The sequence below is a fragment of the Dreissena polymorpha genome, chromosome 13 (assembly GCF_020536995.1).
Source record: "Dreissena polymorpha isolate Duluth1 chromosome 13, UMN_Dpol_1.0, whole genome shotgun sequence".
Lineage (NCBI taxonomy): Eukaryota > Metazoa > Mollusca > Bivalvia > Myida > Dreissenidae > Dreissena > Dreissena polymorpha.
This window is the reverse complement of record NC_068367.1, coordinates 38,656,213-38,728,301: the sequence shown is the minus strand read 5'-3', so window position 1 is coordinate 38,728,301 and position 72,089 is coordinate 38,656,213. Positions and strand designations below refer to the sequence as shown.

The 72,089-nt window shown below is 34.5% G+C and overlaps 2 protein-coding genes across 6 annotated transcripts; one reads left to right on the top strand and one right to left on the bottom strand.

Moving 5' to 3' along the window:
• The first annotated feature begins 37,482 nt into the window (after positions 1 to 37,482).
• Positions 37,483 to 41,813, top strand: LOC127856021 (uncharacterized). Of its 3 annotated transcripts, XM_052391993.1 has the most exons (5): positions 37,483 to 37,660; positions 37,806 to 37,871; positions 38,539 to 38,622; positions 39,160 to 39,911; positions 40,032 to 41,813. In XM_052391993.1, the coding sequence occupies exons 4-5, from the start codon at positions 39,185 to 39,187 to the stop codon at positions 40,409 to 40,411; spliced, it is 1,107 nt and encodes a 368-aa protein (XP_052247953.1). In that variant the 5' UTR covers positions 37,483 to 37,660; positions 37,806 to 37,871; positions 38,539 to 38,622; positions 39,160 to 39,184; the 3' UTR covers positions 40,412 to 41,813. The 3 variants fall into 3 exon arrangements, with proteins under 3 accessions (XP_052247953.1, XP_052247952.1, XP_052247951.1); XM_052391992.1 differs by having other exon boundaries at positions 37,501 to 37,660; positions 38,590 to 38,622; positions 39,160 to 41,813; XM_052391991.1 differs by having other exon boundaries at positions 37,501 to 37,660; positions 39,160 to 41,813.
• A 2,094-nt stretch (positions 41,814 to 43,907) lies between these two features.
• LOC127856026 (uncharacterized) lies at positions 43,908 to 60,751 on the bottom strand. 3 transcript variants are annotated; one of them, XM_052392006.1, is made up of 6 exons: positions 60,353 to 60,751; positions 59,318 to 59,415; positions 50,230 to 50,657; positions 49,688 to 49,832; positions 47,907 to 48,006; positions 43,908 to 47,049 (listed from the first exon to the last, which is right to left on the bottom strand). In XM_052392006.1, exons 1-6 carry the CDS (start codon positions 60,439 to 60,441, stop codon positions 46,899 to 46,901), a joined length of 1,011 nt encoding a protein of 336 aa, XP_052247966.1. In that variant the 5' UTR covers positions 60,442 to 60,751; the 3' UTR covers positions 43,908 to 46,898. The 3 variants fall into 3 exon arrangements, with proteins under 3 accessions (XP_052247966.1, XP_052247965.1, XP_052247964.1); XM_052392005.1 differs by lacking the exon at positions 59,318 to 59,415 and adding an exon at positions 53,412 to 53,509; XM_052392004.1 differs by lacking the exons at positions 59,318 to 59,415; positions 60,353 to 60,751 and adding exons at positions 53,412 to 53,509; positions 54,448 to 54,830.
• Between the last annotated feature and the right edge of the window lie 11,338 nt (positions 60,752 to 72,089).

The window sequence follows — 72,089 nt, the reverse complement described above, 5'->3', positions numbered from 1 at the left end:
TCGTTTGAATTTGTGTAAAACTTTCCTTGTATGTTATTATTTGTTAAGCAAAAACCTTCTACTTAAAGCCGTTGCCTGTCTTGCAACATTCTCAGATGGGGGATTGGGAAGGAGAGTATATGATCGTGTGATTTTACTGGAATTTGAATTTTGTAGGTCTTGAGACAAATCTTCCGCCGGAAAATGAACAAAATAAAAACGTTTCTTACTTATCGTGTAGTGAGTCACCACATTTTAGCGCTACAGGAATCATTTTTGCCCAATCTTAAAACATGATCGCACTGTTTATCTTGACAATATTTAAACCCAGATCTTGTTTGAGTCAACTGGGTCACAATGTCTATTAAAACAGCTAGTTATCACTCCAGAAGCAAAATTTATGACTAAATCTTGATGAAACTTTGTGAGAATATTTTTATGGACAATATTAAGACCAAGTTTGAAATAGGTCAAATGAAGTTAAAAGTCACGTGGTCAAATTTTAGAAAAATGTACTTTTCAATAAGCTTAATTGTTAGTCTTGGCGAAACTTCATCATAAAATATATTTAAACAATAGCTGTGCCAAGTTCAAATCTGGGTCACTTGTGGCCAAAATTGTACTTTAGGACAACTCTTACAAACACTGTGCTACCAATGTAAACATATCGGGATTAGAAACACTGTGCTACCAATGTAAACATATCGGGGTTAGGGTTAGAAACACTGTGCTACCAATGTAAACATATCGGGGTTAGGGTTAGAAACACTGTGCTACCAATGTAAACATATCGGGGTTAGGGTTAGAAACACTGTGCTACCAATGTAAACATATCGGGGTTAGGGTTAGAAACACTGTGCTACCAATGTAAACATATCGGGGTTAGGGTTAGAAACACTGTGCTACCAATGTAAACATATCGGGGTTAGGGTAAGAAACACTGTGCTACCAATGTAAAAATATCGGGGTTAGGGTTAGAAACACTGTGCTACCAATGTAAAAATATCGGGGTTAGGGTTAGGAGTATAATTACATTTTAATAAAATTAAGCATGAATTTGAATTTTGACATTGTCTAGGCCCAAAATTGAATCTTGGTTAACTGGGATGTAAAATCAGGTCACTTATTTAAACCTAGCTACCCACATGTATGACTCAATTATGATGAAACTTTGTCAGAGTTGATTCTGGCAAAATAATAGACGAAGTTCAATCAGTGCCAAGTGGGGTAAACAACTAGATCACCTGTCATCGACAATTGGTGTACCTTGTGCTCATGTGAGCGCTTTTGGGCCATCATGTTCATCTTGTCTAGTGATTTAATCTTTTCTGCACAAAATATCAGGAACTGATAATTTTAAGTTGATTAAACTAAATATTCATTATGCTTGTAGGGTGGAATTATAGTTTAATCTTCTTAAGTCATGCTGTATGAAGTCATTGATTTTTGTTATAATAGGACATTTTAATAATGTGCAAAATCATTGGAAGAAATAAGCATAAATCAATGACATTTTATGTACATAAGTCAGACAAGTGCTGCACGGGTTATTGTGGTTCGTTTAAATTTGTAAACAAAATTGCAATGATGGCCATGAATAGCTCCACCTGAATTATCATGGTGACACAAGCTTGATCTTAGCTAGGAAATGTGAAGTTGTTTCTATGTACTAAAAGAAGGATTTTATTATCCCAGTAAGGGCCAATTTTTACCACATGATAATTACTTTTAATGCAGCTTTGTTACCAATTCAGTATATTATGCCCACACATTCAATAAATATATTAGAAGACCAATATATGATGTTACTTATCAAATACCAAACCTGTGAAACCTCTGTTTTCAGAGGAACATATTTTGTAAATAATAGATGTTAGGAATACAAGTTACCTTAATTGCGGGGCCATTTTTGACCCAACGGGTATACATTCGAACAACTTGGTCGAGGGCCAGTATACGATGTTAGATAACAAAACCAAAACACCGATCCTTTAGGTTTCAGAGGAGATTTTTAAGTGTTAACTTTCAAGATCTATTTCAGCTCTGGTGACTACATTTACACCAGACTGGAAGGTCTTTAAAAAAAACTTAAGAGGGTCATTCCTGTGATATTTCATGCAAATCTGCACATATATTAATGATCACATTGTGTTTCTAGCAAACGGTTTACGAAGGACAAAATGACGAGCAAAAACAAGGCCGGACGCAGGAAATACATCCAAAATAATATTTCACCGTTAGCACTTGTACTATGGTACCATATGAAAAAATAATTATTACAAGACCGAAGACTTAACGTGTAGCAAGAAGACATTGTATGAAAACAAGCTAAAAATAGTTATTCATTTATGAAATTGCTGCATAAGTTATTGCGCTTAGCTTGGAGTGGTTAACGAACCATCATATATTTGAAATGTTTAATGCATGCCCGAAGTTTTTTATTTGATGTAACACTATACAGGAATTTCCTATACCGCGCAACATGTATTCACGCAACATATATTTCATAACCCCTGCCCCCCCCCGCCCCCCGAGCAAATCTTATAAATAAAAGTATAGAGTATATATCGCGGATTGAATACGATTATTCAACACCTTTTCGTTGAGCGTAGATCAAGTAATTCATACATACAAGAAATACCAAAAATCAGAGGAAACTCAAATTATTTAATAAATTTATTGAAAAAAGACTCCTAAGTGAATGTTTACCCTTATCTTTAAATTAATCCATATTTATAAGCTACAATATGCATGTATTGATGTACACGACAAAACAAAATCGTTTATTTAAGCTTGATATATAACTTAACTCATTATCCATAGTAGATGAACATGTTAAACAAGTTAACATTTTATTATACAAATTACTTTACAACTTCTTTTTTAAAGGGAAGCTACCATTCTCAGCCAACGGGTACCTCGTGAAGAGGATATTCGGAAGTGACCTAAAAAAGCACATCAAAGTCGGGACCAGGGTCGTGCGTGGTACAGACTGGCGGGGTGGTGACCAGGTATATTGTGCGCGCTGGATGACTACATGTTTCATGATTCGTATTGTTACATCTTAAACGAGATCTAAGTAGTAAAAGCATACTTCTAATGTTTAAACACTCAAACCACAACACCCACCCTTCTGATTATGTTTGTTTGTTAAGATCTGTTTAAGAATCGTATACTCCCATTTTTAACCTATCTATAGCACGAGTGATTGTGCTTATTCGTCATAATGGTCTGTTCGGCGTTATAACACGCGAACTTCATTCAATATGAATTGAATTTCGTATGCACATTTTCTCGATAGTTGACCCTTAACAAACATGGAATACTGAATTATAGAATGAATTTTATACCTGCTTCCATCGACCAGCAGCTCCAATATCTAGCTTGAGGTTTTGGACGTTAGAGTGGTTGTTGATATTTTGTAGATGACATTATTTTTACGGTTTTGATGTGTGTGCTTTTTAGTGTATTTGCGTTTGCATGCGTTCACATTTATCTTTAGTTACTTTTTTTTTATCCAGAGCAGTTTGTCGTTGTTTCAATAAGTGTAGTTGTTATGTTTTAGATAGCATTTTCTCGAAAGTAATTGTAATCATACCTACATTATTCGCATGGTATTTAAGTAACACAATGGCTTTCTAAAATAGTGATGGTAATAAGACCTTTAAATTAAAAGTATTAACAAAAATATCTCGACAAAATATTTACATAAGGCGTTACGTTATGTTACATAATGACGTTAGCTGAAATCTAACATTAGATTGAACCCATAAATAATCCACACGTATAAACTGCTGTGTATAATTGCTCTATGTACTTTGGTTGAAAATATCAAGTTTCTGCTAAGTTAAGTTGTTGAATGGTAACGTACCTGAAGTAAATGAAACCCGCACACTATCCATGTTGTGATATTGCTATGACAACGTCATACTGATCTGAACATGCGTTTGCTTTTATTTCATTCCACAGGACGGCGGTGGCCCAGGCACCGTGACACGTCTTTTCTCGGGCCAAGGGCAATCAGGATGACTACCGCATGGGCTACGAAGGCAAATACGAGCTGTTAATATTGACGGATGGACAATAACTGTCCATGTCACCCACTTATTATGGACTTAGCGCACATATTAAGCGAGTTCTTTATATATTTTGTATCTGATTAAGCCGTTGATTGAACCGCAGAACGTTGTCACTTAAACGGAAATACATTTACATATGCTTTATTAAGAATGCTTTATCACACCTGGTCAAGAATTGATAAACACCCAGACATTTGTAGAGTGAGGAATTACCACTGAGAGCATTCATTCTCACAATTTTGTATCAAAAAGTATTTACTATTGGTGTATGCTTTTTTTCACAAACATTTGAAACATTTTATAGTTGCAAATAATATTACAGCAAATAACGTCAGCAGCTGAGACAAACAACGAGCACCGATTGATGATGTCACCATGATTTGTACACAACAACATTTAACACAAACTTAAAACTTCATTTAAAATAATTACTTTTTCAAAAAATATGTCAACGATAATGTAAACATGTTAATGATTGATATTAAGTGTGGCTCTTGGAACGCCTTTAAAACTTTTTGAACTTCGGCCCGTACTGTAACTCAAATACATGCATTATGTCATTAATTCAAGACTTCATTCCCTTGCTACTCTGCTGGTAGATTTTTAGACTGGCATTCATGGCTGAAAACAATGGTACGGATTGTTAAGCGTTGTATCACATATTTCTATGTTTTAACCAATTTTGTATTAACACAAACATTAAATACCTTTAAACGTATATAAATATTTGTTGATATGTATAAAATTGGGATATAAGATACGTAAACCAAAATAAAACAAAGTCTTGTTACGAATTCTTTTACAATTTTACAAACACAATTTCAGATTTTGCAACGGTGTTTATTGCAGTTTAACACATACACTCTATACCAGCAGTGCAACATTTTATTTCAGACCAATACCATTGTCCAATAAAGCAAAATACACAATCATTAAACAAACGGCTTTAGTTACTATTGTTAAAAAACAACAACATATAAATTAATAAAATGTTGATCACCACCATGGGCTATGCAAGCAAATCTCGTATGTACGCCGTTTAATTATCACTTCATCGTGTATTCTGTTTACTTTAAGTTTGTGTGCAATATATATCTCACGCCATTCTGCCCTGTTAGTAGCATAATTGTTGCGTTATATTATTGTAATGTTTCTCTAACACAAAATTGGTGTCGCGTTATTCGTAGTCAATATTGCATTACGATGTATATTATTTTATTTATTTTTTCTTTGGACTTTAATCGCCATAGAGTTTCAGCCTTGCTTCAAATATGTGTTATACTTAAGGTCGAATCAAAATTACAAATCATCGTAATACTCGTAGTGTGTTCCAGTTCAATACAGCGTAATATGTTTATGTTCTCTACTCCTGCTATCTTGACATAATAAATTATGATTGTCCAATAAATTAAATTATTTTTTAAATCGTTTACCCTAGTGTCCGTTTTGCCTAGATGTTCTGAGACTGTTATTAATAAATATTGAAGTTAAAAACACCTACACAACTCCATGAACAATATCATATCCTACAACTTAATTCCGTTTTAACCAGCAACTTTATAGAACGTTTCTCGTGAACAAGGAACGCACACATCGTCAAACCATGCACTGTAGTTGGGATTTCAAAGTCGCATTCGGACACAGTTTATCATTGCAATCGTGATAGAATAATTACACTGTGAGATATACTCTTTTTTGCATAATGCAGTTTTATTCACCCCCATATCATCACAAATTTTATCGTTAATATACATATTAATTTGTAATTGTAGGATATAGTTCCTTTAACAATTCCTTAGAATTGCAGGTTTGTCTAGGGATAATCTTACGCTGCGATGGTTAGTCCATTTCACATCAACCACGATTACCATGGAGATACCTTCATTTCTGATCGTCACGCTAAATACTAATTACGTAGTGTATTAGTCATTACAAAACATGGAATGCGTTTTAGTCTAAAATTGACTGCCGTTCTTGTGGATATCTGTTATTGTCTCCAGGATGATACGTCAACCGATCCTTTGATCACTCGCTATTTACGTCAGACAAAAATAAAAATACGTTGTCAACTTTAAAATGCAATCTCAACAAGCCGTCATTGGATTACCAGAATATTGCCTTCAACGCAAACAACATTACCAAACAGCTAGATTCAAAGATAAATATTTCATAATATTGATATTCGGCATTTTCGCGGTAAATCCGATTTTATGAATAGCAGTTTTCAAACAATTTGTTCACAGCTGCAGAAAGCTTGTAATTGTAGTTCATGTGAATCTATCATTTCAGTTAAATTATTAGTTTAGCTACTGCAAAATAAAGTATAATTGTTTACCAAACAGCTGTACGTTTAACGATGTATTTTGATGACACCTTTTTGAATTTTAACTTTTGATCACCACGCAGGGGTTGCGATTGCTATCTGTGTTGCCATGGTGATATTAAATTGTACAGGCCTAAATTGAAGATTGCGATTCATACCCCAAGTTACAGATACGAATTTAATAATAAACGTTACGCTGGAAAATTAGATACTATATACAACCTGTCCAATCTTCACAGCGTTGATTGTAGTAGAAACATGAAATCATGAAAGTTTTACATTTTACATCGGCAAAGATTTTAACCATAACTTCAAGTACATGTAAAGGTGTAAAACGTTGAATGTTGGACATATGCGTTTCGGGGTTTGTCCAAAGTGTTCTTTTTCTGACTTAATAACTTTATCGAGTTTTGACTGAAACCTTCAGAATGAATATAGAAATAATGTTCAATGGTCAAGTCATTTTATCGATGTGCTTTTTGCACAGTACACATTAAGCAAACGGTAAATAAGTTCACAATGTTTTGGCAAATGGTCTTTTTTAGTTTCTTGCAGCAAGAGCTTTTAGCCTTATTAATGTTTTTTCAATCTTTATACTCTTACGTATCGTTTAAGTTTAAATATATATGACGTTCATATTAATATATCTTTGAGTTTTCATGTTTTGATTTTAGTCTGAAGACTGTTTTTTTTAAACAGTTGTGTCTTAAATCCAATATGCAAAATACAACACAAACATAGCAATATTTAAATGATGGTATAATGAAACTAAGAGATATCATAAGTGGGGAACATTTTACGTTCAATATAATATTTAACGCTAATAAAGCAAAAATAAAATGATGGAATAATGAATTCAAGAGATATCATAAGTGGGGAACAATGTTCGTTCACGCCAATAAACAGATGAAGTCTATACTTTAACATGCCTTTGAAGCGCGTTTAAAAAATGATAATTTCATGAAAAATTATTTTCAGTGTAACACGTGATAATAGGAGGAATATCAATTGCAACATTTGTGTTTGTTTCAAAGTGATCTCGTCCATATATATTTAAGACATTTTGACCCTGGCTAAAGAATTCTCACTGCGCCTTGTTTCGAACATACTGCGAATGAACACGCATTGTAATCATGTTGATTCTGCATTAATGTTCACTGTCAGTCTAATGGTGCTATACTAAATATTATTATAACGGAAGCTAAGCATTAGCTACATGCGAAAAGTCCTATCACCGTGTTAGAATTTTGTAATGGAAAATGTTTGATACATTAGTACAGCAATGTGTTAAACATGCTTATATATTGGATGATATATACTTTAGAAATTGATAGAATGAAAAAAAAACTTGTCAATATTTGTAATGACACCCCTATTCGATTAAATAATTATACTTTTAAACAAAGCGATTATAAAGTCACCATAATAGATAAACAGTATGTTTAGAGGTCGTGTCGTGAACTTACCTGAAACTTGCACATTTGGATTGAGTTGAGTCCCTTCATATTTGACTTCTGAAAATTGCTTTTAATAAAACATGCAGCTTATGTAGGATATGCGGAATAAATATGACATTTAGTGAGTGAATATATAACCATGTTCGTGGTTTATGAACTTGTGTTCGTTATTGTTATTTTGGTCAGTAGCTGGTGTATGCTAAATACACACGTATAATGAAAATTAATATTTTTGACAGTTTATGCGAACAGCTATTTTAATTATGCAACATTCGACCGGTTGAGGTTGTGCAATTGTTCTAAACTTGAAAACACATGTATATTGGCACTGTATTGTCCCGCTGTATACATGTAATAATCGCAATGGTTCTAACTATCCTAACCAACCAGACTGAAAACCTCCGATTCTTTAAAGCCACATAAATAAAAACGAGCATTTTGTATCTCGTTGAATCTATATTACCATACCACACCAACGTTGCCATTTTGGCTTTTGCTATATTGAACACTGATTTTGTATGGGTTACCTTTATTTTACGAAATATACTACCAAATATTTGTGGATTTTTAATATGTATGCGGCTTTAATATTTCGCGTGTAAATGAAAACGGAATCTCAAAGAAATGCTGTGACAACCGTCAATGCAACAATGACAACATTATTGAAGAGTTTTGCACTCGGGATATCTCGTAAACTTGGATGGTAAAATGTCTATAAAATCAAGAAACTTCCATTGTTTGTCAACACATTTATTGCATAATGAAAGAATAATACAATAATGATAAATGTTGTGAAGATGATTGTGATTCCACAAGTCATCCACGCGGCGTAGAATGGACCGTTCCGTCTCTGGTTTGAATGATAGATCGGTGTTGGACTGGATTCATCTGAAATTTTAAAGATCAGAGACGTGTACATTACACTTCTTTCTTACTCACTGTGAAATAATGTTTACATTGTGTTTCACCAATTGAAGCTTTAAAAATATCAAATGTTCGCAATTTAAAACAAAAGTTATTGAATCTGTTGAAGCTATGGACATTTCTAGAAGCGTTTCTTAAATATTAATAATTATAATAACAGTTTATGTTCTTTGGTCTAGTTTCTCTCAACGATAGCTGGTAATACCTCATTCAAACATTCAGAATATACACGCATAATCAGTCGTTAAAACAAAGCGTTTTCGAAACTATCCACACTTTAACCCATTTATGCCTAGTGGACTCTCACATCCTTCTAAATTGGATTTATTTATTTTATAAATTAGGGATGTCTAGTAAACTTATTTCTATATTTAGAATATTTCTTACAGAAATTCCTCTAAGCAAAGGCCTTTTTTCTAGACGCTAGGCATAAATGGGTTAAAGCCAGTCTTGGAAAATGAATATTCAATGAACCAATTAAGGTCGCCGTGGTGTAATGGATATGGTTACCGCCTAGCGATCGGAAGGTCACGGGTGTGGAAGCGTTCTTTAGACCTTCTCAAAAGACACTAACTACTGTTACTATCAAAGAAACGGACACAGTAGCTTTCCAATAGGTCATCGGCTATCGATGTTATCGATCTAAAATGAATAAGATTACACTGAACTAAACGAACCAATTATGTACAGTCCCTGTCATACATATTCACTAGATTGTACATACACAATGTAACGTAGAGACCGCCACGATAGTGACTTATCCGAAGAGGGTAGTGCCGCTGGTGGTGCTGCTTTGGAAAACGATCAAGAACAAGAACAGGAGAGCGATCACGGCGATGACTGAAACAATAAAACATCAGATTGGAATAAACAAATAACATTTTGGCTTTTTTTTTCTGCCAGAAATTAAAGAAAACATTAGGTTAGAATGTTGCATATAAAATATTTGTTTTGTTCTGTCCGCAATGTTAGAAACCATCAGTTTAGAATGTTACATAGAAGATAATTGTCTTGTTTGTTTGATAATTGTGAATTTATTATCACCGAAAACGGAGAGAACTAAAAAAAATTGCGCTCTGTAAACACAAATAGGTGAACTATCTCGTTGTCGTCTGATGAAATACCATGTTGTCACACCGAAAACAAACACATGTTCTCTACATTGTTTAATTTTAAATCTTGTGCACGTTAAAAATTATTGATGCACAGTCAGTGTTTTATGATAAACACTGAGTGATATCTCCAGGTGGTAGTCTCGCAAGATTTGATCGTCTGGTACACGGTATTTAACGAGTCCGCACGTCGCTCGAAATATACGCAGTCATACAACCAACGGGTACGATACATCACACTTGGACACACTAGTCTCGTAATTTTATACCCCCTGGCGGCCATTTATTCACTGATATTTTTTTTATTTCGCTGTTTAGGCTAAAATAAAAATGTTGCAAATGGATATAAAAATGGTGGAAACTCACATCCGTTAGAGGAGGAACCGCTGCTTACGTATTCGACGCTGTATACCGGATATCCGTAGTACCCCGGGTACCCGTATCCATAGTAAGCGCTTGCCATGGCAACCAAGGCACTAAGCGAGAGGGCAGTAAGAACTATGGACTTCATGGTGTCTATTTATAGGCCTGTAAATTGCGACACGTTTGTTAAATAGAGATATAACGATGTCAATAAAACGCTCGATTGGTCATTGTCGGCTCAGGTAATACTTAAAAAAAACACGGATACTCATAAGTATACTTCGAAGAACCCGGGGTAGGGAAAATATACTTAAATGTAACCCGGAGTATGGCCGGTGCTTTTAAGCGTATATTCCGTACTCGGGGTATAGTACCCGGGTTACTTTGAAGTAGTACCTAAGCCGACAACGATAAATTGAGCGTATATAGACGTAATTCCAGTTGTTGAGTGCGTCGTATTACCTATATTGGTACGCAACTTTAAATAACATATAAACATAACAATCCATGCGTTATGTGTATTTAAAGTAAATGGATTTGATAGTATTCATCATACAGTAAATTAAGTACATATATATGGTTTTCAGTAAATAAGGTTAGGGTAACTCGCCCTTGAGTCGATTTCGCCCTTGAGTCGGACATTTTTATCTATGTAATTTTCAAAGATCAGTTTTGTTTAGCATGATTTGTGACGTTTTAACGAATACTTTACCCTTCATACACAAAATAAATAAAATTTCGAAATTAAATGTTATCAAATATTATCCCACGATGAATTTGGATTCGTTAATGTATTAATAACTTCTGGTGACGGAAAATTCAGAATTTTTTAATTATCGATTATCTTTATACCATCAGCATTTTGGTAAGATACGCTTCACATCATTCACAAATGACTTTATATTGAAAACATAACCTTATTCTATAAAAAAGAAAGGTAATTTTCAGTAGTTCGCTCAGTTGTGTAGGTTTAATAGTAAAAAATGAATTATAACTCAATTAGCCCTTGAGGCGAACGCAATTCGCCCTAATGGCGAACATGCGTTTATGTAATGTCAGAGGCATACGGTTGAGAAATTAACAACAAATTCATTAAAATTAACATGACTCAATTTATTCGGGATTTTCGTAATTAAGACGTTGTCTCCCATTCGGGAAGGTATCACGAGTATCCCGGGTAAAAGCGGTCCGTCTAAAATGCGTATATGACTCATATCCGCGGATATGACCGAAAAGTGCGAATATGGACGAATATAAGCAATATCGACACTTTTTCTGCAATGTTCATTTCAATGTTCAATGAAAAATACACAATATGTATTTAATATGCATAGTAAAATATCTTATATTTGATTGTTACTATAAATTATATTTTATTGGTACGTAAAATATGCACGTTATTTTATTTATTCAAATGAACAAAGGATATCGTAGTGCTACATTCAAATGTTTCAAGAATGATGATAACCATTATAGTTGCGCTGTTATTGAAAAGCAATGCATGTCCCGCAAAAGTTTTAGATTTTTCGTTAATATATCAACAGTTCGTATTCAATATCCCGAAAAGTTAAAATACGAAGCCTATATGTTTAAAATCAATATTACAGCTGTTACATTCACTTATAAAACATAATATTAACGAAAAATCTAAAATTTTAGCGGGACATGCATTGCTTTATCCTTTGTTCATTTGAATAAATAAAATGACGTGCCTATTTGTACGTACTAATAAACTATAATATATAGAGGACATTTGTTGGATTATCGATTTTAAAGTGATATTATGGGCATTTTTTACTGTTTAATTGAGGTAAAAAGAATTAACAGGTCAAAAGATTTAGTTAAAATGTGGTTACTGACAAATTATCTGCAACTCATCTTGCTACCAGTTGTTTATAAAAATATATATAATATTCGATATTTTACATGACTCACCCACTCCTCTAAGCCGAAATGTTCGGTAAAACAAAATAGTGTCTTTGTGTCTTATGAACGAATCTTCACTAAAACTAAATTAAGATTCACATTGTAAATCGAATCTTTTGTTTCGTCAGTTGTCAAAACGGAAGTACAGTTGATATTCAAATGCATTATTTTTCTCTTTCCGGGATATTGTTTTAGTAAGTTGACGCTGCATTAACAAATATAAGTGTATATGAATTGAAAACACCAAAATTAAACAACGGTTGCGATAGACACCTATCAACTGTTAGATGCCCATAATATCCCTTTAATTCACGAGTGATCATAGAAAACTTGTTCATTTTATGTGTCGGACATATTATTCATTATAAGTAATGAAATGTTCATGAATTTGTTGGTTTATATGCATAACTCTTAAATGTATGTATGTATGTAAAATGATATAGAATAAAAGACATACATTATCAAAATTTGACTAGATCTATTGTGTTTTTTTTTTACCCTTTCAATATCATATTAAACTTTTTATGACAAAAATAAGATAAATACCTCATGTTTATCCAAATATGTCTTACATTTGGTGGCTGAATTCATAGGAATGGATGAAACTATAGGGGAAACGTATATTTTTATACCCTTTGAACATGATGTTGACAATTTGGATTATGACTACAAAAAAATGGTACCTGTCTGATACTTACGAATGGAAATGTAGGGCAGAGGTGACAGGGATATTTTCTGGAAGTGGCTGTCTCAATATACGCTGCTTTCTTTCATGTTTTGGTACTACTTTGCGCTGAGGTATATTTTCAGTAGGAATTTTGTTTCGGACGCGAGTATACGCCGTTGGAAACCAATTTTGCCGGCCAATTGCTGTCATCCAAGCTTTTCTTGTACATGAGTCTTTAGGCAATTTATGTAATGTTACTTTTTTGAAAATTTACCGTTTATACCGCTAAAATTATGGCCTTTAACGATGGAACAGTAGTATTTCCCCAGTGTTTTCCTTGTTTTCCTTAACACCGGAAGTAGGTATACCTACCCGAACGAACGACAACTCTGTCAAGACGGAATTTCGAAAATCGGGACACATTGTTTAAGAGTTTAACTAAAGATTTTTGGTGGGATAATGACGTCATTTCGTCAACAAAATGACGTCATTTCACAGTTGAAAGTGAAAATTATCGATAATTTTCACTATTTATTTTCACGGTTTGAAACATTGAAATTATCAGTTTTCATTCACTGATATTTCTCAATAAACCACCGGAAAGCATAAAATAAATAGTAACAATCAAATATAAGATATTTTTACCTTGCATACATTTATTAAAGCACTACAAATATAGATCCTTTATTGGATAAACCACATTCGTCGATTTTATCATATTCGCGCATTTGAAATCATCATTAATTTTCAAATGAAAAATGCTTCTTGAAACAGTGACATTTCAGACAATATTTACTGCATTCATAACATTCAGTATATTTAAATAAACATTTTGATTTCAAATAAAAATATAACCAGGGAAAAGTAACATCATTAATTACTTGTGGTCTGGCGATAATCGGCCCAAAAATACTTTACTATTTTCTAAAGCATATTGTATATCTAAATACTAAAGTTTTGAGACGACATCAAGAATAATAATACATTCAGTATATTATATAAACATTATGTAAACTTATACAACAAAACATATGTGGTGTCGGCATGGTTATATTGTTTGTGGTGTGTAGCCCTAAAACAATATTCTGGCACTTCGTCATGTTCGCGGATATGAATTTAAAGTTGAAAAAATGATAATGTCTATTAAATTGTTATATTTTGAGACAATACTAACATATTAAACACTTATTGTGTATTTTTTTTATATTAAACATTGCAGAAAAAGTGTCGATATTGCCTGTATTCGTCCATATCCGCACTTTTCGGTCAATCCGCGGATAGGAGTCATATTCGCATAATAACGGACCGCTTTTTACCCGGGATACTCGTGATACCTACCCGAACGGGAGACAACTTCTTAATTACGAAAAGACCTAATAAAGAATCCAATAGCTCACAAACAACAAGGATCACATAATGTTTTATCTTTGTATTCATGTACTTTTCTTTGTTACCCCCAGTGCTACAAATGGTTCCGTTGTTGTAAAGGTCGGATAGACACTACAAGTGACCATGCCAATTTTCCTCTTTTTATAACTTATTTTCGTCAACATGTTGACAAAAGAATACACTTAAAAAATCAATAAAGGACTGTTCTGTGCAATTTACATTTTTATAATTATAAGGAAATGATAACCAAATAAATGCTTAATACAAATCTGTGTCCGTGTTAAGGGCGAATGTGTCCGACTCATGGGCAAATTCAGTGGGTATTGTTATTCAACTATTTTTCAATGAAAATAAGCTGGGAATCAAATAATTATTTGTAAAATAGACTCCCATGATAATATAGTTAAAGCCTGCTCGAGCTGAGTCCCGGCTTTGATCACAAAGCTTTGTATTATAAACTTATACCGTTAACCCGTCCGACTCAAGGGCGAGTTACCCTATACGACACAATCCAAGCGACTTGAAAACACCGTTTTTGAATGCCAATACATACGACTCTCGGATAGATGTTATCGTTAGACAATGTCGTTACGTTTTTTAAATTGGATCATAAACCGTACATACATAACCATAAAAACAAATTATAGTTGTACGTCTTGTGTATATGTGCAAGCCAGTAGACGGAATAACATTTGTAAAAGAACTCCTAAATTGGGCGACACAATTTGAATAAATGAAAGCACGAAATCATTTCAAGGCAGAAAAGAATAAATAACAGAACAGTTGTTTTTGTTTCGACACGAGATATATACCAAAGTTAACATTATATTAAGTATTATTAACACGGATACACATTGTGAACTTGTATTAAAACCAAAAAACTTCTCAGAATTCTTTACGAAATGTCGTGTTAGTATAAAATTTAACGTTCAAAAATTTCTGTTGTTTTAATAAACATACACATTCTTTCATTTAAGTCCGTTTTTGAATTGTAACTTATATAACTGTAATTTCGTTACGCGTTGTTCAAACAAATAGTTTTTGCGGAAAGTATACATACAGTTTGAGTAGCAAATGCAACTGTATGTTCTTCACAACGGAGCAAACCATTACAGTTTTTAAGCATTGTCTTTGCACTAGGTGTGTTTTTAAGGTTGGTAAAACCATATTTATGTATCTTCCCCATATTTCATTTGCATAGTGAACGTGAAACAAAAACTTCTATTACAGATACAAAATTATACAATACAAATAATTGTGTGCTTACCTGTTCTACCCGTAACAGATTGAGTCTCCGTTGTTATGAGGGTTGGTGTTTATATACCCGTTCCTTTGTACCCTCAGTCAAGTTAAAGATGTCATAAGAATCGTCGATTTTTGTCATTTATAATTTTAAGATCGCATGCTGAATTTTATAATAGTATCCCGAAACTTGGTAGATGAATTAGCTATGTTATGTTTATAGGTATTTTTATGCTGATTTATAACGATATATGTTCACGGTTTATTGTATAAAGTAGCCCAGCGAATACATTTTCATATCGGAAAGTTTAAAAGTTCATACTCCTGGTTGGCATGTAACCGCCCGTGTCCAACGTCTATAAACCATCACCGAGTTGTCACATGACGCGCGCGGTTACAAGTCAATTCGTAATTGCTTATGTATATACTAATTAAACGCTTGCCCTAGTAAGCAGTTTACTATCGTTAAATTTATGCAGTTCATAAATTAATTGAAAGTGATTTAAATAAATAATACAATAAAGACACGCATCTTGCTCTTTTCAATTAAGTATTTCTGTTGTCCTATTGTTTCCATTAAATTGCTCTGTCGTTGTCGTCGTTGTTTGGTTTATTGTTTCTGTTTCTGACATATGTGGTGAATATACTTATTATTATTAAAATTGAATTAGCATAATATTGTAAATAAGATGTGTTTTCTTAAAGTGTAACTTCAAAATCTGCTCATATTAAATATGCTGTATTAAAGATTTACGTGTATGGTTTCCGTCGTTTTTTTGTATTGTAATTGCTTTTTTACTAATATTAATTTTAAATGCAGTATCAGTATAACCGACTGTCGTCTAATAGGCCTTTTTCATGACATTTGCTACAAAGTCTGATATATGTCATCAGGCAAGGCATGTTGTTGATGCGAAAAAGTAATTGCAATTCAAGTAAATAAAAATGAACGGGTACACAGGTTCCGACGGTTGATTCAACTTAAAAATTCCTGGATATACAGATAAATGTGTACTTGCAAAGTTGCTTAAATATACTATTAACACATGCATTCATTAAATATTTTTGTAACAAAGTCTGACACCCATGTTATTCCATCTTCTGCTGGTGCTGGTTTGCCCGGAGGAAACACCACCCATCCGGTATGGTGACCACCAACCAAACTCACATCAGCCGGGAGCGGGGATATAAATCGGGTTGCAGTTATATATAATAATTTTTTGCTTCAACCACAAAGATAAACTATGGTATATAGATGATGTTTTTTGTTGTTGATAAAAAAGTATGATTTAATATCGTGTATTTCTTTTTGCTGTTTGCCAGCGAACACAATGCAACTGAAAGAATGAATGATGAAGTCATAAACGTGTTCTAACACAACACCGGTTACCGGTATGTCCCGCTCTTTAAAGCGGTAACTTTTCTTGGTTGAGCCGATTAAATCGTTTTGTAATTTAGACATTTGGATTGTTTCATTGAGATATTGTTTAATATAATCATTCAATTTAAAATGGTTTGGTCTCAATACTTCTAATTAGATTATGTTTACTTCCAAACGATTTGCTGCTTATAGAATGTATAAAAAATAATAACATTTACCAGTCACTTTCACGTTCAAATTTTATTTTGACGATGTCTTTTCATTCAATGTTCACAAGTTAGTTCTAACATGTTATAATGTTTAACAATAAATTATGTTTCTTTAAATTTTCGGTCGGGGTTGAATCCAAGCGAAAATCATTAAATCTTAATAGGGACTTACATCTCAAGAGTGGGCTTATCCGCTCTATAACCTGAAAAATGATCACATATCTGAGACAATGTGTCGTAAGCAAAAGCCATGTGGCTACCGTTACAGGAAATGCCAAGTTATATGCATTATTATTAACACCGGGCTTGTCGGTTCTATGACTCGACAAGGTATACCGAGATCTTGAAGTTATGTGGTATACATGTTCATCTATCTGGAAGCTTATTTTGCTCCTAATTGTTCCTCGCAGGCAGCAGTATCCCAAGAAAATTCCCGTGGGCCCAACACCCTTCATACCCCATCCCATAAAATTCACTTCGCGCGAATGGTTAGTTGGAATTGAAATATGTTTATAACAATCTACCATGATATTGAAAAGTAAATGACTTTTGACAAACACAAATAGTTCCGTTCAGATTGATTATTTATACACATAGTATATGTGAACTGTTTTTGTCAAGGGTCATATCGGCAACATATCCCCGAAATACAAGTCAGTATCAAATCAATACATATTAAAAATGATTGATTGGTGTTATAATTCTGAACAATACTAATGCAGGACAAATCTTTTCGATTCCCGCTATCAAGGTTCAATGTACAAAATTGAACCCTTCCATTTCGTCCAGCATGGATTGAATTTTTAAAACTTCTTGGCGAAAGTGACGGTCGTCAGGTTGCGAGCCATCCAAAAAGCAAGCCATGTTTTGCAAGGCTCAAATCCGATCTCAATGTCGATCTTTCCATTCTCGATCCAACGAAACGTAGACCACGAATGTTGATGTGAGATGAGGTGACAACCGTAAGTCTCTAGATCGAAGGTGAAGATCACTATTCAATATTAAAGTTAAAAATCAATTGTGGCATAATCCGTAACATAATTGTATCCAGCATTGTTGGATATTTTTAAAATTTTAAAAGACATTGTGCAATGGTATTTCGTCAATCAGAGGTCTAAAATCAATGCCACAATTCAAGCCAAATTGTCAACACATTTTAATATAACTTGTCAAATATTAATGGGATTTTACATAACCTGAAGACGTGACAATCATTGTGAAACACATTGCTATAAAAATGAAACAGGCCCAATAGTTAAGTTTAAGTCAACATTCAATTTTAAAACAAAGTAATAAGCGTAGCTGTGTTTTTCAAATAACTTCACATAAGCTATAATCGATCGAACGATTTATTAAGACGTTATCTCTACCAATTGATTCGCCTTATCAAAAACTCAACTCGATCGTTTTATGTCGCAAAATAAATAAACCAATGTCATTCCTACAGATAAAACAATTATTTACGGTGATAATCACTGCTTTGTGTGAGATTGGTAGAGATGTATACATATTGTGTTTTTTTTATTGGAAGAGTATATAAATGAGTGAGTCGATATTTAAACTTTATCTGTAAATGTCAGGTCGATTTGGACAGACATATTTGACCCCAGTTCAGATCAACGTGAATTTAAACTTTATGTTTTAAGTATTGAAATGTATTTGTTTTCCTAATTTGTCAAAAAGCAAAATGTTCAGCATTTTAAACACAGCTTGAGTGAAATAAACACCATTGACGGATATAAAAACCGGTCCTAGAAAATGGGAAGCGCTGGCAGTGTGTCGAGCGAATTTAATGATGTGAAGACTACAGAATCTCGGCAGAATCAACATCAGGTTTATAGTTCAGCCAAAAGGACTTACTCGGACACTGGACGTTTGGTAGCAAAATATAAACAGATGAAGACATATTTTGAAGAGGGCAGAAGTCAAATGATCGATGAGATAAAATCGTTTGTTTAAGATATAGTCGACATTTTAAATATTCTTAGAGACGAACTTATCGATAACATTAACATAGAAATGACAGTGTGCCAAAATGATATCAGTGATGACTTGGATAGTTTACAGAACAGCCAAAATGATCTTGACAAGAAGATAAAAAAATTAGAATCCGATAATCTACATGGGAATGTAAAGAAGTCTCTTGAGAACTTGAAGAGATACCTTGAGCGTGGAAAAGAATCCAAGACGTATTGTGAAAAAATACAAACGACTTTGCTTAAAAATGAATCCCTCACCATAGGCGACATTTTAGGTCACACGATACAGAACGCTTCATCTTTGGAACGTGTTCAGCTTGGAAGTCTACTGATAACAAAGGTAGATCAATTACATTATTCTGCAGATAATCCAACACAAGGCATATCTTCAAATGATGAGTTATCGCCCACAACTGCTGTAACAGCGTCAAAATATAACAAGTACTCAACAAAAAGTACAGTTAACACCAGGCGTTCTTCAACTTTGCTGACGTCTGAACGTAGTCCAATTCAATCAAAATCACCACAGAATCGGAGTGGTTCAAGTAAGACGAATTTTCGTAAGTCAACAGCGTCTGTAGGTAATATGCAAACACCACATTTCGCGAAATCGCCTGTGGTAAAAGCTGACGATTGTCCGATGATATTGTTCAAAAGAGTAAGCCTTCAAAGTGATAATTTACCAATCAACATTACGTCCAGCGCGTTCTTAGAGGATGGTGTGATTGTGCTGTGTGATACGACCAATAAGAAGCTGCTATTGAGAAGCTTGTATAAAGATTACAATAAACACAAAATGTTTAGCTCAACTCTCCACAACGTAGCACGCATACCTGGTTATGGTGTTGCCGTTACATTTCCTGACTTACAGATTATACAGTATATTCCTGTAACCAAAGGTGATTTTGGAGAAGTTGGTAATCAGGTTGAGACTAAATCAAACTGCAAGGCCGTTTGCTTAAACAAAAATGGTAACCTCATCTACGCATCTAGAAATGACGTCGACATCGTAGAAATGAGTTAAAAAATGAACCCAAGCAAACTCAATGTCTAAAGAAAGCGTTCAAAAGCCCATGTTCAATATCTTTGGACAATGCGGGAAACATCTTCATCACATGTTTCGGTGTTGGGGAATCCAATGGAGAAATAATTAAAAAGACAAGCAACGGCAATATCGATACAACCTTTAATCGCAAATGCAAAAAAATATGTAAGCCTGTGTGCCCTTCCTGAGATCGCCATGGTTATATTAATGTTTGCGACACAGTTCCTCCGTCCATTCACCAGCTCTATCCAGACGGAACATATAACAGGAAGTTGCTTAGACAAAATGGTGGAACTTTTGAACACAAAAACGTGTTACCTAATGGCGATTTTATAATAACGGAAAAAGATAAGAACACGATGTCGATATACAGGTTTTTACTATAGAATATATAGTCTCAACAATAATGTGCATAACTCGTCTTAAACTGCTGAGCTGACTTCTCTAAATGATTCACAACTTCACGTGTATGTGATCATCAAGATTGTATTTTTACTGTGATCAGTTTTTAAACAATACTAGACACTTTGTCATGCTTTGCAAGGTAATATATAGCACCTAAACACTATATGCACTCAAATGTTCTTGAGATTCTTTGCAGATTCCCAAAAAAAGAACTTTCACCTGTGAATGTCCATTATTTGTAGGTTATGTGTTTCTTTTTTGCTTCAAATGGTTTTTGCAGCTGTATGCCTCGTTGTATTTGTCTTCGCTATAATAATATAATTATTGTTATCAAAAACTCGTGCCTCAACCCTTTCAGTGCTACGTGGACCTCGCTTAAAGTTTCACTGCTGAATGACCGTAATGAGTTGAAAAAAATCATCATGGATGGAATTCTGGTATCGAGCATTTTTGGTTAAATTATGGTTATATGTCTGTTTTTTATATGAAGTATTTAGGTCAACAAATATTGTTTACTCAAGTTTTTTTATTACTTCTTGTACTTTAAGTTTAGAGCTGAATTATCATAATTTGAACGAAAAGGAAACACTTTTGACTGCAATATTTCTGTAATAATTACGACCATTTGTTATTTTTACCAATGTATACTATTTATAAAAATTAAACTGTGGTGACAATTCCTCTTTAACTGATTGGTGAATTTTCTCAAAAGTGCATGGATGATTAAACACGTGATCGGAAAGAAAGAAATTGTAACAGCAGTACATTTGGTAGCATTTTGCCAGTGTTCGCAGTTTTACAAGTATTGAGTCCCTATAAAGATGATTTTGTGTAAAAGCAAGTCATCTTGTATTAACCGGTAGATTTTTTAGACATGTCGATAGGGCATCAGTGTATGCGATACTTAACGCAAATTTGTAAATAGTTTAAGACACTTTTAGCGATTCACTTATTATATTTGTCCGAGTTTGTCATACAGATTGACAATGTCGAGGAAAATAAGTGACAATTATTGAGTCCTTCGTATTAACAATGTAATGAATTATACTACATCTCAATATTGAATGTTTTATTGGAGCGACTTTATGTTTGCATAAAATTGTCACATTTGTTACAATAAAATCCAGTTAGATTAAAATGAATATGAGTTTTAAACAAGAATGAACTAAAAATAACGATACTTTTCGCCCTTTATGGAATAAATGTGAAACGCCATGGTGTACTTTAGTATTTATCCAATCTGTATACACATTCCTATAACCAACAAATGCAGATGTGTTAAGTGAAGCCAAAATTGAGATTAATATAAATGGTTCAGTGCAAAATAACTACTTAACATCCAGGTGCATTGAAGTATTCCTTAATATCTTATCAAATCTGAAAAAGCGTTATGAACAGCATCTGCCCTGATACTCAGCAATGGCTTCGGGTTAGTTTGAACCTCTTGATTTTTGTGTGCCATCCTTGATGCTGTTGTACGTGTTGTCATTATTATTTAGCATGTAGTTAAGTACTTCATTGTGTGGATATATCCATGCATTATATAAATATTAAAAATAACCAAAATAACGTTAAAGAAAAAGTCTTCTTTCATGTTAAGTAGTTCAAGGATTCTGCAAAGTATACAAATATGTTATTAAGTGGAAAGTGAACAATATTGAAATATTGACTTTTATTTGTTAACCTGGTGTTTTATAAATGTTTAAAATCCTGGTTTTAATGGTGGGCTATGGCGGACGTCAATCGGCGGCGCAAACAGGTAATTTTCGGTCAATCTTGATTTATTATTCTTAGTTTTGGGCATTAAACAATAAGTATTGGAGGACAGCAAGTCTTGTTTTTAAATATTTTTGTTGTATTGCGTTTTCTTGTCAGGAACATTATTCTTTTAACATAGACTTGTTTCAAATTAAATTAAATGTTGAGATAGATTGCTATTAGAGAAAATGCAGAATACAGAGACATATTTTTCTTAATCCTTTCGGAGTGTAGCCTATTCATTTTTTGAGTACATATTGATTACTCCCCACGAAGTATTCAAAGAATATCAAACAAAATCTCAAACTTTTAAAGAAATGGGAGAAGATATTTAACGTATAGATACAAAAGCTCATTATTAATAATTAACGCTAATTTTTCACTTTTATGAATGTTCGTAAACGCAACACAACTTCATTTGTGTTACAAGAGATCTAAAATAAAATCAGATTTAAGAGTTGAAAGGAAGTGTAATATTTCTGATAGCATCTTGTTTACTACGGTACAGTATTACAACAAATAATATCGAATGCTTTCAAATGATAGGGACGATTGAGGGAGGGCATAGTACGTTTACCATAATACAATATTTGCGTAAGTCCTCTACACACATATAACGCTGGATTGTTAAATTTTGGGAAAAATAAATTCATATCTTTTCCCCTTCGTAACAAAGCTGTAAGTGAGCATAATCGAATTAGCTTTTCTTTCCGTCTGTTTGACGTTTTTATGTAGCTAACATAACGTTTAAGTTCTTATCAATATAATTTGAAAGTGATTGTTTTTAGTCGGCTTTGAATTCCACAAGCATATGACTTTGCAGTAATAATATTTTAGAACTTTTAATTTTTGGCAAGTTTCATTCTCGATACCACATTAACTGTTTCTTTTATTTAAAACGAATAGGTGTTTGCACTAGATTGAAAACTCTTTGAATTGCGACAGCTGCAATAAGTGATTATGTCTGTCTGTCCGTCCGTCCGTCCATCCGTCCGTCTTCTTAGTGATTACTTTTAGCACGGTTATTCCATTGTATTAGTACATACAACTGTTTTTTGTATAAATTTATAGGCAAATAATATAATGATTATTTAGCTGTTAAGTATATTGTATAAGGGAAGTTTTGAATTGAGTTTTCGGCACATGTTCGCTTTGAGTGGTTGCAAAGAAGGACGCGTATCGATAATTATTCAGAGTTAATTTGAATAATTTTATTGTTCAAGTACAGTGTTTTTATTTTGAGATTACAATTTTTCGTGATAAATTAGTCTCTGCTAGCATAAGCCGTTACGTTTTATTCCGATGTATTGACATTTTCAAGATATTATTTCAAAATTTATTTGCATCCGTAGTTTGGCTTCTTATGGAAAAAATTACGTTGCAAAGGCATTTAATTATGACAGGGGATCCAATTCGTGCATGGTGTGTTACAGCCTTTGTAGAAGTTGCTTTCCTTGTCGGTACCCATTACAACCGTTCACGTGTACCGCGCACTGATAGCAAAATAAGTGAAGAATGCGTTTGAAATATAAGTTTAGAAACGTGAATGTGAACTCTTTGTTAGAACAAATGATATCCCAAGATAGCCATTCATATGGAATAACAATAACATAACTTAACTATAGTTCAAGCGAGAATCCAGGCCACATTTTTAAGACGATTACGATGTATGTATATAAATTCTAAAAGTTAGTAATTTCATGTGACAAATCTGTTATTTATAATGTATGTAATATATCAAAGACGCTCTTGTTTAAGAAATACGATTCTAAATAATACTGTTCAATAAATTGCATTACCGCCTAGATAGTTTATGAGTATTTGTATTTATAAATGTTCGTCGGACTACCGGCATGTCCATTTTATCCGCATCCTTTTTTCTCTCTAAGCAGGTTTGTTTTCTTCTGTTCAATTATCTGAAGCTGTATATTCTCTTCATTGGTCGTTAAAAAATCACTCGACATAAAGCAGCATTAAAATAAGGCTTATGGGTCCAGTAGAAATATGGACTATGTACGCTATGCATTTTACTTTCTGGGTTTTGATTACATGCACATTGGAATTGAAATAAAAATGTTTATTTTCATTTTGATTTCGCTCCATTATTTTGAAGCCAAATTGTGTCTATCATTTAATTATTTGGCAAATACGTTTACAAATAGTTATAATACACATACTATAAAATTGTATCAGATTAATTAAAACCATAAACACTTATGTTCCCTCCCTGATGAAAAATATTCAATTTAAGTTTTTTTTGTTCGGTCGAATAATTGACCGCTAATTTTGTATTAATTAATTGTAAGGGTTGGCATTCAGTTTAACTAGATTTATAACAACAAAACATAATAATAAGTAAACACTCTGTACATACAGAAAATGACTTCTTTCATACATTGGACAAGGAAGTAATTTGTGGCTTTTTGCTTTTCATATGTATTGGTGAATGCACATGTTTCCATATGGGTAGATAAAGATAAATGATAAGTCGTCTTTATATATCTCGTAATTGTGGTATGTTACGTCATCTTATAATAATTTCTCATATTGCCATCTTAAAATGATAACAAGGACGTAATTATCTGTTTCGTTTTTATAAAATATAGAACTTGTTCGCGAAAACTGAAGGTAACATTATACTTAACCCTTTCAGTGCGGGAACCGAATTTTGAAGGCTTTTGCAAACAGTTTGGATCCAGATGAGACGCCACGTTCTCCAAACTGTTTGCTATTCTGATAATATTCTTTGAAAAAATCGAAGAAAATGCTAATTTTAGAAATTCAGCAGACGACATTTTAGCAGACGACAAATTTCCCAGCATGCAAAGGGTTTATAATCGAATGGAGAACCTCAATAATCCTATTTTACTCGAAGGCATGTCTTACAATTTAGAATGTTGTTCACGTTTTATCTTTTGGAGATATTGATAGTGTACGCATAGGTGTTCACCACTTAAGCCCTGAAATATGATCAAGTAAGAGACTATAGCAAAATAATTGCACCGAAAAAGATAACACCCCACTAGAAAACGGCCGAAAAAAGAAGGTGCAAAACAATCGATTAAAACTAGTGTCGAGTTCTCGCAGGATTTGTACATGGCATATTTGTTGTATTGCTTACATCGATTTTGCTAAGAAAGCCCTTTAAAAATATATTGTTTTTGGGTCTCTTTGTGCAAATTGTTGAATTCATTTTCGCTTAAAGGTGTCGCTTTTACATTGACTTATATAGGGAAAATATTTAGTATATTGTGACCTGAAGATACCGTGACTATACGATAGCTTCTCAGGTCTGTACGCACATTCTAATTACCGTTTTAGTAAAGCGTTACTTTAAAAAAAATCTTCCTGAATGATAACGAATGTGGTGGCATGATAGATATAGCACAATGACCTGAAGTTAACGTAGTCCGTCACGAAAACGACGACAATGTTCTATATTTAAAGTCAAGCATACATGTCACTGGCTAAAATGGTCTATCAATATATGCCAGACTTTGTTCAAGTGTGTCAACTATTAACAAAGACGGAATAGCCATGAAATCGAAACGTTTTTAAATATAGCAATATATGGTCCTTCAGCGCTTCTACTTATACCTGCCTCTTCCTTTTAAACAGGTTTATACATAACCGACTTTCACAAAAATCATACTAGTTATACATGTTGTGCGTCACTTTAATTTTGACTACTTTAATCGTTTATCGAAATAAAAAGCTGAAATTGATATTTGAGTGGTAATAAATCCGTTAATATACATTTAAATGGATATTCTTACTAAACGATTAGATTAAGAAACTTTACTGTGCATGCTTTTTAGAACATTCAATTTACTAAGGAGGTCTTTGGAACACAAAAACATACAAATGTAACTTATACCTAACGTAATTCGTCCTTTTATTTTAAAAAAAATCACCTACTGTTATGTTGGAAACTGATTCTCCGCCCTGTCCTTTACTTATTATGTTCAACTGACTCGCTGGATTCAAACTTTTGGGAGGTTTATTAGTAAATATATATATATATATATAAATGGTATTTATGTTAATGTTGATGATGCCGAAGACGACGACGACGACGACGACGACGACGACGACGACGACGATGATGATGATGATGACGATGATGATGATGATGATGATGATGATGATGATGATGATGATGATGATGATGATGATGATGATGATGATGATGATGATGATGATGATGATGTGATGATGATGTGTAATATAAACCATCGTCGGAGTTGTATAACCTGTACTAAAAAATGGTAGCAGTCGTGCGAGCCTAATTGGTGTTCGTCGTTCGAAGCCCGTAGAAAAGATACGCTTTGAAACAGTTAAATGCCACCAACATAAGTACAACGTGGTTAGGCACTACGATGCGAAGGTTAGACATTTACTCGGCCAAATGTATTGTATCAAATTATTTCTTCATCAAGACCACACACATCTAATGCTGTGAAATTTATACACCGCATTCAGACCTAGATTAGGTCAACGTTGTTTCGTCAACGTATACATCGGGTATATGGGCAAGCCAGAGAGACTTGCATGAGCACCGACAAATTTATTGAACATTATGAACCAACTCATACTGATGTTAAATGATCGACGAGGTGGATTATTTTGTGAAATCTATTATAAACATTTCATCGTACCTCCGAGAGGAGTTTATTGTAAACGTAAATAAGAAAATTACAGTATGTAAAAATGATGCAAACGATGCTATGCTTATTTCACCGAGTATGTAACATGACATTGACATTGGCAAACTAATATATATATATATATATATATATATATATATATATATATATATATATATATATATATATATATATATATATATATATATATATATATATCATTATGAAAAGCGCATTAACGCAACTTTAAGGTTTAATTTACACAGAATAAAACTATATAGAACATTTAGAAAGGATTATATACATACTATTTCATTCGTGTCAATATTTATCTTTGCCATATGTATTTAAATATCGATAGTGATCTGATATCGGATTTGGGTAAAAAACACATTTCAAAACGTATCCTAAATCAGAGCGCATTTAAAAAAGAAATTCAATACTTGCTGAAATAATAAACGTTTGTATATTGAAAATTTAAACCAAAACCAAGAACAGCAAAATGTAATACTGGATAAATAATATTGTATCATAAAATGCCTTTTTATTTTGAACTTAATTTTGACAATATGTTAACTCATTAGAATCGTTATGTTACAGTTTGGTATTAATACGGTTTGAAACTTGTGGACTTCTTTCCCCCGAACTGTAAACTTCAGAGGTCGAATTTCGAGTTTGATTTCGAACGGAACGGCGTACATTTATCGTGATCGTCCAAAACAATGCTTTCGTGGCATCCCTGAATTTCCGATTAAACGCGCAGTAGAGGACGAAATTCATCGCCGAGTTGGTGTAGAGAAGCAAATTGGACACGTATATCAACGTCACGTTCCCCTGGGAGTTCACGAATTCCGTCCACGTCTTTCCCTTTCCGAAGAGGGCGTGCGAAATGGGATCGTCCGAGAACGCCGAAGGGATGGTGCAAAAGAAGAATACGATAACGATCACCACCAACATTCTAGTAAGCCTTCTTTGGTCACGACTGGCCGCCTGGGCTTGATTGCTCCTAAGCACAAGTCGGTCATGTTCAGCCTTTTTAAGCGTCCAAATTAGCACCGAGTTTGTTAGAATTAGAGTAATGTTGGGGATAAAGTTGATAATGACCGAATGAAACCAGCTAAGGTATAAAAATGTATTGCTTTCCCTAAAATCCGTTCCGTTAGGGTAGTATATGTTGTCTTGTTCTTGTATCTGGAAACAAAAAACACGAGGTATGTTAATGAGCGTTGCTAAGGCTACGATGACGGAAATCGATATCAAAGCTTTCTTGCGTGATGGTTTGGGTTGTAGCGGTCGAACTACGAAGGTCAGTCGCTCGATTGTGATGAAGACGATGAGCCAGACGCTTGCGTTAAAGCATATGTTGCCAATGACGAAGAAAATGTACGCGTTGAAGAAAGCGATGTAATAGCTTCTGGAAATGGAATACGATATCAAGTGTACCAAAGACAGCAGCAGAAATGTCAAGTCTGAAACGGCTAATGCCAACAGATAAACGTAAGGTGATTCACTCAGCTCCTTCTGAGCAAGGACTAAAATGTTTATGATATTTAAGGCTGAACCTAAACTGCAGATCAGCTTGCCAGCAAATAGATAAGCAAAAAGAGACGCATCCGAATTTTCTTGTACAGGAGCGTTAATGTCTGTGTTGTTCAGATTGGTGACGCTAGCGATATTATCTACCTCCAAACCGTCCATAGTGTTGGTTTAAAGCACTCTCCCCTGAAATATAAAACATGGGTGAGATAATGCCAGTTTTAAAATAACAATAATTAAAACTGTATAATGTTTTATGGGAACAGTTTGCTATCAGTGTTAAGTTATGCATGTAATTCCGTTTAATCCGATGCCAAGTTGCTGCCTATTTTAAGCAGGAATTGTAACATGGATCGGATGCACATTTGAAGGTCGATGTACATTTATAAAAGCGTAACTCGACGTTTTTGGTCTATCAGGCGGCAAACAAAAATGCCATTACGGCATTAGTTTGTTGACGCGAAGTACTTTCGCATTCCTCCAGCAATTGAATTTTTACTTCAAATATGTCGTCACCATAAAGTGTGAATGTGTAAGACACTTTTGTTAAACCAATCCACATATTCGTGGGTTATTTGCCCTACAACAAAGTCGTCAAAACGGCGTGGAGGTATCAGTCATGATAATGAGAAAACTCTAGTTCGTAATTTGAAATAATAGTTGTCTTGCAGATGGATAGTTTGAAATGATCAGTGTTGTTTGGGGCAATTCATTTTTGTTCAAAGTTGTAAGTATCCATTATATGTTGAATGACACATATGTACGAGCAGTTTGAAGTAATAAAATTCTAGTCGATCGATATTTGATTTACGTCAATATCGCGTCACTTTGTTTTGTAGATCTAGAACTATTTATTATCGAGTAATTGAGTAATATTTAGTTATGGAGCAACACATTAACATACGATGTGTTGGAAAATAATTTCTGTCAGTTTAAAATATTAATTGACAACTCGGCTAATTGCTTCGACCGCCATTTTACGTGAACAAGAGATTAGAAAACCCAGACAAACGGTAGCAGACGACGCAAATTTTGAGATTATGTATAGAATTTAAAAAGACGGTTTATCGAACAACAAATATTCAGAAATTATATTAATTCCCGAAATTCACATACATTTTATCTAATAATGTGAATCCCGCTATTACAGGGCTGACATAATGTAATATATATTAATTGTGATGTTACTTTAATTTTATTTCACCAACACGAACAATTGCAATGGTAATACTTAAATTTGAATATTATCTTGCATACATAGTAAATTTACAATATTAATTACGCATGGATAGAATTGCGTGATGGTAATATGTTCGAACGGTAAAGAGGAACCATGCACAAAACATTAAATTGAAATATGGCTGTTGCTAAAGCAACTAGTTAATTTGACTTTTTCAGCATAAAAGAGTTTCAGTCTGTGGCATCTTCGCATCAAATAAAGTGTTTTCTAATATATTATACTAATTTTACTTAACAAAGTCGGACTAAATGGGTGTGTCAAAAATCGAAATCTGATTGGTTGACAGCGGTCTTATCGAGTCCTATTATTGATACGACATATTATGTTAAAGTGATATTATGGGCATCTAACAATATATAAGTGTATATTGCAACCGTTGATTTTTTTAAGGGGGGGGGATGTTTTCACTTCATATACACTTATACTTGTTAATGCAGCATCAACAATATTATTACAATATCCCGGAAAGACAAAAATAATCCATTTGAATATCAACCGTACTTTCGTTTTGACAACTGACGACAGAAATGATTTGATGTACGATGTGAGTCTTAATGTAGTTTTCATGCCGATTCATTCATACGACACAAAGACACAATTTTGTTTTACGGATCATTTCGGCTTAGAGGACATGTAAACTATCGAAAATAATATATATTTTAATAAACAACTAGTAACAAGATGAGTTGTAGATAATTGCTCAGTTACCACATTTTAACTAATTCTTTTGACCTGTTTATTCTTTTCAGCTCAATTCAACAGTGAAAAATGCCCATAATATCACTTTAAGATATATGTTATAATATGTGAAAAATTGCATGTAGATTTTAATTAGTTAAGATGATGTGATGTGAACAAATTTTAATAAACTGTCTTGTCTTGTCTTATCATATGATTGACAGCTGGTAAATGGCCAATTGCCCTGGAGACGAATATACGTGCTATGTAAATTTAGGTAATACTGTCCTTGGTGAGTGACGCATATTTGAAGCATGTTTAAGCTGTATAGATTTTTTGGCGATACTATTTGTTGTTAGATTCAAGCCAGAATTGCCTTGCGAGGCAATTCATGATTGCGTTATATGCTGCGATTAACAATCACGCAGCATTATGTTTGCCCTGCATCCGTCCTACCTTAGTATATCCAATCTGTGTGCTTGAAAATGCTTTAATTACTACTTTAGCTTTTCGATTGCTCTGTTTAATAGACTTATATTTATTGGTACTCTCTCATCGTTTCCGATTTTGATTAAGGAATCAGCCGCAGGATGGTCATTTAATGTTGTGTAACACTGTTTACATTATGATGTACATTTTTTTCATTTTCTTACTTTTGTTAGGTAAGAAAAGGTATGTCGGTCAGAAAATATTTGTAACTATAATGTTTTATACTTTTTCCGCGAGGTTTCAAAGAGGGGTTTTAGGCAATAATGATGAGGACCCATGTCATGTTGTTGCCAGCATCAGTGCAGGAAATTAGCAACATAAAATATATCAACCAAAGATTTTAAATTAACATCTTTGCATCAACATATCGGTTTCAATTATGAAGATTTTTGGGTTTAATGTCTTCATTTAAAGCAATTGATAAGTACATCGCAACGGTTGGGGTATTTTCATTTAAACGTATTTAACTGTTGTGTAAGTGTTGTTTGACTATTATTTAGCAAAAGCTTGTTAGTTATGTACAAGTAGTTTATAACGTAAATTCGTCGTGGTTTTTTACCATTCGAATTGTCGCAATAATGAGCAAGGTTGTTTGTATAATTTTCAAAACCAAAGATTTCAGTGTGTATGTTGAAGTTTTTCGAAATGTTATTAACATTAAGACCCTTAATTTTATATTTGTACAACAAATATGTTTTTTATTTAAACTGTTCAACCTAATTGGTTCTTATGATCAAAAATTAATACCATGACCATTTACATTGTAGAGTAATTATAGTTTCATATGTTCTTTCCAAATAAATGTACTTTTCTCACTTGTATGCCTCCGATCATTTGAGGACTATTTTGAATATATGTTTATTCAAAATATATTTACTGTCAATATAATAGTGGATTGTGATGAACATTTGTTTATTAATGGTAGGCAAACACATAACAAAACATTTATTTTGGAATCATTTAATATTTCAAAATCAGTATTATAATTGTCGGGACTGCATGTTCATGAATTTTATTTCAATATTACAAGAATAGTGAATACCTTACCTTAATTTAAAACACATTTCATTTGAAATATCCTTAAAAATGTCCACAGGTCACATATTGATTTGATTGCAAATAAATATGCAATTAAATATGAATGTTGACCTCAATTCAAGTATTAATAGTGCGTAATTGAACGTTCATTACTTTAGCTGAAAATAACACGCAAGTATACCAGTATAACAGATCCTATCAATTAGTGAATTTGTTTTACTTCCCATGCATACAGCCATGCGCAAACCGACACTTATGTTAATGGATGGGCGCAAACTGCTCGCACTACATGTATCTGTCAATACGTGTTAACCCTTTGCATGCTGGGCAATTTGTCGTCTGCTAAAATGTCGTCTGCTGAATTTCTAAAATTAGCATTTTCTTCGATTTGTTTTAAACAATACTATCAGAATAGCAAACAGTTTGGATCCTTATGAGACGCCACGTTCTGTGGCGTCTCATCTGGATCCAAACAGTTTGCAAAGGCCTTTATAATTCGGTTCCAGAACTGAAAGAGTTAACGTAACATCCCTGAGTGGTGGTTGAAATATGTGATGCTATCGTTGATGTGTTATTGTTGTTGTTGTTTACACTTGCAAAACTTTGTTTCCGGTTATCCGACCTAATATGTCCCAACTCGAGATCATCTTATTTGGTTTGGCATATGTTTGTATTGTATGTAATATACTTTTCATTGATCAAATATTGTTTTTTATTTGTCTTCAAGTCATACCAACTGGATTCTATGGTAAACTTTTTGAGTCTATTTTAGGATTGGTTGAACGAAATAAAACGACTTTTTTAGAAGTTTAAAAAGGTAAACATGCTAATTAATATGTTTTGTAATGTTTTTAAGAACATTTTTAAAGTACAACCAATGTAAATATGAAAAATTACAATTGTGGAGTTTATATGTGGTTTAATGCAATGCATAAAATGTATAAAAAAAATGCAAGCATCTTCTGTTATAGTGCCTGGGGTGGTATTCCAGAAACATCTTAAGTCATTTCTTAAATAATTTCACTTAAGTTCAAAACTACCATGTTTTGTATTTCTGTACTAGATAAGGAATCACATGTTTCTTTTGGTATTCCTAAAATAACATTGACATAATGATGTTATTTTGATGTAATTCTTGATGCAAAACTATTGCAATTGGAAATGAAACACTTAAGAACATTTCCCAATTTAAGAATAATAATAAAATTTAACTTAAGATGCTTCTGGAATACGGCCCCTGGTTGGAACAGATAAATCACAGGTAATCTTAACAAATCCACAAATGTGTATGGTCTTAAAAGTCCTTTACAAAGTACCGTTTTGAAAATTAGAGAATATGCATTGACATACTATTTGCCAATTGCTAAAACACAAATGTAACTTAATGACATAGATTGTGGGGACCACACCACCGGAAACATAGATTAATTCTTCCTCTCGATGGCCTTGCAGTGTTTGTACTGCATTCCGCAGTGTTTGTACTGCATTCCCGCGATGTTCATCAAGAACCAATCGCCAACTGTTCTGTCATTAATTGCTGCAGTGAAGCACGCAAGGTTACCGTTACATGCCATTGACATTTTCTTAAGAATTCTAATTCACTTATCCTCTATATACAGTGCTTATTTCGGTCAGATACAGTCTTATTAAATGACACATTTTTAATAGCACCATGCACCCTTTTTGCAACTTGCCCATGACTAATTATTTTTTCATTTATCGCTCAATGCTACTGTATAAAAATACACATTTGCTCTGCAACGTTTCTTGTCGTTAAGGTTCTTCGATTTGGCGAATTTGTTTTGTCTAGAAGGGTTCGGGTGGTTAATGTCAATATTATCGACGATGACGATTACAGTAAGTTAATTTGTATCAATTTAGAAAGAAATAACAGTGCCGTGTATCATTCTATACATGATTGTTGATTGTTTCTTAAAGGGATCTTTTCACGGTTTGGTAAATTGACAAAATTGAAAAAAGTTGTTTCAGATTCGCAAATTTTCGGTTTACTTATGATATTTGTGAGGAAACAGTATTACTGAACATTTGCCATGGTCTACTATAGCCATTATATGCATCGTTTGACGATTTAAAACCCTAAATATTATAAAGCGTTGCAACGCGAAACGATTGAATAATTTAGAGAGTTCTGTTGTTGTCGTTTAAATTTGTGAAACTACGAAGATTGCTTATATAACGTATAAAATACGCACCTTTTGTTTGCTTGGCAGGATAGCTCAGTTGGCTAATGCGTTTTTACTTCAGGATTCTGGGGGTCACTGGTTCGAGCCCTGCTGGGGGCTACTATTTTTTTTTCCTTTTAAAAATTTTATTTTTGATTTTTTTCTGGAGCTTTTACAATTTAATGTTTACATTTATCAATATAAAGCATTTAATGACAAACTTCAAAACATGCCAAAATCTGTGAAAAGGCCCCTTTAAGCAATGTAAATTTATAACATAGAATCGCGTAGGTCGTGTCGAGTGTGGCGTTTAAAACAGATGTGTATTCCGTGTGTAAACGTTTAAAAAAATAAAACGTTGATATGCTTGAAGGAAAAGATGCAGTGTTTAAGTATGTTTTGAATAAGAGCCTGAGATTGCATGAAAGTTATTTTTTATCATTACCGTGCTGATAATAACTGTTATAAATATAATTTTCATTAAGTAAATAGTTAATAAAAGAATATACAGTCAAATGCAATAAGTGCATATGCGCCCATTTAGTAGCATAGATTTTTGCGTTAGCGTGTCTTCATATTCCTATAATTATAATATATCTTTCGTATTCTGTGCGCACAGACAATATTGCTATTCCGATCCTTTTTTTAAAATCACAATACTCTATCAATAACAATTATGTGACTTTCAGATTCGATTCCCTTAAACTGCTGTTGCGTGAAATTACGTAAATGTAGCAAACTTGGTTATTCAATTTACGATGTAATATAAATACGGTTCTTTAGTTACGTTGCAAAAGCACATTAATTAAAATTTCTTATAATGCCATTTAGAGTATCTTCTGCATATCGATACACATAATTTGAATATACGCGTATAAACATTAAAATTTCAATTGAACGTATTAAATTAAAGAGATATTGTTTCATATTTATGTAAATTTCTTGCTTGCTTGGGTGATAATCATAACAGCAAAAAGTACATTCAATTTTTAAAATGCTGTTCTATCGCTCGATGGCTGAATAATTATGATTTTTTTAAAAGGGCAAACTAACACTCATATAATTAGTATAAGCATTTAAACGAGAATACGAGTTAACATTTAGGTATGAAGAATTGTTAAGCAAGCAAACGTACATGCCGATAAAAGACAACTTACTTGACGATAAATGTTCTATTCCATGTCAGAATAAATCGATAAAATAATTAAAAAATGGGAATAATCGCGTTTTATTGTAGTGGATATCCACCTACACGCGCAAACTACGAATTCGCCTGAAGATATTTCGCTAGTTCGCATGTCTTCCACACGGGTTACATGCAGCAATGATAATCGGCAGTTGGCCAAATGTCATTATATCTATAAAAGATGTTTCCCATGGCAGATGGCATACATGACCAGGAGTTAAGCGGTGTCGAAATGGTGACAAATTACTAAATATCGTAAGTAATAAATCTAAAATTATATTTCTCACAGCACATCAAACTTATAATGTGGCGGGGGATTATACCGGGATCACTTTATCCGTCTTTATTTAAGGCGCGGTAAATCGAACGAAAATTTTATTAATTTAATAAATATGTTGTATTATACTGAATTTAAGTTTAAGTTTAAGACAAGTTTTCCAATGGAATGATTGCAGACAAATCGCATAGAATGCATGTAACCAAGGATGTTATCATTTTCAGAAATGACGTAAATTACGCAGATATAGATATGAGCGAGAATTGTATTGTGTTTTCTCAGTGAAGTAAAACGAATTTCATAATGTGAAAGCCTTTTATATAAAGTAAATTATGAATTCATATGTTTTCATATCTAAAATAGACATTGGTGTAAAAGACAAGGTAGTCCTTAGGTTGCGGCATTTGTCGCAAATGCATACACTGTTTAGATAATTATTGTGCTAAAGATTCTGGTCAACTTTCACGCTGTGGCACTTTCTAAGTGCTACTGATGCTAGAGTTAAATTGATTGTATGATCAAATATGAGAAACACATATAACTCTACATGGCTTTCTAAAGAGCCGCACAGGCAACATTACGTACGTACATTGATACATTCTTCTGATACCTAAACGTTAGCCTAAGAAACAATGAAATGCAAAGTTGGCCATAGGGCGTGGTATATTAAACACAATATTTTGAACAATATTAAGCCATTTGTCATCCTGGTGGCACCGCCTAACTGATGGCCATGGACGCCATCTGCCCTGTGAAACCTGTCATATATTAAGTGATATGTCGCCTACTGCCGCCTATGATTGCTGAATGTAACACGTGTGGAAGACATGCGAAGTTGTTACGAGCAAAATATCTGCAGGCGGGTGTGTGTTGAATTTGCATGAATGTGGATATCCAGTACAATAAAAAACGCGACACAATATGTACGCAGTGATACTATCGCTGATATGATTGTTCTACGGAATCCGGATAGAGCCATCTTTAATCACGCACTTCATTCATCAAGTGCGACACTAGACATACGAAGCGATACTTGATATTTTTCTTGACAGTCGCCGCGACGCACGATATATCTGACACGATATATCGCCCTTGAGTAGGTAGCCCAAAAGGCGATATATCGTGTTAAATATATCGTGCGTCGACGCGACTGTCAGGAAAACTATCGTGCGTCGCCGCGACTGTCAAGAACACTATCGTGCGTCGCCGCGACTGTCAAGAACACTATCGTGCGTCGCCGCGACTGTTAAGATAAATATCGTGCATCGCCGCGACTATCAAGACAAATATCGAGTATCGCTTCGTGTGTCTAGTGTCGCCCTTGATGAACGAAGTGCGAGATTATAGATGGCACTATCCGGATTCCGTATTGTTCTGATACAAAAACGATTAAAAGAAGAAGATATTGCAAATAACATGAAACTTTGCGCTGGTAATTCATCATAAGTGTAGTATCGAAGTCATTGAAAACATGCTTCGATCGAAGAAATGATCAATACATCATTTGATGTGTCTGGCTTCGTGTGTCCTACTTGTACTATAACATCGTTCATCAACTAAAATCATTATGTGTAATTAACATGCATGCACATACCTTTAATAAAATTATAAATGTGTTATGCTTATATGATAATCTTTGATATTTCGTATAATTTATCATTTATCTTAGATTATGTACTTGTTTCATAAATGAACAAATGATTTCGTTAAAACAATTCTAATACACGCCTAAGTTTTTAAAACATTACAGGACCAGCTAGTTTGGGCATATACGCTTTATTGTATGTTCTTTCGTTTGTATTTGTATTGACGTTGAAAATAACATTCTTTCTTGTTTCGCATTCAACATATTTAATAGATATCAAGTTTTCTTATTGAAATTAGATAAGATAATCGATAAATCATCTCAATATCGAAGACGGTGTGCATTAATATCAGCATATCGATTGGCAATTTATATTTCTTATCTGTTTCTGCTTAAACAGTCTGTATATGAATCATAGTAATGACATAAATGGATAAACTGTTTTCTGTTATTTTAATTCTCTGAATAAGAAGGATATATGTTTGAAATGACCACTGACTTAGTTTTGATTCGAGAAAGTTCGTGGCAATGTGCCCCATTCATGAAAAGTTTCTCTCTAGAATGGTAATGGTTATATGTTTTTTATATACTAATAATTTTAATTTTAGGATAAAATGAAAGTATGTGTTTTCTTTAAATAAATTTGTATTGAGGTACGTAAATAATTAATGCTTTTTACACTTAACTACGTTTGTTTCTTTTTGTGTAGGTGATATACCGGTAGTAAGGGACACTTGTTCGCTGCTTTAAACTTGTACTGTGGCCATTTTTAAAGGTACACGTACAATTGTTTACATACGATTTAAAGTATCTATGAGTCGCGTTATGAGAAAACTGGGCATAATGCAGTGCGTAAAGAGTCGTCCCAGATTAGCCTGTGCAGTCTGCACATGCTTATCAGGGACGACATTTTCCGCTTTATGTTTTTTTTTCGTTTAAAGGTAGTCTCTTCTACACGAAAATCCAGTTCAGGCGGGAAATGTTGTCCCTGATTAGCCTGTGCGGACAGCACAGGCTAATCTGGGACGACACTTTACGCACATGCATTATGCCCAGTTTTCTCAGAACGCGACTCATATGTTGTTTATTAAACCCAAGAATACTAGTATTAAGCTTTCTATTGTGAAACATTTGCTTATTGATTCTCCCTTATAATAAATATGTGCCGTGCTCCGTGAAAAGGGGGTTTAATGCATGCGCGTTAAGTGTCGTCCCAGATTAGCCTGTGCAGTCCATACAGGCTAATCAAGGGCGACACTTTCCGCCTAAACTGGATTTTTGCTAAGAGACTTTATTGAAACGAAAATTATCATAAAAGCGGAAAGTGTCGAACCTGATTAGCCTGTGCGGACTGCACATGCTTATCTGGGACGACACTTTACGCACATGCATTAAACCCCATTTTTCACAGAGAACGGCCCATAATGTTTCTTTTCGTATAGGTACGCTACTGGCAATATATACTGAAAATATATATTTATACCGCATTACAGATATGATGACTACAATTTCACCTATTTGATAAGGTATATCCTATTTACATATTAATTGTGTCTTGACCGTGCAAGATTAAAAATATATACATATGCTATTGCTTAGCTTGATTTTACTCAAACTCGAATATGATCATGTTATTAACTACCCTAAATGTTGTCAGTTTTATGATTACTTTTTATATAAGAAAATAGCAGGAGTATTATAAAAGTTAACAGTAGGCTTTTTTATATATAGTGCAATTCGAATTAAGCATTTATTTAGTAAGAAATATCTTATTTATTTCCATCGAAGTTGAAAAATTGTGCTTCGAATGTTTGTTATAATTTCATTAGTTTGTCTACTGAGTTTGTTTTGGTTAATTAATTCCTGATAAATATAAGCTGTTGAAGCGAATTGTAATATGGATATACGATGAACAAGATCGTTTTTATATAAATGTTCAATTCGAAAGCATTAAGCATCCTTTTCTTGGTATTTGTTATCGTAAACATCAAAATAACGAGATAGACGATTAACAATACGCAACCATCGTGTTTGAAATCGTAATTATTCAATTATCTTTCCAGTTAAGGTCTGAAGGCACGTTAAACAATGGCGTATACTGTTTTATGTAAAGCTCACTCAAAATCGGCATCTTCAATATGTTTCACACACGGGACATTTCTGTGTATTAAATGTCTGCTGGAAAAGGTTGAAGAGAAAGAAGATTGTATCAAATATGATATGACTGACATCGCAGACGAAAAATACCAAACCAAGCTGAAGTTTTTCACAATGCAACAGCAGGCTTTGAAGAAACAAGAAACATTAAATTACAGAATCAAAGAGGTTAATATGGAACGAGAATATTTGGTTAAACAAGTGGAAGAGGCACAAGAAACGCTTATTAAAGATATAAAGGACAAAGCTGGCAATATTTTGACGGCAATAAACAATGAAGGTGCTACAATTGAATCGAAATACCAAGTTTTCGTGAAAGAAATCGATGAAAAGTTAAAACCTTTAGAAGCGGATATTAAATGCATGGAATCTGCAGATTCAGATATTGCTAAAATTCGGAGATCGATAGAAATTTTGGAGAAAGAGTTGACAGAAAAATACGTAGTTTTTGGCACAGTTACAGCCGACTTTGAAACAAACAAAAAACTAACAGAAACATTTAAAGGCCTTGGTTCTCTTGGTACCTTCGTTTTGACAGAGATGGAAGAATACGAACCGATTGGCGGTGAAGACAACAAGGCATTTGCAAACGATGAAAGTGAAAAGAGAGATATAATGAAGACTAAGAAAACAGAGGGAAATGACATCAAAGATGAAGGTGAAAAGAGAGATGTGAAGAAAACTAGGAAAACAGAGGGAATTGACATCAAAGATGAAGTTGAAAAAAGAGATGTGATGAAAACTAGGAAAACAGAGGGAATTGACATCAAAGATGAAGGTGAAAAGAGAGATGTGAAGAAAACTAGGAAAACAGAGGGAATTGACATCAAAGATGAAGTTGAAAAACGAGATGTGATGAAAACTAGGAAAACAGAGGAAATCGACATCAAAGATGAAGGTGAAAAGAAAGACGTACGGAAAACAGACAAAACGGAGATAATTTACCGCAGAGAGACCCTGCTCGCTTCTGAAATGTACGATTCCGATATTCGGACATCAAATCCCCAACCTGCTAAACAAAGCGATAATCTTGAGAAAGAAGTTAACATAGCAAAAATTAAAAGTGAAGAAGAACAAAAACACCAGCCGCCTTCACCGAAAATATTGCAAAGCGAAGATACATCTGCAGCAACGTTGAAATGCTGCTGCTGTAATTAAATAATGGACAACACAAAACTAACATGATCGATAAATTGTGATTTTGTAAATTTAAACGAGTGATCATGTTTAAAAACTTGAAAGCTCATATCAATATTGCTCGATTCCTTTTCTTTTATAAAGTTGCCTTTTCAAGTTGTGGTAAATTGACAAAATAAAAAAAGATTCGCAAATGTTCGTTGCAGTTATGATATTTGTGAGGAAACAGTAATACTGAACATTTACCATGCTCTAAAATATCCATTATAATGACGTGACCCGCACATTGTTGTTGTTCGACAGTTTACAATATGTATATCATTTACATATAACATTCATAATACTTACCTATTTACTTTATTTCCTGAGCTAAACATTTTCCAATTTATCTCCACTATTTTGTTGATAGCAACAACTCACAAATACATTTTTACCTCACGAGCATATTGTATAATCAATCATTTAGGCAAAATGTACAGTGAATTGTGTTAAGTTTTCCAATGATTTTGTCGTTTCATGTTTAAACACTTGTTGTTTGATGAAGATTCTTCCCGTGTTATTAATATTATTCGCTCAAGTATTTCATAAAACTAATAATTATAAAGATAACTCCTCAGTGTTTATTGTAAAGCATTGTATTTTACCCTTTTAAATCCAATTTTATTGTCAGAAAGTTTATTGTTGTCAACATGTGTTCCACCATTTTGTCTTGAATGCTGGGCCGTAGGTTAAGTTCTACTGTATTTGTGTCGTCTGAAATATTGTAACTTGCGAGAAAGATGAAAAGATCGTTCTCTTTTATGAATTCGGTAGGTTTTAATGTCAAAAATTGATTATTTAAGTAATTTTGATAGATTTTTATCGATTTCCAATATGGCGACAGTTTTTGTCCGCTTCCTCCCGGTATCCATGGAACGCGTTCCATAAATGGGTTATTTTTGAGACTGAGCGTTCTTTTTGTTGGTCATTATTTTGACGTTTTTGGGGATGGGACAAAAACGGGTTTTAAGTGGGTTTTATTTGGTCTTTGTCCAGTTTGGGGTTTTTGCCCATCTATGGGTATAAAAGGAGCGGTTTTAACGATTCAAAAACACTTAAAACTTTCATAACTTTAAACACTTGTCGCATAACATCTTAAGCGAAATATTAAAATAACGGAAACGATCATTGTTAAAGTACGTTTGATTGATAAATCTGAATAAGAATAAGAAACATATTTAATTTAGATGAAATTCCTTTCCGCTTTTCGCTACTACTTTATATATTTAATAAGCATGTGTCATTGCACTTAATTTATTAGTGGACTGTACCCTTTTTAAAAGACGACGTGGACACTCAAATCATTAAACCACATTTTTATTTGTTAATATTATATGCCAAGAACTGTAACAGTTGAATTTTGACGCTATATTACAAGCCATTAAATGGCAGAGAAATAAAAAGTAAAGCGTCAAACTGACTTGTTTTTCATTAATACTGACGTTACCAACCAACAATTACAAGCCCTATAGAGATGGGCGCTACATTATGCATGTTTTGACGATTTAAAAACCAAAATTTTTTAAAGCGTTGAAAAGCGAAACGATTAAATAATAAGGAGCGTTCTGTTCTTGTCGTTATATTTTGTGATACTACGAGGATTTCTTATATGAAGTATAAAATACATCGCGCATTGTATGAGCACGGATGGCCGAGTGGTCTACGCGATAGACATTTACTCCAGGGGTCAGTGGTTCGAGCCCAGTTGAGGGTTACTTCTTTTTCTTTCTTTAATTATATTCTTGTCTTTTTTACTGGAGCTTTTTAGATCCAATGTTTACATGTATCAATATAAAGCATTTAGTGACTAACTTCAATATCTGTCAAAGTCTGTGTAAAGGTTGCATATATATATAACAATAAAAAAGATGCAAATAAGCTGAAAATTAACTTAGCTTCAGAACGGATATAATTATAAAACCTCAAAGTTCAATGATAATGATCTACAATGCATCAGAGTGGGCATACATTAGCTGTAATAGTGAGCTTTTACGTTTATAAATGAACTGCACTAATGTCATATCTCGACATCTTTGTACAGCACCATGTCATATCATTTTTTCAGCAACATGTTGAATGTAAAATCGAATTTTTCCACCAAGACGATTTTTTTTAAGAAACCCTGAAAGAAAAATATGTTTCTCGGGGACATTGGTTAATCTAATTGTCGGTGCAAAAACTTTTTCACTGGCATACCTTTAAAGAAATGTGTAAATAAAGTGCTAAATATGGGACAAATCCCTGCATCGTCAATTTTAAATAATATTTCAATTAATCCTGAATATAAATAACAGGGATTTTTCTAAAATAGATGGTAATACCTCCTTTGCATATGCAAAAATATATTTAAATTCAAAAATGCGTTTAAACAATTATAGAACTGGATTTACTTACCATACCGAAATTCATCGAAATCTATCGGCAACTTCTCCTAGCACATCCAACTTCTCACAGCATACGTCAATGACGTACACCGATTGCTTGCTTACTAAACAAGTACACACAAATATTGGATTTCTCCCAATTGAGATGTAGATGTCAAGGAAATTGCGCTAAGAACAATAAGCAAATTCTCATTTTAAAGGGGCGGTCAACCAGATTGACGAAAAAAGAAAAGTTCTAAAATACCGAATTTTTTACAATTATTAGTTTATATTGATTAAAATACATGTACCACGACTGGTATATTACATTACTTAAAAAATGTTTTTAAGTTTCCATATTTTCAGTATATTCGGTAATACAATTTTATTGAGTATGACTACCAGGTAATTTGGAGAGTTCTGTTGGTGTCGTTGTATTTTGTGGAACTACGAGTATTGCTTATATAAAAAATATATAATACAACGTGCATTGTATGAGCATGGAAGGCCGATAGGTCTCAATGGGAGACTTTTTACTCTTTTTACTCCAGGACCCCAGGGGTCAGTGGTTCGAGCCCTGTTCAGGGTAACTTTTTACATTTTATTTTTTATTTTTTACTGGAGATTTTTAGATCCAATGTTTAAATTTATCAATATGAAGCATTTCATGACGGTATTTTAGAACTTTTTTTTTTTCGTCAATCAGGTTGACCGCCCCTTTAAACTACAATACGGTGACATATCTATTCCACCGTATCTACGTATTATGTTTACAAGATGTATATTTGCATATTGATTTTAAACGTGGACATATATGTGCCGCGCTCTGTGAAAGGGGGTTTAATGCACGAGCGAAAAGTGTCGTCCCAGATTAGCCTGAGCTGTCCGCACAGGCAAGTCAGGGACGACACTTTCCGCCTCAACTCGATTTTTACTAGGAAGAGACTTTCTTTGAAGAAAAAAATATCATTACAGCGGAAAGTGTCGTCCCCGATAAGCCTGTGCGGACTGCGGACATAACATTCTCATTTAAAAACGTTATGGTTTTGGGAAAAAGACAATCACACACACAGAAGTGAGCATCATTTAGGGGTGAAAAACAATCAAGTTGACGGTGGAATTGTACTGTAATGATTTATGACCTACAAATAAGGCAAAACATGCAACGAAGAAGACTTAAAAAATATTTGAGGTTTGCAAAGCAAAGTTTTTTAGGCTGACCGTACTGAGTAATAACAGCCATTGTTCTTAACGTTTGTCTTTTGGAACACTGAGTTACCAAATTCGACAACAGTTTCCGTTCCGTAAGAATATAGCAGTACGCCATTCTGCTGGAAGAACTCGAAAACTCGTATCTTCGATCTTCTTGAATTGTTTCATCTCTCAACATGCTATAGCGACTTGAACTTGTAACTAAGTAAGGTAGCGATGTCATCTTAATCGAGATCATAAATATCTTTAAGTGCAATATTTCGAATCCTTCAACTTTTTTGGCCACATTTGAATTTGGCGATTGTCTAGGTCATTAACTGCGACTGATTGCACCGATTATGTCCAAAGAAAATTGACAGATAGTTTTTTTCTATCCGTCATTCTTGGCCATTCTCAACAGCCACGACACATGGCTCGTTGTTTGTTCTTTCGTGTCTTTTTTCTTTGCGATCGTTCACGTCAATATCCACGACACAAGGCCGCGTGTTTTTCTTTTTTATCATTTGTTCTTACAATTATCCATGACAAAACTGCAACTGCTAACATGTGTTTTCTTTCCTATACCTTGTTCATGTCAATAGTCTACGTGCATATACCTGATTTTTTGTTTTTTTATTGTTATTCTTTGATATTGTCCAGGTTAAATACCGCGACATATGACCTTGTTTTTTTCTATGCTTTGGTTTTGACCATGGTCTAGTCAAAAAGAGAAACATATGGAATCGTTTTTTTTTCTTTTGTATTATTTGTTCGAAGCAATTTTAACGTCTATAACCGAGACACATTGCGTCAAGCAATAATCCACGGCCGTTAATCACGGGCGCCTACTCTTTTTGTAGAGGCTTTATTTCAACGAGCCAATGCTACTTCCGAGGTGGCGCTAAGGGCAGGATGTTTTAAATATACACGGATAATTCTACAGGGTGAGTAGGTTTTATATGTTTTGTTTTCAACAGATTTCGCGTTATTTCAACAATCGGGCAATGTAGTTCGATTCGCGGAAGATACATTCATCAACAATTGTACATAAACATATAATCTCAACCCATTTGAAAACGCGAGTAACTTTATAAGTTTTGACATGGTGGGGGTTTTCAATAAAATAAATCATTTTTGTCTATGCGACGAGCGAATTAAACCAAATTAAATCGCTAACGATATCAAAAGATTACTGAAACATAAACAGTTTGCTGATTTCATTACAAAATTGGCTTCTTGCCTGTGTAATAGATAATTTTGCATCCCTTCAAAAGAGATGGAGCCCATGCCAAGGAGGTTGCGCTAAGAACCACAGTTGGCCTCAATGCACGATGTATGATTTAACAGTCGTATCACAATAAGATCATCATATGAACTAAATTTGACAGATAATGTTTCCTTTTTTATACGATTTTTTTCCAACGCAAATTTATAAACTCAAATGTATACAGAACATATACGCGTTCTGTAAAAAATGAGATGTAAATATTTAAATACATAAGGAACCAACTCAGTTAGGAAGAATAGATATCTGAATAAAACAGATTGTACGATATATAAACAACAAAGCTTATACCAAATAAATCAAATAACTAAATAGCCAACATTTAAAAACTAGTACAACAGATTTGTTCAAACACTGAGGTAATTCACGAGAAATGAGGTTACTTCTACTTGGAACGATGAGTTTTGTCTCATAATGCGAATTGTTATTTCAATTAAAGGCGCGATGAAACGAATCCTCATTATGCTAAAATATGATATTTCTTTCCATTTACAGTTAAAAAAGCATAGGTCGGTCTTATTCGTTAATCTTTTTTATTCGTTGAATTATGCCTTTGAGTGAATAATTATTTGGATTATGGGTCGAAACTAATCGTTTCAATCAGAAGTAATATCTTTTATCGGGAATAATATTATTATATATACAAGTGTGTTGTGCATGAACTATTTTGACAATGTTGGGTCTGAAGTAATTTTATTTATTGAATATTACACATTTTGAATATAAATCATTCCATCTGTGTTATTTAAGTAGCTGAATTCTTAACGGAGTTGATGTCATATATAATTAAATATTTACATATTATATTTTATAGAACATCTGATTATTCTGTATAAATGAGTGATTACGTATTTACGCTAAAACATAAAAAATCACATAAATAAGGAAAACTTTTTATCAAATTTAAGTCATGTGATGATATAATTGTTAAAAAACTGTGTTACCATGTATCGTGCATGGAAGCCACCTCCTGGTCTTAACGATACCTCCTTGGCGTCGGCTCCAACTCTTTTAGAAGCATGCAAAATTATCTATTACATCGGCAAGAAGTCAATTTGTTTGTGAATGCAGCGACTTGTATGTGTTTAAAGAAATCGTTTGATGTCGTTAACGATTAAATTGTGTGGAAATTAGCTTGCCACACAGGCAAAAAAAATCGATTTGCTTTTTAAAATTCCACCATGGTAAAACTTATTAAGGTCCTCACGTTTTCAAATGGTTTGTGGTTATATGTTTTTGTACATTTGTGGAAGAATTATTCTTCGATGAATCGTTCTAGATCGCCCGATTAAAAAAAACCTTAATATGTTGAAAAAAAACATATAAAACCTACTCATCCTGTAAAATTGTACGTGTATATTCAACACGTCCGGTCCTGCGCGCCATCCCTAAAATAGCATTTGCTCTTTTATGTATGCTTCTAAACAAACATGTATCACCCGTGATTAACGGTCGTGTTATCGCGACAAATGTTCTCCATTTGTTTCTGTTCTATCAAATGTTATTTTGTGTGTTCTTTTTCCATTGTCTACGTTAATAACTGCGATTGTCAAGGTGAATGTCGGCTTACGCGAAGACAATGCATTCTCATCCGCGACATCCATCCTTCTATAGGCCCATCAACATGATTTTAATGTCGACGGGCAAACCTTGTGCGCATGCGCCGTGTTTGATGGCCTCGCTCTCGCGCGGCACGCGCTATGACCTCACTTCCGTTTTCGATGTCTTCATTCTCGCTCGCTTCGTCGTCTGCTTCGTAGGATAGATTTCGGGCACGGAATCTGTAAATATGACGAAAACAAAAGTATTGTGAATGTTTAAAATTAAATTGGATCGAGATGGACCTTTGTAAGGAAAGTAATTGTTGGCTGTGTTCACATATGTTAAACATGTAGTACTTACTTCAGAACAATTATAACAGACGACAATATGTTTTATTTCAAACCATAGACTATCATCATCATCGGCATCTGAATTGAAATCACCATAAACACCAACCGAAATATTACACATGTTACAGGCACTTCTAGTTGCGTTCGTGTGAATAATTAACATCCTCCTCCTCCTCCTCCTCCTCCTCCTCCTCCTCCTCCTCCTCCTCCTCCTCCTCCTCCTCCTCCTCCTCCTCCTCCTCCTCATCATCATCATCATCATCATCATCATCATCATCATCATCACCATCATCATCATCACCATCATCATCATCATCATCATCATCATCATCATCATCATCATCATCATCATCATCATCATCATCATCATCATCATCATCATCATCATCATCATCATTATCATTATCATCATCATCATCATCATCATCATCATCATCATCATCATCATCATCATCATCATCATCATCATCATCATCATCATCATCATCATCATCATCATCATCAGCATCATCATCATTAACATCATCATAATCATCATCATCTTCCTCCTCATCATCATCAACAACAACAACATCGTCATCATCATCACCATTATCAACACAACAAATACCATCGTTTTCATCGTCCTCATCATTTAAAACATAATCATAAGCAAGAGAGGCTTTACCAGTTATACTTAGTCTAAGTTTGTTTTATCAGGAACAGCAAAATCAGCTATAAAAGCATCGGAAAAAAATTAAACCTACCTAGCCTCCGCGCGAGTTTGACGTGTCTGGTTCCGATTACGGGCTCTCACCTCCTCCGGAACAACTCTGGTGGTGCGCACAAACCGTGCAGATTCGCGACCTGAAAATTGGAGTCGAGTTTGCAATTACAATGCGGAGGCTAACATCAATAGACCTAACAACGATATTTTTCTGGCGTGGAACGAATACAGGATTTCGGTTTACGGGCTGCGGAATATTTAACCATTACAAGCCGTTCAAAAAACAACAACATCAATTTTTTTCATTGGCGAATACAATCAGTACATAGCCATATAAACATAGCAAATATTTCAATAAAATAGCATGTCAAGGAAATGTGATTGGCATAATTGTTTTTTTAATTTCGGAGAATGTTCTTAACAAATTTGATGTGAGATTAATATTTGGATTATATGTATTTCAAAAACAAAATGCATATTAGAGTAATTATAACTACAACTATTAAATGACAGTTAACCATTCCTTAAATCAAATACAATCAACGGCAACAAACTTGAGCAGAAAATGCATATAGTTTGGCAATAACAGGCAGACAGACAGTTTATTTTGACTTGTACAATGTACATTGTCAACAACACATTATGAAAACAGTACATGTACGACACCTTTCAGAGTAACGTGTCTTTGGCAAAGAAGCATATTTTATCAACCATATTTCTGCGAAGGTATGTACCTTAGACCTTTTTCTTTCTTATGTATAAGTTACAAACAACTTGTGATACTTGCATATTTTTCACCGAAGCTAGTGGTGTTCGCTTTGTGCAGACGGCGCTTTGCTCTTAAGTGATATCGTGAATTTAAAGAAACAAACTGCTCAACAGGACTTAATAATTCATAGGAAAATATTTAATACGGTTACATGTGCTACATAATAACGTACTTCAAATGTATTTTGCGTGAATGAAAAGGTCGAGTTTTCGAAAATTTTATAAGGACGGTAGGGGGAGGGGCGAGGTAATAGTCAATAAATTCGCATCTGCAGAGTGTGCTTTAAACCATTCAGAAAGGTAAAACATGAGCCAGACAAAACCAACTCTACATGTAAATCAATAACGCAATTTAGATCGATAAGACCTTAAGAATAAATGAGAACCTACAATAACATGGAAAAAACTTCCCAATCGCTATTTAAAATTTCCCTTTTAATTTTTTTTGTTATTTTCAAGTTTATTTAACGCATACGATCAAATGACTCAAATATGGTTATTTCTACAGATCCCACTTTTTGCTAAAGTCGTATGTTCCTAGTCGTGTCTGTATAACATTTACCACGCATTTTTCAATTTTTTGTGGATTTTGTAAGACACTAATCAGATTGCATATAATTTCCATATCAATGCTCTGATCAGTTATATAAGATTTTACCATAAATTTTGTCACTAGAGTGTTAAACCTATTTATTTTAGCTTGATTGCATAGAAAGTAATTCCTACTTATTTGAAATGCTCTCGAGTCCGTTTCCTAGGCCTAGAACCAGTACTTGGTGTCTATATGAGAGATCGAAAGAACGCTCCCACAGCGGGGATCGAACCCGTGACCACCCGGTCGCTAAGCGGACCCCATATCCATTACACCGCGGCGTCCTTAACTGGAGTGTTAACATGATAAATGTTTACGACGGACGACACACGAAAAAAGGACGATCAAAAGGTGATCAGAGTTTCTCATCATAAGCACGACGTGCTCAAATGAGCATGAACGATTCAAACATTAACGCATTTAAGGGCCTCTATTTAACCAACGAGAACAAATAAATGTACCAAATTCTCGATTCCGCCCAACGCTTGCGACCAAGTTTCTGTTGAAAGCGTCTGAGTGATTCTCGGAATGCAGGCTTTCATGTGACGTTGAGGAACTTCCTGCTCTGTCCAGGTCAGGACGCCAGTATGGTCTGCGCTCAGCATTCTTAAATTATATATGAACGTCAGGGCGCACGATTATACATATATTAAAGCAACTTTTACAGGTGGACATATAGTAACATTTATTATTTAAATATTCGAAAGATAAAGAATTTCAAATATAACCTTGATAAAATAGCTTTTTTATTCAGAAAAAAGGTAAAATGTTCAGATTTAAAATGGGTCATTTTCGAATGTTGTTAATTTAAATACTATCTCAGGATCAACATTTAAGCTTAATCTAAGTGCAAACGTGTTTCAATACATGCAAACTATTAGAGTAACTATTATTATCTATCCAAACATGCCAAACATATTGTGTATCAAAATATAAGATGGCACCTGAAAATAAAGGAAACCGTAAAACACCTATAAGTGATATTTGAATATCTTGTAAGTACCTCAACAGCAGGGCCCTGAGATCCCGAGGGTCCTGGCAGCGTTTGTAATGACGTCATCACCCGTGACGTCGTCACAGTTCCTTGTCGTGACGTTGAGGGGTGATCGTAGGCACTCGTGCCTTGGTTTGACCGCTTCACACATTTCATCCGAGTAGTATTTGAGCGCGATGACCGAACGCTTCCAAATGATATGGCAAAAGATCTCGTGCGCATGCGAGCTGCGCAATTCATATCGGAAGCATTCCTGCGCACCAAACGCTTTATTTTCGGCTGGTTCCTTGGTCGACTTCCGGTATTTGCGACGTCATTTCCTCGCGTATGAAACTGGCTCGGTATGGCCCGATTTCTGAGGACCATTGATTCGTGTTCGACATTTCGAGCTGGGCGCCTGTCGTTCATCCTGTGCAGCATGCGTTGAGTTGTGGTCCCTGAATAAAAGCGATGTATTTAATGAAATTAACATCGGACCTGTGTTACCGGAACATTTAATTATGTATTTACCCGAAAACAAAACATTAAGTGATACAACTTAGCAATTAGAAAACCAGATTTTAAATGAACGCAGCAGAAAAAAATAGATTTTTTAAATTCAAAAAGAGATATATCTATAACATCCAACCAAGTGTCTCAAAGTGTAATTACTATGATATTTTCAATATTGCATGTCTCATTGACGTTGAACTTTGACATGTGGATGCTCTTCTTTTCTTCATGATCAATCAGCTTGATAATTTATATGTGTCGTGTTCTGTGAAAACTGGGCTTAATACATGTGCGTAAAGTGTCGTCCCAGATTAGCCTGTGCAGTCCGCACAGGCTAATCAGGGACGAAACTTTCCGCCTAAACTTGATTTTCGGTAAGGAGGGACTTCCTTGAAACTAAAAATACCATAAAAGCGGAAAGTGTCGTCCCTGATTAGCCTGTGCGGACTGCACAGGCTAATCTGGGACGACACTTAACGCACATGAAATAAGCCAAGTTTTCTCAGAACAAGACACATATGACCTTTCACTGAATATCGAAAGGCTGCTGTCAAATTTAATACATATATGTCACAGAATTAAAAGAAGAAACGTGTGCTGAACTGCGCTATACTTATGTAATGTTCTTATTTCGGATAACATACATCTGGTTCCGAAAATGACCTCATCGCAGACCATCGATGAAATAACATGTAGATAGATAGATAGATAGATAGATAGATAGATAGATAGATAGATAGATAGATAGATAGATAGATAGATAGATAGATAGATAGATAGATAGATAGATAGATAGATAGATAGATGATAGATAGATAGATAGATAGATAGATAGATAGATAGATAGATAGATAGATAGATAGATAGATAGATAGATAGATAGATAGATAGCTAGCTAGATAGATAGATAGATAGATAGATAGATCGCTAGCTCGATCGCTCGCTCGATCGCTAGCTCGATCGCTCGCTCGATAGCTCGATCGCTCGCTCGATCGCTCGCTCGATCGCTCGCTCGATCGCTCGCTCGCTCGCTCGCTCGCTCGCTCGCTCGCTCGCTCGCTCGCTCGCTCGCTCGCTCGCTCGCTCGCTCGCTCGCTCGCTCGCTCGTTCGCTCGCTCGCTCGCTCGCTCCTTCAGCTCGCCTCGCTCGCATCGCTCGCTACGCTCGCTCGCTGCCATCTCGCTCGCTCGCTCGCTCAGCTCGACTCGCTGCTCGCTCGCTCGCTCGCATCTCGCTCGCTCGCTCGCTCCTTCTTTCCCCTCTTGTGCCCCTCCCATGGTCCCCCTCTGGTCCCCCCCCTCCCCTTCCCCTCTTCCTCTCCACCCGATTATTTCCTCTTCCTCTCTTGGTTTCCATTAAACAATTTATAAAAATAATTATAGATTAATACAATCTTATAATGTACATGTTAGTCCATCAATATCAAGGATAACACAAAAGGGATCGCCCCGGTATTTCCATTGTGGTCCTCAATAGTGGTCTGACGTAGTACAGCGGTGTTAAAATAATTTTAACACTTAAATACAAAAGTGATCGATATGGAGCAAAAAGAGCACATATAAATTTTTTTCATTAAAATAAATTAGATTAAGATGAAAGACTTAAATGACTATAATGCTACTTAAAACTGACAGGAACACAAGACAACTTGGCACAATATTTACCTACGAAATCATATCACAGTATTGCAAAACATGTTGTAAAAATTAAACTAAAGATGTTTATAACTTTACAAATTAAAATATTGATCCCTAGTTGCTTTTTAAAACTGGGCAAGGCTAGACAGATTCCTTATATCAGTAGGAAGAAAATTCCATAGGTGAGACCCAACATAAGAAAATGTCTTAGATCCAAAACCCATAGCAGGTGGGTGTTGGAAAGATCCCTTTTCTCTGGATCTTGTATTGTACGAATGGACAGTTTCTAAAGGTTTAAAATATTGACTCATATAATCAGGACCTAGACCTTTCCTTGATTTATAAACATGGCACAATGTAATTTGCTCAACTCTTTTATTAACAGGTAACCAACCGAGGGATTAAAAGTGACTGTGTTCAATGTGTGACCTATTGTCTAAATTAAGAGCAAATCTAATCAGTTTATTTTGAGTGACCTGTAGCTTGTTCTTCCAGAATTTGGTCAGTCCATAATACCAAGAGCAACAAACATTATCAAAATGACATTGGATCAGAGAAAGTACCAAAAGTCGTTTAGTATGGACTGTAAGATAATCTGACTTTCTATACATGAATTTTGACCCTTTGCATGCTGGATAATTTGTCGTCTGCAAAAATATCGTCTGCTGAATTTCTAAAATTAGCATTTTCTTTGATTTTTTTTAAAGAATATTACCAGAATAGCAAACAGTTTGGATCCTGATGAGACGCCACGTTCTGTTGCGTCTCATCTGGATCCATACTGTTTGCAAAGGCCTTTAAAATTCGGTTCCAGCACTGAAAGGGTTAACCTTGCATTAGCCTTATTGATTATAGAACTGTCCATAGCTTCACCTGTAAGATTCTGATCCAATGTGGCACCAATATATTTCACTGAATAAGTAGATTTGATACTTTGGCCACTGCAAGTAATATTAAGCTCACTGTTTGATTTGACCTTTGGCTTGGAACATGTAGTTATAGATTTTCTTTTTGCGAGCAGTTTGATATCAGTCGACAAAAACATAAGTTATGAAAACTCACAGTGTTGCTGGACCGGAAGTGGCTGTCGAGGCTGCGTGTCGGGCCGTCTGATGCTTAGTCGGCTGCGCAGACGGTTACGGGGACGTGTATCTATTTCTCTACAGGTATAATAAAAGGTTTCGAATTAATTGTATTAATGTATTAATTGTATTTTTTTTTATCATAGTTAATTTTTGTGGTAGATGATTTATATGCAAATATTAGTTTTCGATAAGACGGGGATGTCTTTAAATGTCTTTTTCTTGATCATGCCAAAAAAGTGTATGCATAGTAAGATCACATATATAAGCTACACAGATGGTTATTATGTACAGCTAAATATATAAACTACCCTAAAACGTAAGAAAAAATGTCTCACGTTTAAAACAATATAAATATTGATTGTGAAACATATATATATATACTACATTATTTAAATGTGTAATATCTGTTTTATTGTTGTTACACGCACTGCGAAGATAATTTCGAGATTCTGACATCGCTTGATAATTCTTTTGGCATTTTTATTTTATTTAGTGTATTGCTGCTACAATACATGTATACTGCGAACATAATTTCGTGATTGTACAATGGCTGGATTTTTTTCGGGCAATTGAAATGATAACTACATTTACAGCTTTGTATGCTGAAATAATCAAAATGACCTCGTTTCGGGTTGGTCATTTCATAGTTTGTTTTATCTTTTATTTTGTGGAAAGAAAACTCAGCAACTGTATGGCATTATAGCAGATGGTAATAGTATATAAAATATAGCGTATTCTGGGAAATCGGAGTTGAATGCATGTGCGTAAAGTGTCAACACAGATAAGCATGTGCAGTCCACACAGGCTAATCAGGGACGACACTTCCTGCAAACACTGTTTTTTCGCTAAAAAGGGATTTGATCTAAACGAAAAATGCCATAAACGTGGAAAGTGTTGTCCGTGAATAGCCTGTGCAGACTGCACAGGCTAATGTTGAACGACAATGTATGTGAAGGCAATAAACCCAGCTTTTACTTAAGAGATGCTCAAATATAGCGTCAGCGGCTACCTACCGGGCTTGTCCTCTCGTAACAACGCCTGCATAATGCCCCTCAAGATGGCGTTCTGCTAGTCTGCTCGGTACCCAGGCGGGACGAGTCATTTGTCAAAAACTTTGAGCGAAATATGTTTAAATAAGCGATTAAAACAACAAATCTTTCGATTTTTTGTTTTATTACAGCGCTGGTGTGCACGGTTACTGTTTACAGCTTCCGTGACGTTGTTATAGTGACAACGTCATAATGCGCACAATACGACGTCACGTGGTCAAAAGCGGCCAATGAAATCGATCGTTTTTAACGAATGACGCTCCGGAATATAACGGACCTATATTCTTACTCGGAAACATTCGTATTAGATAAGAATTTACGTACGACACGCACGGAAACAAGCTGCATAATCATTGATGCAAAAGCACCATCAGTTGAAGAGAAAGTAGCTGTATCATTAAACGACGACGACGGCAATAATAATAATAATAATAATAATAATAATAATAATAATAATAATAATAATAATAATAATAATAATAATATAACAAAAATAAAAATAAAAATAACACCAAAAACATACTACTACTACTACTACTACTACTACTACTACTACTACTACTACTACTACTACTACTACTACTACTACTACTAATAATAATAATAATAATAATAATAATAATAATAATAATAATAAAACAAAAAATGCTACTACTACTGCTGCTACTACTACTACTACTACTACTACTACTACTACTACTACTACTACTACTACTACTACTACTACTACTACTACTACTACTAATAATAATAATAATAATAATAATAATAATAATAATTAATATATTGATAACACACATTTTATTATCATAAGTAATAGTTAGTAATTAGTAATAATCATTAGAAAACGTATTAGCCATTGTAGAAGAAGAAGAAGAAGAAGAAACAAGGCAACGGGGAAACACATTTTGTAAATAATTGAACATGTTGGCTTGCTGCGGTTACATTATACTGACATTATCACACAAAATACGTTTTCTACTTCTTATTCTATAATGCTTGCTTGAAACAAATAGAACATTTTCAAAAGATTTCGTTATCAACTACTTAAAGTTGTTATCAGTTTAAACTGCCCCTTCAGCTCCTTGAGAGAGATCCCAAATGTATGAAAAACCAGATGTACTCAGACTATCTAGGGGACCTTTGATACCAACGAAACTAACAGACTGACAGATTGTGAACGCTTATATTCCGTTGTTCGCGTGGAGTTTGATTTGATAAAAGAACTCCGACAACGCCCCCCACATAACCCTGCCAGCGCAAAACGATACAAATAAGTCGCGCTCTGGGATATCAGGTCTTAATGCGTTTGCGTAACGTTACGTCCCAGATTAGCCTGTGTAGTCCGCGTAGGCTTATCAGGGACGACACTTTCCTTATAAACTGGATTTTTGCGAAGAAGATACTTCCCTTGAATGAAAAATACCATTAAAGCGGAAAGTGTGTCTTGTTCTGAGAAAACTTGGCTTATTTCATGTGCGTAAAGTGTCGTCCCAGATTAGCCTGTGCAGTCCGCACAGGCTAATCAGGGACGACACTTTCCGCTTTTATGGTATTTTTAGTTTCAAGGAAGTCCCTCCTTACCAAAAATCAAGTTTAGGCGGAAAGTTTCGTCCCTGATTAGCCTGTGCGGACTGCACAGGCTAATCTGGGACGACACTTTACGCACATGTATTAAGCCCAGTTTTCACAGAACACGACACAAGTGTGCGGACTGCACTCTTTAATCTCGGACGGCTATTTGTGCACATGGATTAAAGTTTCCCATTAACGAGTCTCCGATTAATGTTTGATTATTAATAAAAATTCACTGTTTTTGTAACCCAGCTAGAAAAATCACCGACCATCATGGCGATCGAACCCGGGAGCTCCCGGTTCCAAATCAGACAGACACTCTACTGCGTCGCTATAAAAGCTAGCTCATATAGCAAGGCAGTATACGTTCTCCGTATACCGAACCCTGCTACATTTCAGTCATATTACATTTTTTGAAGACTTTTTGCAATAAATTGTGTCATTTCACCTGTATTTTTTTCTATACGTTATCAGTCTCGGGATTTTGATAATTATCATTGGTTTTACATCGCAGCGTCGTTGTTTGTTTATTCCATGTTACTTTCCAAAAGAAATATATTTTCGCTACAGCAAAAAACTAACCAAATTTCAGTTTGCGTAAATTTTGGTTAAACAATAGCCGTTCAGACTATGACCTATAAAGAATTGTGAAGCTCTGACGATTGCTCTATAATCCGAAATACAAATACCATCACTAGTAATAAATGTGTACATATTCATAGTTACAGAACATACAATGCGCAATCATTTCAACACAAATTTGCTAAGACGCAAAGTCCATAGTCGAGCAGGAATAATGGCGTATGTGACGTCTTGTTTATATTGTGTGTTCTTTTTTATAACTTTCAGACTATAAAATAAAAATATGGTGTAGCCGGGAGTCTATGTACCGGTATACACAATATTTAACGGCGTATTAAGTCTTTCAGTGCTGGAACCGAATTTTGAAGGCTTTGTAAACAGTTTGGATCCAGATGAGACGCCACAGTGGCGTCTCATCAGGATCCAAACTGTTTGCTATTCTGATAGTATTCTTTGAAAAAAATATAATAAAATGCTAATTTTAGAAATTCAGCAGACGACATTTTAGCAGACGAAAAATTTCCCAGCATGCAAAGGGTTAAGTATGTTTATACTGCCCGATAACTTATTTGGGTCGTGCTCTGTGAAAAGGAGTGACAACTTTCTCTTTTATGATATTTTTGTTTAAAGAAAGTCTCTTCTTCGCAATAAAAAAGTTCAGGCGGAAAGTGTCGTCCCTGATTAGCCTGTGCGGACTCCAGAGGCTAATCTGGGTCGACACTTAACGCGTGGGTGGGTGGGTGGGTGGGTGGGTGGGTGGGTGGGTGGGTGGGTGGGTGGGTGGGTGGGTGGGTGGGTGGATGGATGGATGGATGGATGGATGGATGGATGGATGGATGGATGGATGGATGGATGGATGGATGGATGGATGGATGGATGGATGGATGGATGGATGGATGGATGGATGGATGGATGGATGGATGGATGGATGGATAGATAGATAGATAGATAGATAGATAGATAGATAGATAGATAGATAGATAGATAGATAGATAGATAGATAGATAGATAGATAGATAGATAGATAGATAGATAGATAGATAGATAGATAGATAGATAGATAGATAGATAGATAGATAGATAGATAGATAGATAGATAGATAGATAGATAGATAGATAGATAGATAGATAGATAGATAGATAGATAGATAGATAGATAGATAGATAGATAGATAGATAGATAGATAGATAGATAGATAGATAGATAGATAGATAGATAGATAGATAGATAGATAGATTTATTACAATATTGTGCAAATAACATGGTAACAATAATGGTAACAACACTACAATTAAAATATAGTATATCGATTTTTAAATATAAATATATTGTTTACATATAAACAATTTATAAAAATAATTAATAAATAAATGTCTTATAATGTACCATATTAGTCACATCAATATCAAGGATAACACAAGAAAGGGGAATACGCCCCTTATTTCCATTGTGGTCCTCAATAGTGGTCTGACGAAGAGAGGTTTAAAATAATTTTACACTTAAATGAAACGTGATCGATATGGAGCAAAAAGCACATATAAATTTTTTTCATTAAAAAAATTAGATTAAGATGAAAGACTTAAATGACTATAATGCTACTTAAAACTGACAGGAACACAAGACAACTTGGCACAATATTTACCTACGAAATCATATCACAGTATTGCAAAACATGTTGTAAAAATTAAACTAAAGATGTTTATAACTTTACAAATTAAAATATTGATCCCTAGTTGCTTTTTTAAACTGGGCAAGGCTAGACAGATTCCTTATATTAGTAGGAAGAGAATTCCATAGGTGAGACCCAACATAAGAAAATGTCTTAGATCCAAAACCCTTAGCAGGTGGGTGCTGGAAAGATCCCTTTTCTCTGGATCTTGTATTGTACGAATGGACAGTTTCTAAAGGTTTAAAATATTGACTCATATAATCAGGACCTAGACCTTTCCTTGATTTATAAACATGGCACAATGTAATTTGCTCAACTCTTTTATTAACAGGTAACCAACCGAGGGATTAAAAGTGACTGTGTTCAATGTGTGACCTATTTCCTAAATTAAGAGCAAATCTAATCAGTTTATTTTGAGTGACCTGTAGCTTGTTCTTCCAGAATTTGGTCAGTCCATAATACAAAGAGCAACAAACATTATCAAAATGACATTGGATCAGAGAAAGTACCAAAAGTCTTTTAGTATGGACTGTAAGATAATCTGACTTTCTATACATGAATTTTAACCCTTTGCATGCTGGATAATTTGTCGTCTGCAAAAATATCGTCTGCTGAATTTCTAAAATTAGCATTTTCTTTGATTTTTTTGAAGAATATTACCAGATTAGTAAACAGTTTGGATCCTGATGAGACGCCGCGTTCTGTTGCGTCTCATCTGGATCCATACTGTTTGCAAAGGCCTTTAAAATTCGGTTCCAGCACTGAAAGGGTTAACCTTGCATTAGCCTTATTGATTATAGAACTGTCCATAGCTTCACCTGTAAGATTCTGATCCAATGTGGCACCAATATATTTCACTGAATAAGTAGATTTGATACTTTGCCCACTGCAAGTAATATTAAGCTCACTGTTTGATTTGACGTTTGGCTTGGAACATGTAGTTATAGATTTTCTTTTTGCGAGCAGTTTGATATCAGTTGACAAAAACATAAGTTATGAAAACTCACAGTGTTGCTGGACCGGAAGTGGCTGTCGAGGCTGCGTGTCGGGCCGTCTGATGCTTAGTCGGCTGCGCAGACGGTTACGGGGACGTGTATCTATTTCTCTACAGGTATAATAAAAGGTTTCGAATTAATTGTATTAATTTATTAATTGTATTTTTTTTATCAAAGTTATTTTTTGTGGTAGATAATTTATATGCAAATATTAGTTTTCGATAAGACGGGGATGTCTTTAAATGTCTTTTTCTTGATCATGCCAAAAAAGTGTATGCATAGTAAGATCACATATATAAGCTACACAGATGGTTATTATGTACAGCTAAATATATAAACTACCCTAAAACGTAAGAAAAAATGTCTCACGTTTAAAACAATATAAATATTGATTGTGAAACATATATATATATACTACATTATTTAAATGTGTAATATCTGTTTTATTGTTGTTACACGCACTGCGAAGATAATTTCGAGATTCTGACATCGCTTGATAATTCTTTTGGCATTTTTATTTTATTTAGTGTATTGCTGCTACAATACATGTATACTGCGAACATAATTTCGTGATTGTACAATGGCTGGATTTTTTTCGGGCAATTGAAATGATAACTACATTTACAGCTTTGTATGCTGAAATAATCAAAATGACCTCGTTTCGGGTTGGTCATTTCATAGTTTGTTTTATCTTTTATTTTGTGGAAAGAAAACTCAGCAACTGTATGGCATTATAGCAGATGGTAATAGTATATAAAATATAGCGTATTCTGGGAAATCGGAGTTGAATGCATGTGCGTAAAGTGTCAACACAGATAAGCATGTGCAGTCCACACAGGCTAATCAGGGACGACACTTCCTGCAAACACTGTTTTTTCGCTAAAAAGGGATTTGATCTAAACGAAAAATGCCATAAACGTGGAAAGTGTTGTCCGTGAATAGCCTGTGCAGACTGCACAGGCTAATGTTGAACGACAATGTATGTGAAGGCAATAAACCCAGCTTTTACTTAAGAGATGCTCAAATATAGCGTCAGCGGCTACCTACCGGGCTTGTCCTCTCGTAACAACGCCTGCATAATGCCCCTCAAGATGGCGTTCTGCTAGTCTGCTCGGTACCCAGGCGGGACGAGTCATTTGTCAAAAACTTTGAGCGAAATATGTTTAAATAAGCGATTAAAACAACAAATCTTTCGATTTTTTGTTTTATTACAGCGCTGGTGTGCACGGTTACTGTTTACAGCTTCCGTGACGTTGTTATAGTGACAACGTCATAATGCGCACAATACGACGTCACGTGGTCAAAAGCGGCCAATGAAATCGATCGTTTTTAACGAATGACGCTCCGGAATATAACGGACCTATATTCTTACTCGGAAACATTCGTATTAGATAAGAATTTACGTACGACACGCACGGAAACAAGCTGCATAATCATTGATGCAAAAGCACCATCAGTTGAAGAGAAAGTAGCTGTATCATTAAACGACGACGACGGCAATAATAATAATAATAATAATAATAATAATAATAATAATAATAATAATAATAATAATAATAATAATAATATAACAAAAATAAAAATAAAAATAACACCAAAAACATACTACTACTACTACTACTACTACTACTACTACTACTACTACTACTACTACTACTACTACTACTACTAATAATAATAATAATAATAATAATAATAATAATAATAATAATAATAATAAAACAAAAAATGCTACTACTACTGCTGCTACTACTACTACTACTACTACTACTACTACTACTACTACTACTACTACTACTACTACTACTACTACTACTACTACTACTACTACTAATAATAATAATAATAATAATAATAATAATAATTAATATATTGATAACACACATTTTATTATCATAAGTAATAGTTAGTAATTAGTAATAATCATTAGAAAACGTATTAGCCATTGTAGAAGAAGAAGAAGAAGAAGAAACAAGGCAACGGGGAAACACATTTTGTAAATAATTGAACATGTTGGCTTGCTGCGGTTACATTATACTGACATTATCACACAAAATACGTTTTCTACTTCTTATTCTATAATGCTTGCTTGAAACAAATAGAACATTTTCAAAAGATTTCGTTATCAACTACTTAAAGTTGTTATCAGTTTAAACTGCCCCTTCAGCTCCTTGAGAGAGATCCCAAATGTATGAAAAACCAGATGTACTCAGACTATCTAGGGGACCTTTGATACCAACGAAACTAACAGACTGACAGATTGTGAACGCTTATATTCCGTTGTTCGCGTGGAGTTTGATTTGATAAAAGAACTCCGACAACGCCCCCCACATAACCCTGCCAGCGCAAAACGATACAAATAAGTCGCGCTCTGGGATATCAGGTCTTAATGCGTTTGCGTAACGTTACGTCCCAGATTAGCCTGTGTAGTCCGCGTAGGCTTATCAGGGACGACACTTTCCTTATAAACTGGATTTTTGCGAAGAAGATACTTCCCTTGAATGAAAAATACCATTAAAGCGGAAAGTGTGTCTTGTTCTGAGAAAACTTGGCTTATTTCATGTGCGTAAAGTGTCGTCCCAGATTAGCCTGTGCAGTCCGCACAGGCTAATCAGGGACGACACTTTCCGCTTTTATGGTATTTTTAGTTTCAAGGAAGTCCCTCCTTACCAAAAATCAAGTTTAGGCGGAAAGTTTCGTCCCTGATTAGCCTGTGCGGACTGCACAGGCTAATCTGGGACGACACTTTACGCACATGTATTAAGCCCAGTTTTCACAGAACACGACACAAGTGTGCGGACTGCACTCTTTAATCTCGGACGGCTATTTGTGCACATGGATTAAAGTTTCCCATTAACGAGTCTCCGATTAATGTTTGATTATTAATAAAAATTCACTGTTTTTGTAACCCAGCTAGAAAAATCACCGACCATCATGGCGATCGAACCCGGGAGCTCCCGGTTCCAAATCAGACAGACACTCTACTGCGTCGCTATAAAAGCTAGCTCATATAGCAAGGCAGTATACGTTCTCCGTATACCGAACCCTGCTACATTTCAGTCATATTACATTTTTTGAAGACTTTTTGCAATAAATTGTGTCATTTCACCTGTATTTTTTTCTATACGTTATCAGTCTCGGGATTTTGATAATTATCATTGGTTTTACATCGCAGCGTCGTTGTTTGTTTATTCCATGTTACTTTCCAAAAGAAATATATTTTCGCTACAGCAAAAAACTAACCAAATTTCAGTTTGCGTAAATTTTGGTTAAACAATAGCCGTTCAGACTATGACCTATAAAGAATTGTGAAGCTCTGACGATTGCTCTATAATCCGAAATACAAATACCATCACTAGTAATAAATGTGTACATATTCATAGTTACAGAACATACAATGCGCAATCATTTCAACACAAATTTGCTAAGACGCAAAGTCCATAGTCGAGCAGGAATAATGGCGTATGTGACGTCTTGTTTATATTGTGTGTTCTTTTTTATAACTTTCAGACTATAAAATAAAAATATGGTGTAGCCGGGAGTCTATGTACCGGTATACACAATATTTAACGGCGTATTAAGTCTTTCAGTGCTGGAACCGAATTTTGAAGGCTTTGTAAACAGTTTGGATCCAGATGAGACGCCACAGTGGCGTCTCATCAGGATCCAAACTGTTTGCTATTCTGATAGTATTCTTTGAAAAAAATATAATAAAATGCTAATTTTAGAAATTCAGCAGACGACATTTTAGCAGACGAAAAATTTCCCAGCATGCAAAGGGTTAAGTATGTTTATACTGCCCGATAACTTATTTGGGTCGTGCTCTGTGAAAAGGAGTGACAACTTTCTCTTTTATGATATTTTTTGTTTAAAGAAAGTCTCTTCTTCGCAATAAAAAAGTTCAGGCGGAAAGTGTCGTCCCTGATTAGCCTGTGCGGACTCCAGAGGCTAATCTGGGTCGACACTTAACGCTCATGCATTAAACCCCATTTTCACAGAGCGCGGCTCATTTGTAAAATACAGATAGCAAAGAACACATATTAACACAAAGGGTAAAAGTTGAATAGCCGCACTTGTCATCTCAAACTATTCTCTAACGAGTGTTTCAATGAAATGCGTAAAGTGGAATTCCTAACTGAACAGGTTTCTTGTTCTCCAACAATATAAAGCCGAGACAGAGTAATAAAAAATTAAATAAAATGCATTGATTTTGGCCAATTTTTTAATAATTTAAAACTCCGTTTTTTGTCTCCTCAGCTGCTTTCTGCACAAGTCGTATTACAGTAATGTGAATGGGATCGAAAATGCGTATAAATAAGTGCTTGCATTTAAAAGTAACGTTTAACCCTTTCAGTGCGGGAACCGAATTGTGAAGGCCTTTGCAAACAGTTTGGATCCAGATGAGACGCCACAGAACGTGGCGTCTCATCTGGATCCAAACTGTTTGCTATTCTGATAGTATTCTTTGAAAAAAAAATCGCAGAAAATTCTAATTTTAGAAATTCAGCAGACATTTTAGCAGACGACAAATTTCCCAGCATGCAAAGGGTTAAAGTAATAAATTTTAACGTAATATTGCACTTTGGACGAATCCATAAAATCACAATCCGCTGGACATTTGATCAATTAAAGTCGTTCGCTTATCAGTTCGGAAGTTACCGGCTGTGTCGCTGTCTTATTGGTTTTATTTTGGTTATCTTGCAAAGTCCCGACCGTCACATATGTCTATTGACACCAAATTTCGCGACATCTGGCTACTTTCTCATATCTTAGTGAACGATTTGTGATGCTATATAAACTATACGACTGACTCTTTCGGTACATATTCGAGTTTAAGACTTAGTTGTAAACGCGTTTGTGATAACCATTCGAGGGATACGGGTCTAACAGCATTTTTAACAGGTATTTCTTGGTGCTTTAAAAACGTAAGTTCTTTCAAGATCTAAGTTGTTTTTAGTGAAATAATACTTCAACTTAACAAACTTCTAGTTCAATATAACGACTTCCAACGATTCGTTTGTTTGCTTTAACAATGCACTTCAATGGGCAGGCTCTGAAATTTTATGAAATGATTCACGCTAATTTTATATTTTAATATTCAAGTGTTCAGCGATCATGTTTAAATATGTTAAAGGTAAAATATGGAATAAACTTAACGTAAAAGGCGCTAATAAGAACTGGAAGTCAGCAAAATCACCATGCATATTAAAATGAACAGATATCATACCGCGCAAACTATGAATTATTTCCAAAAATTAACAACAGAAAAATGGTTTGATAGGCATTTATTTTGTGGAATATTGAAACGTTTAAAGCCCAAGAATGTATGTAGTGCCATAATAATGTTTTATTTAGATAGCGTTAAACTATCGTTTTGATGGCGCAATTCTACTCCCACCATATCTCGAATAGAAAGATAAAATAAAACCCTTCCGGACTTGTTATCAATTGTTTTGACGAACAGTTTTAGTGTCAAAATATACGTCTCGATCTCATAGTATTGTATTAAATAATTATAATCTATTTTCGCATGACGAGTTTAGTATAAATATTTTTACCTTTAGAAAACATTTTTAACCTTTCAATTGTGTGTACGTTGGAATATTTACAAAATATCACAACGAAAATATACATTTTTTTGTATTTGTGTTTGCTTCACGAAAATTAAAATGGTTATTCATGACTTTGAAAATTGTGTAACGTTTGATCAAAGATCTATATATAAACACTGTTTACTTATTGATCTTTGGTGTGTTTCGTTTTTACGCATTTTCCATAACAAATTGCGTAAGAAATACACTTATTGTATGTTTTATATACTAGACTATTTATACGGACAATTCATATAATTGAAACTTCTATTTTATTGCATTTACTCTAGCATATATTTAATACAAGCAGCAATAAACGTATCGATTTTATTGAGTTATTAGCATGAAATAACGATACTTAACGTCATTTAAACAAAATAAAAGCCAAAAATAAAACCCAGCTTAAACATCCATTGCAAAACAATGACTCATCGCATAAGATAATCTTGAAACCAATAAATGGGTATAACCGATAATCAGCAAATATATGAACGCTTTAAGAATATTATAGAACTATTATGCATGTGTGTGAATGGACCTTACATATTAAAGATTATCACAAAGCACGTAATGGTGGTTTAAAATACTTAAAAAAACTGACGTTCTACTTAATAAATGAACCTTTAGTTCATTCAATTCGCTGTATTTCAAACTTGTTTTTTACTTGTTAAAATAAAACAAATGATTTCGACTTTTGACAGCGAAACAAACAGCCAGAAGTCGTGCAACGACGCTAAGTGTTGATAAAAATGTTAGTTTAGGGCTTCTAATCCACTTGCCACGGTGATAAATTATCTGAACATATCTCGAGAATTCGAACTTAACGATATAATTGTCGATCGTTTTTAAAGAAACGTATATCGTAACAGGCAGCTGTTTCTGAAGCCATATTGTTATAATTCCCATCTTTGTTTAAAATATTGAGTATCGCTGATATAAACACGACCATGTTAATACGGATTAATGAGTAACACTCGCCAAGTTGACGGATATATACCGGTAAATACGTACTGTTTGAGGGAAACGAATACATTGTATATGCGATTGTGCCTTAAGGACTTAGGTAAAAACCATAAATTGAATCTTTATGATTAACAAGTTTGCGATGCCTTCATACTTGGAGTTATACTATTTCGGAAGTAAGCCCAATATTCGGATTATATAAAAAAAAATACTACGGTATATCAATGTTTAAATGTGTTTTACGTCACATTACACGAAATATAATTTGGGCTTATCACCATATTATGGATCCCAATACGTATTAGGCTGATACGAATTTTCGACCGTATTAAAAAACCAACAATTTATTTCGACGCACTGCAGTTTTAGTTATATTTAAATAAATATATCGGTATGTTCACAAAAAATGATCAAAAAACATTAAAAAGTAATTTTTAACTCATGTAAATGTTCATGTGCTCTCCATACAAATTTCAACGTGTTATGTTTGCTCTAAACTGTTAGTTTGTGTTTTTCTTATACTTAAGAAAGAACATCAAAGTGAAGAGTAAAATCGGGATAGTTCTAAAATCCGGATTATGGCGGCATCACCTTTCATGACGTTTAATGTTGACGTTAATGATGTTTATATTACGTGCCGAGTGACGCTCGCCATTTGTAACAAGGCGTATCATGTCAGTTTTGTTCATTCGGCTCGCGTTATCAAGGCACTAAAAAACTACAAAGGTTGCAAATCAGAATAAGATTATGGAAGCAGCTATGTCGATGATTATGAGGAGGGGAGGAGGAGAATAAGGATACATTTGATAATTTTGATGAGGAGGGGAAGAAGGATAGTGATCATCCTGATGAGAATATGGGATATCAACATCAGTAGCAATGACGATGATGTTGAGGAGGAGAATGGGGAGGAAAGGATGAAGGTGATGACGGTGATAAGAAGAGTTAGAAGAAAAATGGTGATGATTATGCTCCTGCTGCTTCTGCTGCTTCTGCTGCTGCTGCTACTGATGATGATGACGATGACGATGATGACAATGATGACGACGATGATAATGATGGTGGTGGTAATGATGACGATTAAGATGATGATAATGATAAGCATGATGATGATGATGTTATTAACGATGAGGAGATGGAGGAGGAGGAAGATGGCGGTGATTAAAAGAAGGAGTTGGAGAAAATGAGGAAATAAAGGATTCTGGTAAAAATGACAATGTTGACGACAAGGACTGAAGAGAGTGTGAGACCTGTGAGAGGAGTTCGAGGAAATGAAATCTTTAAAGCATGGAATGTTACCTTATATCAACTTGTCAATGTAGTGAGTTCAAATTTTACGAAAATAACAATTAATTGCAATGACTGATAGAGAACATGATATGCATGGTTTGTGTGTGCCTGAATTGCTACATTATATCCGTACACATTTCCCTCAAATAATGTTTTTGGATATAGGTTTTTATGAAAAGGACATGCGCAACTATTTTTGGATACCGCTCGCCATTTGTAACAAGGCGTACTATGACGGTTTTGTTCATTCGGCTCGCGGTATACACATACGAGAAGCACCGATTGAGCTCAACCCTGGCGAACAGAAAATACAGAATATACAAAAGATACAAAATATCGACCAAGGCGTGTGGAGACAACTTGGGACACATCTATATCATGGTAAAAATATTTGTAAGTTGATAAATTAACCGGAGGCTGTTCAAGACATATGAGCCTTGCTCTGTGAAAAGGGGATTTAATGCATGTGCGTAAAGTGTCGTCCCAGATTAGCCTTTACAGTCCGCACAGGCTAATCAGGGACGAAACTTTACGCCTAAACTTGATTTTCAGTAAGGAGGGACTTCCTTCAAAAAAAAAATACCATAAAAGCGGAAAGTGGCGACCCTGATTAGCCTGTGCTAACTGCAAAGGCTAATTTGGGAACATACTTTACGCACATGCATTAAACCCCTTTTTCACAGAGCACGGTCCATATATTGGACGCTCGATGAAAACTCGTGGTCAATTCATGCTTGACACTCGTATCAATGCGATTAAGAATCGTGGATGACGCTTGATTAAAACAAAAAAGACACTTCGTGGTTGTCGCATTATCAAGACTGGGTAGGGGTATGCTCAAACGTTTTGGCTCATAATTGGCGCGTATTGGGAGGCTAAAGTCTCATGCTTGAGACGGAATCCAGACTCGTGACGGAATTACATGCCAACGACTGAATAGTTGTTCCGAATATTCGATTATATTTTAAAGGGGTCTTTTCACGTTTTGGTATATTGACTAAATTAAAAAAATGGTTTCAGATTCGTAAATTTTCGTTGTAGTTATGATATTTGCTAGGAAACAGTAATACTGAATATTTACCATGCTCTAAAAAATCAAAATCCATTATATGCATCTTGTTTCGATTTAAAAACCTGAACATTATAAGCGTTGCAACGCGAAACGATTACATAATTTGGAGAGTTCGAATGGTGTCGTTATATTTTGTGATATTACGAGGATTGCTTATATAAAGTATAAAATACATCACTAATTGTATGAGTATGGATGGCTGAGTGGTCTAGGCGACATGCTTTATTTTATTCTGTCTTTTTCACTGGAGCTTTTTAGATCCAATGTTTACATTTATCAATATAAAGTATTTAATGACAAACTTTAATACATGCCAAAAACTGTGAAAAGGCCCCTTTAATACTGTCGTTTATTGTTTCTTTGAGCTAAAACAAACAAACAAACACGCAAGGTATAACTCCATTACCATTTCGTTTTTCGTGTTAGCTCACACTAATGTTACAGACCATATTTTGCAAATCAGTATGTGCTTAGAAGCCTTAGGAACGGTATGGAAAGACAACCACTGCCTGTTGCAGCAGACGACAAATGCTATATAGAGCGTCTGCTAGGAAAGATAACCACCACATTTGCCTGTTTATAGTTCACCACTGGTACACTGCAGAGGGTTTATATGACTGATAGTGTTTAACAGCTTGTAAGACGAGATTGGCCAGTCTAGTGTTTATCATTGAAATCTGTACATATTGGCTGCTTTCAGGGAAAACGGGGCTTAATGCATGTCAAATAAGATTAGCCGGTGCATACTGATTAGCCTGTGCAATGCGCACAAGCTAATCAAGGACGACATTTTACAACAGCGAACACCTACAGTGCCTTCAGCGCTTTGATTTACCAAGTGGTAAGAATCATGTTCAATCCATAATTCCAATTGAATTCTATCACCGATGTCACCTTGCAGGGGAAAGGAAAGATTGAGTCGCTTATGTCATTCAGCCTTTAATGCTAACAGAGGTTTAAATACGTGTACAGGCGCATTTTATTTTGTATAACGATTAATGAATGTTAAAATGTTGTTTTACGATATATATCATTGAAAACTTATTGTTTGTGGCATTCTTCGCCTTATGGTTTCTTATTCAATATGGTTGTAGTTCATACACATTTGAAACAAGATAATAACTCTTCCTCCTTTAAATTAGTACCATCTTTGCGTCCAGAGAACGATATACTACCTCGTTGTCCAGAGAAAGAGATACTATCTCGATGTCCAGAGAAAGAGATACTATTTCGATGTCAAAAGAAAGAGATACTATATCGATGTCAAGAGAACGAAATACTCTCTCGTTGTCCAGAAAAAGTGATACTATCTCGATGTCAAGAAAACGAGATACTATCTCGTTGTCCAGATAAAGAGATACTTTCTCGATGTCCAGAGAACGAAATTCTATCTCGTTGTCCAGAGAAAGAGATACTAGCTCGATGTCAAGAGAACGAGATACTATCTCGCTGTCAAGAGAACGAGGTACTATTATGTCGTCCAAATAACGATATTATATCTCGTCGTTAGGAGAACGAGATCTTATCTCGTCGTTCATAGAAGGAGAAACTCGTTATTGTTTAAGACATAGCCAACCTATGTCTCCGAGGACCTGAAAATGAACGAGTATATCAATTTTCAATCTACCGACAAGTCAAACAATGCGCCCACTAAAATCAATTTCGTCATTTATTCTATCACCCCCCCCCCCCCCCTCGAAAAAATATCAATGACGTTTTTTAGAGGCATGTTCATTCAAAAATTGTTTTTAAATATCATATAATCATAATGAGATATAAGCATTTTAATCGTGCCTTTAGTACGGCACTGAAATTGTGAGTCGTTTGCAAATTGAACAAATTGCTGCATATTCTCGAGAGATAATGGTCAGATATCAATACAAATAATGCAAAACTATGTATATTAAAAGCATTGACCAATATTTGGTCATATTAATTAATATATGACCCACTGGTGCTTTTGCGCTGTGAACCATTATAAAGTGAAAATTTACGAATTATATTATACGTATTTTATAAAAAATATAATTTTATTATAATATTTTTTATATTTTGCCGTAACAAAACCAAATAATAGTATATAGTAAAGAGTGTTTTAGATGTATGGTATGTTTGCTAGTAAAACAACACACGTTCATTTACCCTCTTCCTTTATACGAAGTTAAGTGGGGGTGGGGATGAGGGGTACTTAAATCACCATGGACGTTTGCCGCTCCTGTCTCTTGGTTTATACTTAAACACAACTTTTTATCGCACAACATTCAAACTTGCAGACCTTGTTCCTTAACCATTTGCATGCTGGGTAATTTGTCGTCTGCTAAAATGTCGCATGCAGAAGTTCTAAAATTAGCATTTTCTTCGATTTTTTTCAAAGAATAGTATCAGAATAGCAAACAGTTTGGATCCTGATGAGACGCCACGTTCTGTGGCGTCTCATCTGGATCCAAACTGTTTGCAAAGGCCTTCAAAATTCGGTTCCCGCACTGAAAGGGTTAAGATATGAAGGTGCGCATGTGCGATTTTTATCATTCTACATTAATCATAACAAACGTTTACACCCTTTTGAACTTTGAATTTGTGTAGCATTATTATTGCTATTATAAACTTTATTTAACAGATTTATGCCATCTCTGAAACTACTAGATCCAGCCAGACGCGTTATATTTGGAATGTAATATTGTTTATTTGTCTTTGACTTACTAATTTCATCAAATCATGGCGAAGGAGGTCACTTAACGTAAAAAGACTTTAACCCTTTCAGTGCGTGACCCGAATTTTGAAGGCCTTTGCAAACAGTTTGGATCCAGATGAGACGCCACAGAACGTGGCGTCTCATCAGGATCCAAACTGTTTGCTATTCTGATAGTATTCTTTGAAAAAAAATCGAAGAAAATGCTAATTTTAGAAATTCTGCAGACGACATTTTAGCAGACGACAAATTTCCCAGCATGCAAAGGGTTAATTGCATAATAACTTAAATCTTCAAACTCTTATACGCAGAAACCAAAAGGGTCAAATATTTATATTGTTTATGTAACTTGTATTGTGACTCCTTGCACACTTGGTTAAATATACCCTTGGATTCAAAACTGGCCACGCCCTAGGCTCCAATTTTTTATTCTTACTACTTTCTACATATTACTATATTCAGCAGTGTCCACGCGGATGTAAGCCTGGGTTGTTTTATAGACAAGGACACGAACGTCAACGGGCGGTTTAGTAAACAATAAATTAAGCTAATAAGTAATGTGCTAGTACGGTATTTCGAATATTTCGAACTAAATAATATGCAATGAAATTAGAACTATATTTTAAAGTTTGTGCTCCGGTTCGGGACTTTTTTGATGCGTTATTTATAAGTAGTAATAAGACGTTTTCTTTTCATTTCTTTTATTACAATGCTATGCTATAATTACGATTACAGTATATCTGCAAATGGCGTGCAGATATCATATTACACTGCTACAGCGACAGTTAGAAGTACTGCGAGCGTTATATGGAACGTAACTAACACGCGAGCGTCATGCGTCATATGCGGGTAAAGAAAATTACTACGCCTTGGCGAATTAAATCATAATTGAACCATCCATACAAATCCAAATTTGAGAATCGTGCCCTGGAATAAAACAAAATACTACTACTACTACTACTACTACTACTACTACTACTACTACTACTACTACTACTACTACTACTACTACTACTACTACTTCTACTACGAAACTACTACTACTACTACTACTACTACTACTACTACTACTACTACTACTACTACTACTACTACTACTACTACTACTACTACTACTACTACTACTACTTCTACTTCTACTACTACTACTACTACTACTTCTACTACTACTACTACTAC

Excerpts from the sequence above, each read along its gene's own strand:
- LOC127856021 (XM_052391992.1), top strand. The coding sequence starts at position 39,185 with ATGGCGTATACTGTTTTATGTAAAGCTCACTCAAAATCGGCATCTTCA.
- LOC127856026 (XM_052392006.1), bottom strand. The coding sequence starts at position 60,441 with ATGACTCGTCCCGCCTGGGTACCGAGCAGACTAGCAGAACGCCATCTT. Across the intron at positions 48,007-49,687 it reads TGGGCGGAATCGAGAATTTG|GTCGCGAATCTGCACGGTTT; the intron begins GTACATTTATTT and ends TCCAATTTTCAG. Across the intron at positions 47,050-47,906 it reads CAAACTCGCGCGGAGGCTAG|ATTCCGTGCCCGAAATCTAT; the intron begins GTAGGTTTAATT and ends TCATATTTACAG.